The 72,089-nt window shown below is 44.2% G+C and overlaps 1 protein-coding gene across 3 annotated transcripts; it reads left to right on the top strand.

Moving 5' to 3' along the window:
- Nucleotides 1-15,927: 15,927 nt before the first annotated feature.
- LOC141107700 (cytochrome P450 2C8-like) lies at nucleotides 15,928-71,769 on the top strand. 3 transcript variants are annotated; one of them, XM_073598617.1, is made up of 10 exons: nucleotides 15,928-15,967; nucleotides 31,654-31,860; nucleotides 38,057-38,219; nucleotides 38,308-38,457; nucleotides 39,943-40,103; nucleotides 45,147-45,323; nucleotides 58,332-58,473; nucleotides 60,270-60,457; nucleotides 64,827-64,968; nucleotides 71,324-71,769. In XM_073598617.1, the coding sequence occupies exons 2-10, from the start codon at nucleotides 31,681-31,683 to the stop codon at nucleotides 71,503-71,505; spliced, it is 1,485 nt and encodes a 494-aa protein (XP_073454718.1). In that variant the 5' UTR covers nucleotides 15,928-15,967; nucleotides 31,654-31,680; the 3' UTR covers nucleotides 71,506-71,769. The 3 variants fall into 3 exon arrangements, with proteins under 3 accessions (XP_073454718.1, XP_073454717.1, XP_073454719.1); XM_073598616.1 differs by lacking the exon at nucleotides 15,928-15,967 and adding an exon at nucleotides 27,261-27,505; XM_073598618.1 differs by lacking the exon at nucleotides 15,928-15,967 and adding an exon at nucleotides 31,456-31,586.
- Nucleotides 71,770-72,089: the final 320 nt, after the last annotated feature.

Raw genomic sequence — 72,089 nt, 5'->3', positions numbered from 1 at the left:
CAGAATAGAAAGAAATATTATATATATATATATATATATATATATATATATATATTTATATATATATATATATATAAAACCATCTTCCGAAATTGGAATTTGGTACAGAATGAATTCAAATAGAAAAGATTAGAATAGAATATTTTATATTTTTTTCTATTCTGTTCTATTGTTTTTCTATGCTATTCTTTTATATTATTTTCTGTTCTATTCTAATCTTTTCTATTTGAATTCATTCTGTACCAAATTCCAATTTCGGAAGATGTTTATTCTGTTCTATTGTTTTTCTGTTCTAGTCTTTTCTATTAGAATTCGATTTCATTCTATTTCATTCTGTTTCTGTATAACCATTTTTAGAAATTCAAATTTCGTATAGAACGATATCGCATTCAAATAGAAAAGATTAGAATAAAATAGAAAATAATAGAAAAGAATGGAAAAACAATAGACCAGCATAGAAAAAAATAAAAAAAAAATAAAAAATTATATATATATATATATAAAACCATCTTCCAAAATTTTAATTTCTTATAAAATGAATTTGAATTTGAATAGAAAAGATTAGAATAGAGTAGAAGAGATAAGACTAGAAAAACAATAGAACAGAATAGAATAAAATATATATATTATATTTTATTCTGTTCTGTTCTATTATTTGTCTAGTCTATTATTTTCTATTCTAATCTTTTCTATTCAAATTCATTCTATACGAAATTCCACTTTCAGAAGCCAAAATCAAATTTGAATATAAAAGATTAGAATAGAATAGAAAATAATAGAAAAGAATAGACTAGAAAAACAATAGAACAGAATAGAAGAAAATATAATATATATGTTATATTTTCTTCTATTCTGTTCTATTGTTTTTCTAGTCTATTCTTTTCTATTATTTTCTGTTCTAATCTTTTCTATTCAAATTCGAATTCATTCTATATGAAATTCAAACTTCAGAAGCCATGTTCCGAAATTTGAGTTTCGTATAGAATGAATTTGAATTGAAAAGACTATTATAGAATATAAAATAATAGAAAAGAAAAGCATAAAAAAACAATAGAAGAGAATAATAAAAAAAAATTATATATATTTATTTATTTATATATATTTAAAAATATATATTTTTTTTAGAAAAACGTTTTCTATTTTTTTCTAATTCGATTTGAATTTGTTTTTGAATTCGATTTGAATTTGTTTTTGAATTTGATTTGAATTTGTCTTTGAATTCGATTCGAATATGTTTTCGAATTCGCTTCGAATATGTTTTCAAATTCGTTCGTTTTTTTTCGGATTCGTTTAAATTCTTTACTTTTGTAATTCGGAAATTCGGATGCATCCGAATTTCCGAATAATGAAAACTTCCTCCGAATTTCGATTCGGAACGAAATGTAATGCACATGCCTAGTTTCTTACTCTACTTTGTCCGCTACATTGTAGACAGTAGGGGGTGTAAAAATAAAACCTCAAAACTTCTAGTAAGGACTCTCCTATAAAAATGATTTCTTCTGGTACTCTCTGTACTTTCTGCACTCTATATTTACAAACTACTTCTGATAACACTTTTTACTGTGGCCTTTGCAGTAGCATTTGCCACTGGACATCCAGAAAACATATCCATACAGACAAAATGCATACTCATAAGATCCTGACTTGGTGTCAGAGAGGTTACCTGGTTGGGCGCCGGTGCGCGCCGGGGCGCGTTGGCGCTCGTGCCTCTGTGCGTGCTGGGGCGCATGTCCTTGGGGATGCTGGCGTGTCTGGGCTGACCAGCCGTGGCATGCGGGGTGGCGCCCGGGCGTTCGGACGTGCGCGCATTCGCGCTAGCGCGCGTTCGCTTGTGAGCGTTACCGTTGGCATGTCCGGTGGTGTGGGCATGCACGCCGGTGTCGGGGGCGCGCTCGGGCGCGTGCGGGGGCGCGGCGTGCTTTGGCGAATCGGCACGCGCACGTGCGCGGCGTTTTGGCGCCAATCAGCCTATTTAAGCCTGCCTCTACTCTGATCCGGTGCTGCCTGATCAAACAGCTCCGTGTCTTCCCCCGTGATCACCTTGTCTTCCTGTATCTCAGTAGTGTTTACCCGTTGTGACCCGGCTTGCCTTTGGACCTCCCTCGATTGCTGCCTGAACCCGACCCCGGCTTGTCTGACCTTGCTTCTGCCTTCTCCTTTGTACCGCTGCTGCTGGCCTGTTGCCGACCTCTGCCTGTGTGTGACCAGCCTGATAGCTCCTGCTCAGCATCCGCTTCATCCAGCCCTGAAGTTCTACCGGTTGCCTGCCAGACCATCTTGCTCCAGGATCCTAACTTCAGGCCCTCATACCACTCCGCATTCGTGGGCCTCCTGTCTACTCTATCAGGGGCCCCGAATTGGATACGTAAGGGAGCCTACCCTCTGCCCAAGCGGACTCACCTGTCTGGTAAGTGTGGGACCTGACAGTATCAGGCAGCCATGACTGAGTCCAGGCAGGGGGCCTCCCCCATGGATGAACTGTGCAGACATCTCGCGGGTCTTACCCAAGCTGTCAAAAGCCTACAAGAGGGCTATACCAGACTGGAAGGACAGGTCCAGGCCCTTTCAGCCCCTCCTCCGGGAGCAGCATCTGCTAACCCTGTTTCAGCACCTTCTGTAGTTATGCTCCCACCAGAACCACGGGTACCTACGCCCGAGAAGTTTTCCGGAGATCGTAGCAAGTTCCGGGCGTTCCGTAACGCATGTGAACTATATTTTGCATTACAACCCCGTACATTCTCCTTGGAGGCTACCAAAGTGGGGTTCGTCATATCCTTGTTAACTGGCGAGCCTCAGACCTGGGCCCATCATCTGCTGGAGCAAAAGGCCCAATCTCTTGATTCTCTGAGTGACTTTTTCTTAGCCATGTCTCAGCTGTATGAAGACCCTCAGCTAACAGCCACGGCAGAAGCCGCTTTGCACTCCCTTCAACAAGGCCGCAGAGCGGCCGAAGATTACGCCGTGGAATTCAGGCGCTGGAGCTCCGATACGGAGTGGAATGACGCAGCCTTGCGTCACCAGTATCGGCTGGGGTTATCAGACCCTCTCAAGGATGAATTAGCACGGGTGGGGGTACCTCAGACTCTTGAAGAATTGATCAACTTGTCAATCCAGATTGACCGCCGCCTCAGGGAGAGACGCTCTGAGAGATCTGCGGGCCACCCACGCCTCACCTGGATGTTGCCCAGGGCTCCTAGTGCCCCGAACCAAGCTCCACTTGTCCAGCCTACTCCAGCCCAGGAACCCCCTGAGCCTATGCAGTTGGGACTGCTCCATCCATCTCTGACTCTAGAAGAGAAGACACGCAGACGCTCACCCAACCTGTGTCTGTACTGTGGGGAGCCTGGACACGTTGCAAAAACATGCCCTAATAAAAGACGTAAGTGCCTGCCGTCCTCCTCGTTGTGTGCACCTGTCTTACCCAGTGTCGGTAACCACCTAACGTTTTCCATTATATTGCAGCTACCTGGAAGGAACATCCCAGCACCGGTCATTATTGATTCGGGGGCATGTAGTGGCTTCATTGACCGGACTTTCGTTGAAAAACATCACATCCCTACCCAAACTAAAGCCCAGGGACTGGCAGTCTTTTTAGCGGACGGCTCCACCCTCCGCTCCGGACCCGTTACCCAGGAAACGGTTCCCCTATTGGCCACCATTGGCCCGGAACATCAGGAACTTCTACGACTAGATGTCATCTCCTCACCCCTCTTCCCAATTATTCTAGGAATACCTTGGCTACAGGCTCACAATCCCAGTATCAACTGGTCCACGGGCAAGATCCAGTTCTCCTCTGAATACTGCAAACAACATTGCTTACGGGGGACTCCTTTAACTTCCTCCCAATGCCTGTGCATGGACTCAGAAACCAAGTCCAACCAAGATCTTCCCGAACCTTACCGGGATTTCCTGGATGTGTTTAGCAAAAAGGGGGCAGAAACTCTTCCAGCACGCAGACCCTATGATTGTCCAATAGAACTTTTACCGGGTACTGAAGTCCCTTTTGGGAGGATTTTCCCCCTAACTGAACAGGAGCTGGGCACCTTGAAAACCTATATAGACGAAAACCTGAAGAAAGGGTTCATCCGTCCTTCCACATCACCAGCTGGGACAGGCATCTTCTTCGTGGAAAAGAAGGATCACTCCTTACGTCCCTGCATTGACTACAGGGAGCTTAACAAAATCACTATAAAGAACAGGTATCCACTACCCTTGGTTCCCGAATTATTTCAGAGGTTAGGATCTGCTACCATCTTCACTAAGTTAGACCTCCGTGGAGCCTATAACTTGATCCGCATAAGAGAGGGGGACGAATGGAAGACAGCCTTTCGTACTCGATTCGGACATTACGAGTACCTCGTCATGCCTTTTGGTCTGTGCAACGCACCGGCTACATTCCAGCATTTCGTCAATGACATCTTTCATGACCTCCTGGACTTATACGTCATTGTCTACCTGGACGATATCCTGGTTTTCTCTGCCTCCCTGACGGAACACCGCCGGCATGTACGAAACGTTCTCACCCGGCTTAGACAACGTGGGCTTTACGCCAAACTTGAAAAATGCGAGTTTGAGCTCCAATGTATCCAGTTCCTAGGCCTGATCATTTCCCCTGACGGCATTAAAATGGATCCACAAAAAGTATCCGCTATCCTGGACTGGCCTGCCCCTATAGACAAAAAGGGAGTACAGCGTTTTATTGGCTTTGCCAATTTCTATAGGAAATTTATTAAAGGATTCTCTTCGATCATAACTCCCATTACAGTACTTATTAAACAAGGAAGCCAGTTCTGCTGGACCCCTAAGGCACAAGAGGCCTTTGAAAAACTCAAAGCGCTGTTCACGTCAGCCACCATTCTCAAGCATCCCAACCCTGCCTTGCCCTTCGTTCTAGAAGTCGATGCTTCCGAAGTTGCAGTTGGATCTGTGCTCTCACAGAGGCAAGGCGCCAAAGCATTCCTGTACCCTGTGGGATTCTTCTCACGGAAACTCTCCCCTTCTGAGCAAAATTATGACGTGGGAGATCGGGAACTTCTAGCCATTAAAGCAGCCCTGGAGGAATGGCGTTATCTCCTGGAAGGTGCAGCACACCCCATTTTGGTCTATACAGACCACAAGAACTTAGAGTACCTAAGAACGGCCAAGAGATTAAAACCATGACAGGCCAGATGGGCACTTTTTTTTTCCCGATTTATTTTTCATATAACCTATAGACCCGGATCCAAGAATGTCAAATCCGACGCCCTTTCCCGGATGTTTCCTGATTCTGAGAAGACCCTGTCTCCAGACACCATCTTGCCCTCCGGAAATTTCCTAATCCTACAGGAAGATCTAATCTCCCAAATCCGACGAGCCTCTATGGGAATGTCTCCACCTGCCGAAGCTTGTGCCAAAGATGGGCTGTTCTGGCTCAAGAATAAAATTGTGGTCCCTGAGGAGCTAAGAGTACGGGTGTTAAACTTGTGTCATGACCACAAACTTGCCGGTCACTTCGGCACACGGAAGACAACTGACCTTGTCCAACGCACCTTTTGGTGGCCTCACCTTACTAAGGACTGTAGAGAATATGTGGAGTCTTGTAACACGTGTGCCAGAAACAAAACGAGCCGGACAAGAGCATGGGGTCTGTTGAGACCATTACCAGTCCCAGAGAGACCATGGGACATGATCTCAATGGACTTTATCGTGGAGCTCCTCCCATCAGAAGGCTTTTCGTCCATTTTTGTTGTGGTGGATAGACTGTCGAAAATGGCCCATTTTCTCCCTATGAAGGGCACCCCTTCAGCCATGGAGACTGCTTCCATCTTTATTAAGGAGATTGTCAGACTACATGGGGTTCCGACCAACATAGTTTCGGACAGAGGCGTCCAGTTTACCTCCAGATTTTGGAAGGCCCTTTGTGGTGCCCTTGAAATTGAGTTGTCCTTTTCCTCGGCCTACCACCCTCAGTCAAATGGACAAACCGAGAGGACGAATCAAACCTTGGAGCAATACATCCGCTGCTTTTCTGCATTCTCTCAGGATGATTGGGCGTCCCTGCTTCCCATTGCAGAGTTCGCCTACAATAACTCACTACACTCAGCTACTAATCAATCTCCGTTTTATGCCAATTATGGTTTCCACCCATCCTTCTTGCCTGGACCATTTCCAGAGTGCCCTGTTCCCGCGGTTTCCAAAACTTTGGACTTTTTTTCAAACAACAACAAATTGCTGCAGGAAACCATGACCAAGGCTCAGGAAGATTACAAGAAAATCTTTGATAGGAAAAGACGGGGAGAACTTGTCCTGGAACCCGGCAATTCTGTCTGGTTGTCTACCGCTAATCTCAAGCTGGCCTGTCCATCCAGAAAACTGGGCCCCAAATACCCGGGTCCGTTCTTGATTAAAAGGAAAATCAACAATGTGGCATATGAACTTGACCTTCCTAATTCCCTAAGGATACATCCAGTTTTCCATGTGTCTCTACTGAAACCGGTCACCCCAAATTTTTTTCCTGGTCGTAGTGTTGGTCCACCCAAACCTATCGTGGTTGATGGCGAAGAGGAGTTTGAAGTAGAGCCAATCCTAGATTGCAGAAGAAGACGCAATCAGGTTCAATATCTGGTGAAATGGAAGGGCTATGGACCCGAAGATAATTCGTGGGAGCCGGAAAATAATTTACATGCCAGAGAACTTCTGCAGTCTTTTAAAACCTCTCATTCCTCAAAGATGGCCCAGCTGGGCATCCGGAGTCTGCCCTTGAGGAGGGGGCACTGTCAGAGAGGTTACCTGGTTGGGCGCCGGTGCGCGCCGGGGCACGTTGGCGCTCGTGCCTCTGTGCGTGCTGGGGCGCGTGTCCTTGGGGATGCTGGCGTGTCTGGGCTGACCAGCCGTGGCATGCGGGGTGGCGCCCGGGCGTTCGGGCGTGCGCGCGTTCGCGCTAGCGCGCGTTCGCTTGTGAGCGTTACCGTTGGCATGTCCGGTGGTGTGGGCATGCACGCCGGTGTCGGGGGCGTGCTCAGGCGCGTGCGGGGGCGCGGCGCGCTTTGGCGAATCGGCGCGCGCACGTGCGCGGCGTTTTGGCGCCAATCAGCCTATTTAAGCCTGCCTCTACTCTGATCCGGTGCTGCCTGATCAAACAGCTCCGTGTCTTACCCCGTGATCACCTTGTCTTCCTGTATCTCAGTAGTGTTTACCCGTTGTGACCCGGCTTCCTTTGGACCTCCCTCGATTGCTGCCTGAACCCGACCCCGGCTTGTCTGACCTTGCTTCTGCCTTCTCCTTTGTACCGCTGCTGCTGGCCCATTGCCGACCTCTGCCTGTGTGTGACCAGCCTGATAGCTCCTGCTCAGCATCCGCTTCATCCAGCCCTGAAGTTCTACCGGTTGCCTGCCAGACCATTTTGCTCCAGGATCCTAACTTCAGGCCCTCATACCACTCCGCATTCGTGGGCCTCCTGTCTACTCTATCAGGGGCCCCGAATCGGATACGTAAGGGAGCCTACCCTCTGCCCAAGCGGACTCACCTGTCTGGTAAGTGTGGGACCTGACACTTGGGCATCTGGATATATCTTTTTTTTGTAATCTCTGGAAGGGATGTTCAGCTTTTGGTAACACTTTTGGTAACAGGTAAAACAAGAAGTTGTATGTTATAAAAACAACTGTGGAGAACCCTGGCTCTATCCCATGCTCATTTACTAAGGCAGGCATAACTTCTTGTGACTGATGACACGGTCCATGTGTCAAGCTGGAGGGAAAAGAGTGGTTGGCAGACATAAATGATCACCTTTTCCAAAGTCCTGTTTCATAAGAAGTTGCCTCCTGTGGACCACTTGTTCTTCTTGTTCTGGGGTCCTTAAAGTTGTATTATTAATCCCAGCTATACTGGGCCAGAACTAGGGTGGAATCTGTGAGTTGCACAGACCCATCAAGTGTCCGGGGCTGTAAATGCAGCATCCTTAGTCACCTGGTCTGCTTTCATGTGCGAGTTTTAATGTTAGTATGGCTGCCTCAGCAAGAACCTGGAAGGCTGAAAACAGCCAATCAAATTAACTTGGCATGCTTTATTGGTTTACCTGCCAAAGTAAAAACAAACTTCTGGCCCTTCAAAAGGAACCAAAAGCTCTCTATATCTCGACTATCTATATAAATATACATTCTTTTTATAGCTCACAGGCTTTGCTAAAACATGGAGCTCTGCTTCTTGAGCTGGGGAAAAAGGATCCAATGACTTTGAATACAGAGTATCCTTTGGGTGATAAACTGCATACTCAAATCTACAAAAAATGTAATATCTGGGTCTTCAGGGAGTGTGTCCTGCACGGGGCTCACAGCAGCTGATTCCTACACCATCAATTTAACACGTGTCTTCCTTTGTCTCCAGCCTCCTCCAATAGAGGCAATAAGGTGGCTGGATTCAAATGTACGCATTCTTCATTGTTAGATTTGTACATAAACAAACTCACATTTTAAACCTTTCATTAGACAAACATTTAGTTAGCTGTATATTTGCTGTGCAGATTGTCGGACCATTAAAAATGAAATGTTTGACCAAAACAATATCTAACTTTGTCTAATAGCACCTTTGCATAAAGCTACAGCTCTGATATATCGGGATGAACCCTTCATTACTGGGTCCAGCTTGCATAAATATATTTCAATGGCTTGTTTTCTGTCATGCTGTTTGTGTAAGAACTCCAGTTTCATGTTTCAAAAAGACAACTTTTTCCTGGCAATATTATAATAAATGATAACAATACCCTGCGGTCATGCAGAGATGCCCATAAATCCAAAATATTCTTCTGCTTATACCACTGTACTTACAAGAAAAAGGGGCACATCATTTCACAATCCATACATTCTGCTTTAGATTTCAAAAATAAAAATAAATAAAACAAAAGGACCAACAATCTGTATGATGGACCAGAAAGCATCAAAAACTAAAAAACAACTGGCTGCAGGTGGCATCTATCCTAACAGGGTGTGTGGACTTGATGTGATGGGTCTGTTATATTTAAATTTTATTTATTATTACTCTCACATCATGGACCGCACATCAAGTTATTATCAAAAACCTTAAAATTTCATTTTTGTAGAAAAGCTTCTTATGTATCCCATCCATCTTGGCTTTGTTAAATAATATGGCAGCTGTATTCCAAATAACAACCTCATCTTAATCTTTTTTTCTCGCAATAAGGGCTTATTGTATAAATATAAAATTACAAAATCTTTATCTTAATCTAAACTAATCCCATTTTTACAAATTTCCCCAATAACCTGGATTTCATTTCCAACCAAAGGTTGTCTAAATCAGTTTCAATATATCTATATTTTTAATAAAATTGTTAAACTCCTATTGGAAATGAATTCTCATTATTACTTAATTTTACTTAATTTCCCTTTTTTAAATGCACTGTTTCCACTATCAAAGGATATTCAATTTGTGTAATACACAGTTAAATGTAACCTTTATTTTACCATGTCTGGAAAATAGATTAAAAAAAGAATTGTGATTTTGTTATAAATGTTTTGTCTAAAAAACTGGAATTGGCATGGTGTCCTTCCAGCTTATCACTGATCTCTCATCTCAGCCACATTCTTTCAGGAGAGCACAAAGGAGGGGGTCACATCTGCGTACATGACACACACAAGCAATAGAACTAAAGGTCCAAGCATTCGCACACACATACACCAATATCTCTCTAAAACCTACATTTTTCCCATTTGTACACAACACATGCATATCATTCTCTCACTTTCTTTTATTTAGTTCAGATATCCTTTATATCTAGCTTCTATGATCAGACGGGCAGCCAGAGTGCTCATCCCATCTTCTCTCTCTGACAACATATAAAGTATTCTGTTTTAATTCTCATTTCTCTGTTTCTGACTCTAATAGTTGTAGTGCCTGACCCCAAATTCATCCCACAACTTAACATGAAAATGTCCCTTTCTGTCTAGTGTTAATGTCACCCTTGGTCCATCCTGCTCACATAGATAGCAGTTTCTCTAGCTGTTTACTCTGCATGATTCTTAGTCCCTGTGGACTTTGGTAACCCAGTTACACATTGTGGATCCCTGTCCACTTTAACCATTAATCTAGGGGCTCAGTATAGGCGGAACCGCACCTTCGTTTCATATATAGCGCTCCTCTTGCGCTGGGCATTTTTGAGGGTCTCTTACCCTTCATTCCCTTACTTAATTCAATGCCCATAATGACTGGCCAGTCTTCTCTACGTGTGCCTATACCCTCATGCCTCTAAACTACCTTATCTAGCAGATGTACTACATATACCTGTGAACAGCACTAATCTTCCCTTTCTTATCTATAACACTCCGATGGACAATAGACAGGGACAACATAACATATAACCACCAATCAATACAGTTCGATTAAGGGGAGTAAAATAGGTACCCTTTGTCCCGAAAATGCCTTACCGATCAAGGAAGTCTGATAATTCAAATGTAAGCAAAAGGCTTACCTCAGCCGGCTGATTATCAGAAATTCCCGGATCGTCTCAAGCTCCTCGTTTCGGATACTCAGGGTCACCTGGAAACCCCTCCTGGCTGGCTCGCCATGCTGACTCGGTTAAATTAATGATAGGCAACTCCTATCCTCATATTGATTAGTGGTTCCAAATTAAAAATAACTACTGCAGTAGGGAACAGACACAAAAGATACGCTCAGCATCTTTCCAAATAACTGTTCTGCTTTATTATGATGTAATTGAGGGTTTTTATACACATGATTACGTAGGTATCACATCAATATTACAATTGTACGTTTATGGTAACAAGGGGCGTTACATAGGCAGGCTAATTCTAATCAGGACTCGAAAGAATGTAAACATGTACTGAAAACATTATTAGTGCTGTGTGCACAGTGAGGGCAGTGTGCAATACCTACAAAATAGAATACAATTATATACAGAACTTACACATTTCCATTACAGTACCCCTACCCATTCAGTGTCAAAAAGTAATAAACGCAAGAGACAAGTTTCTGACAAATCCTATATTAAAAAACAAAAAAATAGTGTCCCTAAATGTAAATCCATTGTCAATCAAGCCGCCCGCTGGACCCAAAAAATGAAAAAAATCAACAATCAAAATCAAAATCAAGGACATTATTTTTTTATCTTTTAATAAAGGAATTGTCAAAAACCTGTCTCTTGTGTTCATTACTTTTTGACACTTTTTTGGTGAATGGGTAGTGGTACTATGTACCTGATACTCATTCACGTGGGGGGTGGTGGGATCTGGGGGCCCCCCGCAGACCCCCACAACCATCTGCCATGGGTGTGGGGATGAGGCCCTTGTCCCCATCAACATGGGGACAAGGTGTTTGGTGTGGGGGGGGGGGGGACATACTCAAAAGGACTTGCAGCTGTAATTGCAGCAAAAGGTGGTTCTACAAAGTATTGACTCAGGGCGGCTGAATACAAATGCACTCCACACTTTTCACATATTTGTAAACAATTTTGAAAACCATTTATCATTTTCCTTCCACTTCACAACTATGTGCCACTTTGTGTTGGTCTATCACATAAAACCCCAATAAAAAACATTTTACATTTTTGGTTGTAACATGACAAAATGTGGAACATGTCAAGGGGTATGAATACTTTTTCAAGGCACTGTATGTCAGTTTTGCTGCAGCAGGTTCTATACACGGTAAAGATGCATCACTTTACAGGCAGACTAAGGGTACCCTCAGAACTTTTTACATGTTCGGGAGTTCAAGTGTGAACCAAACCGGGGGGGGGGGGGTTGGGTGTTCGGCCCATCACTACATTTGATTAAGGATGGGCCGAACACCCCCCTGCTTGGTTCGCAGCAGAACTTCCAAACAGGAAAACTCAAAAGTGCCCATTTTTAAGGCTTTTAATGCAAGTAATTGGTCATAAAAGGTGTATGGGGGTCTGGGTATTGCCCTGGGGGACATGTATCAATATATATATATATATATATATATATATATATATATATATATATATATATATATATATATATATTTTTTTAAACTATTTTTTTTCTAGTTGCAGTGATTTTAATTATGCTTAACCACTTAAGTCCCTGACCATTTGGCTGGCCAAAGACCAGAGCACTTTTTGCGACTGGCACTGCGTCGCTTTAACTGACAGTTGCGCATTCGTGCGACATGGCTCCCAAACAAAATTGACGTCCTTTTTTCCCACAAATAGAGCTTTCTTTTGGTGGTATTTGATCACCTTTGCAGTTTTTATTTTTTGTGCTATAAACAAAAAAAGAGCGACAATTTTGAAAAAAACGCATTATCTTTTACTTTTTGCTATAATAAATATCCCCAAAAAATATATAAAAAAAATTGTTTTCCTCAGTTTAGGCCAATATGTATTCTTCTACATATCTTTGGTAAATAAAAATCGCAATAAGCGTTTATTGATTGGTTTGCGCAAAAGTTATAGCGTCTACAAAATAGCACCTTTATTAATAATTTTTTTTTATTAGTATTGGTAGCAATCAGCGATTTTTATCGTGACTGCGACATTATGGGGGACAGATCGGTCACTTTTGGCACTATTTTGGGACCATTCACATTTATACACTGATCAGTGCGATTAAAAATGCATTGATTACTGTGTAAATGTGACTGGCAGTGAAGGGGTTAACCAGGAGGGGGCACTGCAGGGGTTAAGTGTGTCCTAAGGAGTGATTCTAACTGTGGGGACCTGCAATCACACTCACGGAGCTCGCGGGCAGCGTCGCGCACGTGCTGCTGATGGCACGAACATGACCACACGGCGGCAAATTTAAAGGGACGTACCTGTACGCCCATTTGCCTGTCCGTGCCATTCTGCTGATGTAAATGTTCGTGCAGCGGTCAGCAAACGGTTAAAGTGCAACAATAAAAAAAATTTAAAAAACTTTAAATATAGTGCCTGGGGGGCCCTCTTAATGTGCCTGTAAAGTGGCCCATCTGTAGTAAACATAAAACATGCATGTAAAAAAAAACTAATGAAAAACAAGTCAAATCCCATTTAAAATGACTCGCAGTTACAATTGCCGGCACCTTCGGGTCTGGTATGGATCTAAAATCCGTACCAGACCCTTATCCAGACATGCAGCCTCGCAGGTCAGGAAAGGGAGGGGGAACGAGTGAGTAATCCCCCCTCCTGAACCATACCAGGCCACATGTCTTCAACATGGAGGGGTGGGTGCTTTGTGACACAGGTTAGATTAAAGCATATTCATGTGTTAGAATGGCCTAGTCAAAGTCCAGACCTAAATCCAATTGAGAATCTGTGGCAATACTTGAAAATTGCTGTTCAGAGACACTCTCCATCCAATCTGACAGAGCTTGAGCTATTTTGCAAAGAAGAATGGGCAAAAATGTCACTCTCTAGATGTGCAAAGCTGGTAGAGACATCCCCAAAAAGACTTGCAGCTGTAATTGCAGGGGAAGGTGGTTCTACAAAGTATTAACTCAATGGGGCTGAATACAAATGCACACCACACTTTTCACATATTTATTTGCAAAAAAATTTGAAAAACATTTATCATTTTCCTTCCACTTCACAATTATGTGCCACTTTGTGTTGGTCTATCACATAAAATCCCAATAAAATACATTTACGTTTTTGGTTGTAACATGACAAAATCTGGAAAATGTTAATGGGTATGAATACTTTTTCAAGGCACTGTATATAAAGAAAAAAAAATTGCATTGAAATCGATTTTCCTGGCTGCAAGCTATTGCCGGTAACACAAAAATGTAAAAAAAAAAACAGCGTAGGGTCCCCCCATGCATACCAGGCCCTTAGGGTCTGGTATAGATTTTAAGGGGACAAAATAAATGGAGAAAGAGGAGAGAAACCAACTATTGAACTATCTTGACAGCTCTTACCACATCCCAAAAATTGGAAAAATGCCCCCAGGGAATGGTGGGGGTAAGATGGATTTCAAGATATAAGAGACAACAAAGTGGAATTAGTATAAAAATATAAATTTTATTCAAATAGATGAATACAAAAATATATAGACAATAGCCATTAAAAACATATAAATGGAACACAAGAAGTTGAAATATAACAGCTGCTAAATGTTGAAACACACAGATTACCAGACATGGAGTGTCTGGGGGCATTTTTCCAATTTTTTCTAGATTTTAAGGGGAACCCCACATCAAACTTAAGGAAAAAAAACAGTGTGTGGGCCCCCCCAAAATCCACACCAGACCCTTAGCCGGGTATGCAGCCTGGCAAGCAAGGAAAGTTGGGGGGGTGAGCGATTGCCCCCCTCCTCCTGAACCATACCAGACCACATCCCCTTAACATGAGGGGAGGGGTGTTTTGGTGCAGGGAGGGCTTCCCGGCCCTACTCCTTAATAACCTATTGACTGGGCACTTGGCGGGCAAATATATTCTCGGCCTGAACTACTCGCCCGTCCCTAATCGAATGTACTGATGAGAATTTACGTACAAATGTTGAACAAATAACCTGCCACTGTATGGTCAGTTTAAAATACAGCAAAGAAAGGGATGTATTTCTCTTCTGGTACCGCTGACAGTGGACTGTAGCAAAGAATAGTGACGTTCTTTCTCTAGATTGATGAATATCATTCTATTACCTTGTGCTGGAGCCATCCACGCCCAGTCTATACAACTTGCATGTGTTTATACTAATACCGCGTACATACGATCGGATTTTCCGATGGGAATGTTGGATGTGAGCTTGTTGGCGGTAAGTCCGACCGTGTGTATGCTCCACCGGACATTTGTTGTCAGACTTTCCGATCGTTGGCTAGCATGCTCTCAAATTTTCTGCCAACAAATGTCTGTTGTCAGACTTTCCGATCGTGTGTACAAAAGTCCAAAGTACAAACACGCATGCTTGGAAGCAGAAGTGGTCGGTCTTGTAAACTAGCGTTCGTAATGGAGATTATTATTCGTGACGTGGCAGATTATGAAATCTCCAAATGCAGAACACATTCTCTTCTTTTTTAATGGGATAATATTGAAGCTGCTTTGCTGGTGATACTGATGGAGTTATTGCAAACGATTTTTCAAAGGTTTTTTTTTTTTCTAGTGATATCAAGAATACTATTATTAGGTTTTGTTTTTTTTTTTTTTGCAAGTTACCACAACACCATTATCCCGTAGTTTTTAAGAACAAAGATACAACTATGTTGGTGTCCTTTGTTAATTTTACATTGTATTTTTTAAAATGTAACTGCCTACTCCCAAACTGTCATTTGAAGTAAAACACATAGCCAAGTATTATTCTCCACAATTTTTTTATTGTGCATTAAAAAAAGAAAACAAATAAAATTAGACATGCTATCTGCCAATAGAACTTAACCAAAAAGTGCATTCTATGCATCCAAAAATATAGAAAATATACCAAATCAAATCATTATTCAACCAAAAAAATAATGTCAAAGCAATAACTCCAAAGCCAATAATAAATAACACCTTATCTCCTCCGATTCCGCAACATGGCTGGTTGACGAACGGCCGTTCAGAAACACACTGAAAAGCACGAATCAACACCCATCAAACTTCTCCTAACACGAAATTAGCAGAAGGAGCCCAAAGGGTGGTGCTAAAGTGCCGAAAAACCATGTAGTACGTTCATAATTGTTGGCCAACATTTGTGTGACCGTGTGTATGCAAGACAAGTTGAGCCAACACCCTTCGGACAAAATTCCACGGTTTTGTTGTCGGAAAGTCCAATCGTGTGTACGAGGCATAACAGATGCTGGCAGTGAAATAATTGCAATTATCTCTGAAGCCTGTCAGCGAACCTGCATATTATTTATAGTGTTTAATCATGTACACTGATTTATAACCTAGTATTAACATTCCTAATGTACTGGAGAGGGAGGCTCCCATGAAAACCAAACAGACCTTTAGACAGTGCGGAAGGTTATGTAATACATTGCCAAAGATAATGCACATATCATATATATGCTATCAGGATATATTAAACATAACAAGCAAGCCGACAAGGTGAGTAGAACACAAGACAGAGAATTATTGCATCGCATAGCAATAACATTTACATGCACATCATTCTAAATGGCAACCGGTGCACCTTGCTGACATATGCTTTGCAGCATGTAGGTTGGCAGTGAGCTGCCAGAAATGGTAAATGCACCTCTTTTGGGTGAATTTTCATGCAATAGGTTGTTTATGTGCTGAATTATTGCTACGCATGTTAAAGAGGAATTCCAGTTTTTTTATTTAAATTAAAAGACTGCAGCTACAAATAGTGAGGAGTATACCACATTCACTTCCAAATAGGGATGCACCAATACCACTTTTTTAACACCCAGTACAAGTACCAATACTTTTTTGCAAGTACTCGCAGATACCAATTACCGATACCTATCGCCTAGAAAGAGCAGGTAGGGGGTGGTTTGGTTTGGGGTTGGTTTGGTGGGGGGGTGGGGTGTTGGGCGATTTGGTGGTGGTGGTTTGAGCTGCGTTGCTGCAGAACGGTCAGGGTGCCCATGCTGACCCATATGCTGTGTCCATAGCCAAAAGAGCTTACAATAGGCGCGTAAGTGTCATACTAAGTACAGAGGCTGCCCACCACTGCAAGCACCAGTCCATTCACACCGGCTCCAATATTACAGTCTAGGGATGGGGTCTCCATACTTTCTAAACAAAGGGCCAGTTTACTATCCTTCAGACTTTAGTGGGGCTGGACTGTGGCAGTGGGTGTAAAAAATGTCCTGGTGTAGGTAACAATGCCCCATCATTAGTGTCCGTGAGAGGAATTTTAACCCATTACTGGTATCAGCGAGAGGAATAATGCCCCATTGTTGGTGTCAGTGGCAGGAATTATGTCCCATTGTTAATGTCAGTGGGAGGAAAAGTACCCCATGGGTTGGATAAAGGCAAGCAAAGGGCTTCAGTTTGGAGACCACTGGTCTAGGGGATGTCTTTTTAAGATGTATTGCTGGAAGAAACTTTAACAGGAGAAGGGTTAGGGCATGGAATACTCCAAAACAATTAGCAACAGCACTGATCGGACATGCTTCTCCTTGGGTAATTGTAAATATCGGACAGTCTAAGGCCTCACAGTTGTAGACCATGAGTCACCTGGTTACCCTGCACCACTGTACAGCTATAGGTAACCAGTGCAATATCCAGAACACTGCACAGTTACAGGGGAACAGCTTGCACTCCAGAATTCTGTCAAGGACGGAGAATGGCCAGTACTCTGAGAGCGGTTTCAGTCTAATATATCTCTTGCACTTACATCCCAAATGCACATAGCCACCAGGAATCAATTCAAGGTTCATTACTGACAAGTCCCCATGACATCTGCCACCTTCCAGCTTCCTCCAGACACAGCCCAGTTAGTGAGACAATCCTTCTCCTGACCAGATCCCTTTGGTGACATCCTGCAGTCAGTTCCAGCTTGTCTCAGGTCCCCAGCTCTACCACCACTGAGACCTCACAGAAGAGCAACACAGTCCATAGACTGCCTCAGGGGCAACAGCCCCCTAAAGTTTGGAACTCTCCTTTCTGGGGAAAAACAATCTCTCCAGGGATTCATGTTATTTATCACCTTCCCAGCCACCCTCTGTGCACATCTCCCCAGGGATTGGCTAGGCCATGATAAATATTCATGCTGGGTATTTGCATCTCCCTCCCTATTCTCTGGAAGTTTCTTCCAGAGACAGGGGGAAACTCCCAGCACGTGAAACCCTGAACGGATCAGAACACAGAATCGCTGCTCCCTTGATTACAGAAGAAGCCAAAAACTAAACTTGCTTAGCATTCTACACTAGGAGGGTACTACATGAGCACTGAAACTGGACCACAGAGCAATGGAAGAAGGTGGCTTGGTTTGATGAATCATATTTTCTTTTACATCATGTGGATGGCCAGGTACGTGTGCATCACTTGTCATGACTGTCATTCTCCCCCATACTCACTGCACAATGTAACGATTCCCTAACTCCAGCCACTCCAACTCCTGCCCTTTTTTTCTGACTTACTGCAGCTATTAGGGAACATTCAGCCATACATCTAAATCTACCTTTGCTCTGAGCATGATCCGCTTTTGGATCGTACCTCAGAGGCTACTGACAGGAGGAGACATCTATTTTAACCCCATTTTTGCAGAAAAAAGCGCTGCACCTGCATGCATTGCACACAGTTGTGGGGTGTTTGTGGCGCTTTCCCATTTTCCTGAATGTATTGCATTCAGTGTGCTCGCCACACACCAATCGCTACATGCCAGGTAGCATTGTGACACCAGTACGTAAACACCCCTATCCAATGCCTATTGCAGCGTAAGGGCGGGCGGTAAAAATGTACAATTGAACCACATGTCTAAATGAAGCCTTAAAAGTCGTTGTAAAGGAATTGTTTTTTAAAAAAACAAACAAACATGTCTATACTTATTACCTGCTCTGTGCAATAGACTCTGCCCTGCCCCACTCTCCCTCGTCCCTCGCCAATGGCTCCCATTGCCCCATCAAAGCCAGGGAGACCTGGAAGTGAGGGGAGAGAAGAGCTGCAGATGTGCACAGCGCTGGACCGAATGAGGCTACTTTTTTGTGTGTGTAAAGAATACAAGAACACACAAACCTCAGATGGACAGTCCCATAACTAAAAAGGAAAAACTAGGCTACATGCACATGGGCGCATTTGCCTGTGCAGTGTAAAGACACTGCAAATTTTTTATATCCCAGATATCCTAGAGCTGTGCACAGTCGCAAATAGACATGAATGGGAAAAAGAGTGTCTTTTTCTGTCCCCTTGTAACATCCTCCAACAACTCTCAGACCTCCTTTCCCTCCAGGGCCGCCATCAGGGGGGTACAGCCGTTACAAATGTAAGGGACCCCATGGCCCATGGGGCCCGCCGGGGCCAGAAGAAGGCAGGACAGGTGGAGGGAGCCATGCTGTGCATTATAGAAATGTTTTTATAGCTTCTGCTATTCTCGTGTCACTGAGCTTAGACATCGAGCTCTTTACTGCCACCTCCGGCTACTATGTGAATGTGCACCCCTCGTGTGATCTGTAGTACTGAGCTTCTCAGCAACATGTCACCTTCATGAAAACGGGGACCAGGTAGGAAGAAATTCTTTACAGGTAGGGGCTGTGAGGGAAAGGGAGGGGGGCTGTTTGTGTACAGGGAGCGGCCAGAGCCTTGTGTGTTTATAGGTTTGTGTATGCAGTGGTGTATTTTGGTTTTGTGCTGCCCTAGGCAAGACTAAAATTGGGCCCCCCCTAAAATTGTCCTACCTTTTCCTTCTTAAGTAGCTGTGCGGGGCCCCTGGTGGCTGTGCGGGTTCCCTGGTCCCTGTGCGGGGTCCCTGTGTGGAGTCTCTGGTGGCTGTGTGGGTTCCTGTGCGGGGGTCTGGGTAGAGTTGCCACCTCATCCCTTTAAACCCAAACACATATTAATCACACGGTTCTGTGGCTGATTAAGGTGATAATTAAACTCACTTGGTGCCTTATCTGCATTAAATTAGCCTCAGGACCTGTGTAATTCATATGTGTTCAGGTTTAAAGGGATGAGGTGGCAACCCTAGTCCCGGGTCCTTGGTGGCTGTGCGGGGTCCCTGGTCTGGGTCTCTGGTGGCTGTGTAGAGCCCCTGGTCTCTGTGCGGGGTCCCGGGTCCTTGGTGGCTGTGCGGGGTCCCTGTGCGGGGTCTCTGGTGGCTATGCGGGGTCCTTGGTGGCTGTGCGGGGTCAATGTGTGGGGTCTCTGGTGGCTGTCCTGGGTCCTTGGTGGCTGTGCGAAGTCTTGGGTCCCTGGTGGCTGTGCGGGGTCCCTGGTGGTTGTGCAGGGTCCCTGGTGGTTGGGCAGGGCCCCTGATTGGCTGTGTGGGGTCCCTGGTGGCTGTGCAGTGTCCCTGGTGGCTGCACAGGGCCCCTGGTTGGCTGTGCGGGGCCCCTGGTGGCTGTGCGGGGCCCCTGGTGGCTGTGCGGGGTCCCTGGTGGCTGTGCGGTGTCCCTGGTGGCTGCGCAGGGCCCCTGGTTGACTGTGCGGGGTCCTTGGTGGCTGTGCGGTGTCCCTGGTGGCTGTGCAGGGCCCCTGGTGGCTGTGCGGGGTCCCTGGTGGCTGTGCGGGGTCCCTGGTGGCTGTGCGGGGTCCCTGTTGGCTGTGTGGGGTCCCTGTGTGGGGTCCTGGGTCCTTGGTGGCTGTGCGGGGTCCCTATGCAGGGTCTCTGGTGGCTATGCGGGGTCCCGGGTCCTTGGTGATTGTGCGGGGTCCCTGTGCGGGGTCTCTGGTGGCTGTGCGGGGTCCTGGGTCCTTGGTGGCTGTGCGGGGTCTTGCGTCCCTGGTGGCTGAGCGGGGTCCCTGGTGGTTGTGCAGGGTCCCTGGTGGTTGTGCAGGGCCCCTGGTTGGCTGTGCGGGGTCCCTGGTGGCTGTGCGGTGTCCCTGGTGGCTGCGCAGGGCCCCTGGTTGGCTGTGCGGGGTCCCTGGTGGCTGTGCGGTGTCCCTAGTGGCTGCGCAGGGCCCCTGGTGGCTGTGGGGGGCCCCTGGTGGCTGTGCAGGGTCCCTGGTGGCTGTGTGGGGTCCCTGGTCCCTGTGCAGGGTCCCAGATCCTTGGTGGCTGTGCAAGGTCCCTGGTGGTTGTGCGGGGTCTCTGGTGGCTTTGTGGTGTCTCTGGGCTGTGCGGGGTCTCTGGTGGCTGTGCAGGGTCCCTTTGTGGGGTAATTTACTTTCAAATTTGTCTGTTAGTGAACGTAACGAATACGAAATTATCCAAAGTTAAGAATTATCAGATATAACGAATGCTGTATCTAAACTAATGGAACATAAAGAATGAATAATAATAAATAACAATAATAACAATAAAAATGTTTTTTTATTATTATTATTAATTTGTTCCATTCCATTTGTTTAGATGCGGCATTCGATATTTTGCATAATTTGTAACTTCAGATAAATTTGTAATCGTTTGTAACCTATAATGTTAATAGTTATTATTAGTTATTATTTAGGATTTTTGTTTTTTTGGAAATTTATGGATTTTCTTTCTTATTTTCGGATTTTCGAATTTTCGAATTCAGAGTTTTCGGAATTCGAAAATTCGGAATTCGGAAATTCGAAAATTCAAATTCGAAATTCGAAAACGAAAAAACGAATTAAACAAAAATGAAAACACATTTTTTGCCAGTGCACATGTCTAGAGGGAATAGTGTCCTATCATTAGTGTCAGTGGGAGGAATAGTGTCACATCATTGGTATCAGTGGGAGGATTAGTGCCTCATCTTTGGTGTCAGTGGGAGGAATAGTGCTCCGTCGTTGGTGTCAATGAAAGGAATAGCGCCTCATCGTTGGTGTCAATGTGAGGAATAGTGCCCTCTTTTTGATGTCGTAACAGAAATTATACCCCAAAGAGAAGACAAAGAGAGGGGGACACCTTTAAATTCATCCAAATTAGGTTAGGGGTATATAAAGGAGGTTAAATAGACGACCTAAAGTTTCCTTCCTTAATGATTATACCCCTAATGTCACAAGTGCCATTTGTTAGTTGACTCGACAATGCTTAGTCAGCAATCAAACAAATGGTTGTTCAATGGACCATATTGCATATATGAAAGAAAGAAGGAGGGAAGAGCCCCCAAAAAAGGATGGTCCGCTTAACAAACTAGTGTAAACCTAAATAACTTTATTTATGTCGCAATAGATACAGAACAACTATCCAAAAACCATGTATTAAAAAATAGGACAAGGGTCCTATTATGCACAGGTGGCCACCACAAACATTCCACATACATCTGACACTCATGCACTCGCACCCATGTGAATGGTTATAGAGAAGACCCGGGTCTGTTCAAGATTGCATAGGGTTCCTAAGTAGGATTAAAGATAATTGAAAATTAAGCCTTCGGTCTTTCTTCAATAAAGTGCAAATGCTGGTGATTGATGAGATTCCATCTAGATATAATTCCAAAAACCAACTAAGGATGTAACCCATGCACAGGTGGGACATAGACCTCCACACATTGATGAAGAAACCCCTTTGATCATATGGGAATATCTCGATTGACTCTCGGACTTTGGGCTGAGTCCTGCGGTGGACATTGAGACTGAACGCTCCTTCCAACCATCTGATAGATTAAGCGCGGAGCGCTCTAACGTCTGAACTCTGTGACTCACCGTACATCCCCTCGGGGAAGATCCGGAAGCGACAGCTCATACCTGCAACAGACAAACACACCGCATGAACGCTCCCCCACACTACAGCAGCGCGGCTACCATCAGTTTTCTCGGGCTCTACCATCCCTTCACTGAAGACGTCAAACGGTGAGCTAAGTAGTACTCCAATACACAGGAGATACATTGTCTATGGCTATTCACCGTCTGCCTTCATGTATAAGATGAACTTGCCCTTTGATTTGCCGCTATTTAGCTGACTAAACCGGGACTTCCCATCTTCTTATGGTGTTTGCCATATACATCCTTAGTTGGTTTTTGGAATTATATCTAGATGGAATCTCATCAATCACCAGCATTTGCACTTTATTGAAGAAAGACCGAAGGCTTAATTTTCAATTATCTTTAATCCTACTTAGGAACTCTATGCAATCTTGAACAGACCGCGTCTTCTCTATAACCATTCACATGGGTGCGAGTGCATGAGTGTCAGATGTATGTGGAATGTTTGTGGTGGCCACCTGTGCATAATAGGACCCTTGTCCTATTTTTTAATACATGGTTTTTGGATAGTTGTTCTGTATCTATTGCGACATAAATAAAGTTATTTAGGTTTACACTAGTTTGTTCTTGAGCGGACCATCCTTTTTTGGGGGGCTCTTCCCTCCTTCTTTCTTTCAGAAATTATACCCCATTGTTGGTGTCAGTGGAAGGATTAGTGTTTTGCATCAGAGGGAGGAAAAATTCCCCAAGGGCCAGATAAAGGCAAGCAAAGGGCCGCAGTTTGCAGACCACTGTCATAGTCCAAAATCCGCCTCAGGAGTGAGCAAGAGAGGGTGGCTTTGTCCCTACATACAGTGGGATCATGAAGAATGAACCTAGCAACCCTCTAATGGAAAGTCAGGTCACTTGAAAACAAAAATTAAGAATTTGGAGGAGTCTGAGAGCAATGGAAGGAAGGTTTCAGAGTTAGGAATATTTACAGTCGGTCCCCTAGTTACAAACATCCGACTTACAAACGACTCCTACTTACAGACAGAGGGAGACAACAGGAAGTGAGAGGAAATCTACCTCTAGGAAAGGAAATTCACTCCTGTAAGAGTTAATATGGGAAAAAGGTACCTCTACTGAAGCTTTATCACCAAGGCTTGTTTCCACAACAACCCACAATTTTCAAAATCCAGTTATCATTGGGACAGGCATACCTCCCAACAGTCCCGGATTGGGCGGGACTTTCCTGCATTGACACCTTTTTCCCCGCTATCCTGCCACACAGGGGCTTTGTCCCGCATAATGCTATTTGTTCTGTCTCAAGGAGCAGATAGCTAAACCATCTTATCCCAATAACTGTAGATACCATATTTCTTTGATCTCAGTTTTATTAGAACAAGCCAGGTGAAACTACAAAATAACAGAAATAGACCTCAATAAGTATAATATTGCATACAATACAGCAGACATTGCATAAACAACGATATACAGTACAAGATGAGATAATAAAAATATACTTTTTAAGTTCTCTAAGGGGTGATGGCGATAGAGAAATACATGTGTTGTTTCCTGAATGTCTTCTCAAAGAATGGTGGCTGTTTCACTTCCTGTGAAGATTCTACCCAGAATTCCCTGCTTGCTGACAACTTCCTAATTACACATACATTAAAAGAAATAAACAGAACTGCAGCAATACCAAAAAGGAACGCTAGATGGAGCCTGCACAGCACATATGATTGTCTTAAGTAAATTACACATTTTGCATGTAAATTTAACAACACAGGTACAAATAACCAGTATAAAACATCAGCAAGACATCTGGAGGACAGAATACTCCCTGCCTGACATCAAGTGATGTCACTAACAGAGTCCTCCATAGAAAGCAACAGAATAAGTTCGGTCACTGGTCTCAAGACTACTTTAACCTCATTCTGTTGAAAGATCTTGACCTCGACCTTACGGACACGATTATCCTTGCTTGGCAGCAGGGGCGTTGCTAGGTCTGCAAAAGATCTGGGGCTAGAGCCCATAGCAGCAGTCACCAACCTTTTTTCATGCCTGCGGGGGGGGGGGGGGGGGAGACAGGGTGATTGAAGTGCATTATTTCTATTGTTACATTCTAATATATAATGAAGTGGTTCAACTCACTACACTGCAGAATCAGTGGGAGCCCTGGGCGTGTCACTTGCCACATCTCCTGTCACCAGATGCAGTGTGTCACTTGCCACCATCACCTGCCACCATTTGCAGATTGTCACTTGCCTGTTCTCCTACCACCATTTGCAGATTGTCACTTGCCACGTCTCCTACCACCATTTACAGATTGTCACTTGCCACGTCTCCTGCCCCCATTTGCAGATTGTCACTTGCCACATCTCTTGCCACCATTTGCAGATTGTCACTTGCCACATCTCTTGCCACCATTTGCAGATTGTCACTTGCCACGTCTCCTACCACCATTTACAGATTGTCACTTGCCACGTCTCCTGCCCCCATTTGCAGATTGTCACTTGCAACATCTCTTGCCACCATTTGCAGATTGTCACTAGCCACGTCACATGCCACCATTTGCAGATTGTCATTTGCCACGTCTCCTGGCTCCATTTGCAGATTGCCACATCTCCTGCCACCATTTGCAGATTGTCACTTGCCATGTCACCGGCCACCAGATGTGGGTTGTCACTTGCCAACTGATGTGGATTGTCACTTGCCATGCCAGCCAGTGCCACCAAATGTGCATAGACGCTGCATTGGTGGCAGACTGACAGCACTTGTCCATTTAGTGAGAGCAGGAGAGCGGTGATGCGGGGTGGGCAGTGAGAGATGATGTAATCTCGCTGCTTCTCGCCGCACCAGGTCTGGCTGCAAAGTGGAGCTCCACGATGACAGGAAGCACGTGACCTCCACTCCACTGTGCTGTGAGGGCGGAAAAGTGCTGATGTGTGGCGGACAGTGAAAGATGATGTCATCTCTCTGCTGCTCGCCGCACCTCACTTCCAAATTGAAGAGGCCTGGCTGTGAAGAGCGCTGATGTGGAGCGGGCGAAGAGAGATGTAATCTCTGCTCGTCCGCCTGCTCGCTTCTCTCCTTTCCTCTGCCTCTCTCATGCAGCTAGCCCGCCCGCCGTAGCAGTCGCAACCCGCTGGTTAGGCAGGGACCCTGCAGCAATAGACTCAGGGCTATGGGCCCCAGATTCGGGGCTATAGCCCCAGTAGCCACCCCCTAGCAACGCCCCTGCTTGGCAGTACTTTGGTGATCAAACCTAAAGGCCACATATTCCTTAGTGCCTGGCAATCTTTCATGAGCACAACATCACCAGGTTTAAGATTAGGCTTTTCAGTGTGCCACTTTCTCCTTACTTGTAGAGTAAATACATATTGTTCCCTCCACCGGTTCCAGAAGGTATTGGCAAGGGTTTGTACTTGTCTCCATTGACGTTTGTAAAGGTCCTTCTCACAAAACTCTCCAGCTGGAACACCGACAAGACTAGTCTTTTGCATGAGTAAAAAGGCAGGTGTGAGGACCACTGGATCTTCAGAGTCACTTGAAATTGAAGTCAAAGGTCTGGCGTTAATGACAGCTGTAACCCCTGCCATAAATGTCACTAAACACTATTGACACTATTGACTACAAGCTAAATTCTGTCTCAATAGGACCTGCAACAGTGCGCACATCCAGCACAGCCAGGGATTGGACAGCAAGTCAGCTGAATGTGCACTGTGCAGTCCCAATGAGAGGCTTCATCTGTCAAAACGAGAGTGTAATGTCGGGTAGGGGCGGGACTGCTACCCCGACCCGCCCCTCTGTCAAACCAGTGCATAGCGAAAGAGTCGGCATTCATACACTGCTGGCTGGGACAGAGTTGCAGAGGGTTAGGATCAGCTGTCTATTGCTCTCCCCCGGGGTTTTTTCAGCCTCCATTATCCCTGCACTCACAGGCAGCTCCCCACTTTCACTTAACCACTTGCCGACCAGCCACCGCAGTTTTACTGTGGCAGAATGACACGGCTGGGCGAAACAACGTTATGTAACGTCGCTTCCCCCTGTGGCCACTAGGGGCGCACACACGTGCCCGCTGCTCGCCCCTGGAGCCAATGCAAGTGCCCGGAGGTCACGATGACCGCCGAACTCCCGCGATCGCTTGTGACACACGGAGAACCGGGATCTGTGTGTGTAAACACACAGATCCCGGTTCTCTGAGGGGAGAAGAGACTGATAGTGTGTTCACACAAAGTATGAACAGTGATCTGTCATCTCCCTTAGACAGTCCCATCCTCCTTCAGTTAGAACACAGATAGGGAACACGGTTAACCCCTTGATCACCCCTAGTGTTAACCCCTTCCCTGCCAGTGACATTTTACAGTAATCAGTGCATTTTTATAGCACTGATCGCTGTATAAATGCCAATAGTCCTGAAAATGTGTCAAAAGTGTCCGATGTGTCGCAGTTTCAATAAAAATCGCAGATCGCCGCCATTACTAGTAAAAAATAAATAAATAAATAAAAATGCTATAAATCTATCCCCTATTTTGTAAACGCTATAACTTTTGCGCAATCGCGATCCTGCGATCGCTCGTGACACACGGAGAACCAGGTTCTCTAAGGGGAGAAGAGAGAGATTGTCTGTTCATACCAAGTATGAACACCGATTTATCTCTTCCCCTAGCTAGTCCCATCCCCCTCTTCAGTTAGAACACACACTAGGGAACACAGTTAACCTCTTGATCGCCCCCTAGTGTTAACCCCTTCACTGCCAGTGACATTTTTACAGTAATCATTGCATTTTTATAGCACTGATCGCTGTAAAAATGCCAATGGTCCCAAAAATGTGTCAGAATTGTCCGATGTATCTGCCATAATGTCACAGTCACGATAAAAGTCGCAGATAGCCAGCCATTGCTAGTAAAAAAAAAAATAATAATAAAAATGCTATCCCCTATTTTGTAGACGCTATAACTTTTGTGCAAACCAATTAATATACGCTTATTGCGATTTTTATTACCAAAAATATGTAGAAGAATAAATATTGGCCTAAACTGAGAAAAAATTAGCTTTTTTTTAAAAAAAAAATGGGGATATTTATTATAGCAAAAAGTTCAAAATATTGTGTTTTTTCGCAAAAAATGGCCCGGTCATTCAGCAGCCAAATTTTCCGGGGCTGAAGTGGTTAAACACGAAACCTGGCTTCCGTAGTTGAAAGTGAAAGTGAAAGTAACAGCTCGGCTCCTTCAACAGCCTCTCTGCTCTGCACTAGAGTCGGGACAAGTGAAAGGCTGACTGAAGCATATTGGAGGAGAGGGGTGAGCTGCCCCCTAATCTTTATCTCCTTCTTGCTCTGGGAGTCCAGGAACCAAAAATACCCAGTGCACAGAAAGGAGAAGGAAGCTGTGGCTGCACTGGATAGAAGACAGCTACAGAAAGGTGCTACTTTTACAAAAGTGTGTGTATGTATGTGTGTGTGTGTGTATGGGTGTGTGTATGTATGTGTGTGTGTGTGTATGGGTGTGTGTATGTATGGGTGTGTGGTGTGTGCATGTATGGGTGTATGTATGTGTGTGTATGTAGTGTAGCATGCTGTCGCTTGCTTCCTCCCATAAGTGTCCCTCATTCTGAAGTTCAAGAGTTGGCAGGTATGGACAGGAAGTGAGGTGAAATCTTCCGAACAGGAGCACAGACAGCAAAACAAATATTACAGGGGTGCTAACCCTTCCCTATGCTATCCAAAAAATTGCTCAAAAATAGTTTTTTGGCTGGAGATACACTTAAAAAATGTACGTGTTCCGACTTAGAAACGGATTAAACTTAAGAACAAACCTACAGTCCCGATCTTGTTTGTAACCCAGGGACCACCTGTACTTGAATAGAATTTTTGTTTTTAACCACTTCAATACCGGGCACTTTCACCCCTTTCCTTCCCAGGCCAATTTTCAGATTTCAGCGCTCTTGCACTTTCAATAAGAATTGCATGGTCAAGCAACACTATACCCAAATGAAATTTTATCATTTTGTTCATACAAATAGAGCTTTCTTTTGGTGGTATTTATTCACAAATCAATTTTTTATTTTTTGCGATATAAGCGAAAAAAAGAGCTGAAATTTGGAAAAAAAAAAAAATATTTTCTACTTTCTGTTTTTAAAAAGATACAATAAAATCGAATTTTGCCATTAATTTAAGCCAAAATGTATTCTGCTACATGTCTTTGGTAAAAAAAATCCTGTTTAGTGTATAATAGTTGGTTTGTGTGATCACGGACATATGTACGCTGATGATCATGTACAGATGTGTGCAGATGATCATGGACATATGTGTGCAGATGATCATTGGGACATATGATTTTAGTGTTACATATGTGGGGGACAAGTGTTTTTACTGTGTGGGGACAGTGTTTTGGGGACACTATTTTGGGGAGATTGTGCGTTTACATGTGTGGGGACACTGTGCCAGTGATCAGTGTGCAAAAAGCTGTAAAAAAAACAGCTCATACTCACTGATCACCGACTGGCTGCAGCGATCTGCTCTCCTCTCCTCACTGACAACTTCCGTGTGAGCAGAAGAGAGCTGATCACCTAGCAACCAGCTCTCTATTTACATCACATGATGGCTCTGATTGGATACAGCTGTCATGTGACCAGAGGGGCCAATCACAGAGCCCTCCTGCCGATCGGAGATGCGCTGTGTCTGGGTGACACGAGCGCATCGGGATCGGGCCGCTGCACAGGCGCGCTCATGTGTGATCCCCCTCCTTCTGAGGGACATTCCCAAACGTCCACTCAGAAGGAGGAAGCGCCCACTCGGCCGTATATGTGCAGGAAATGTATGTCTATGTTTTTAACCTCTTCTGTATTGTGTATAAAAAGTTTTTCAGGATAAATCTACTCACTGAATTGGTCTGTAAAAAGTTAAAGTCTCATTAAACCCACATCATAAAAAACTATCAATAAATGCTGTTCATTCTCACTCAGTCACTACGATAGCTGGTGTTTTGTCTTTTTGTTTTTTTTGGGGGCGGCGGCAAACAACCACCCCCCGCTCACTGTCTGCCAGTCAGGCTGGCACTTACCCCATCTACGTGGCAGCTGGCGGGCTGCGGGCAGCAGCTCCGGTGTCCTCTGCTCCAGCACGGTGGACACGATCTAGGTGGTGGGGGCTGTGGGCTGCAGCTCCGGTGTCCTCATCTCCAGCATGGCGGCTTTCGCCGTGTGTCTCCTCTCTCCTCCTCCTAGGCGCTAGGCGTGTGCAATAGAATCGCCTGATGTTTTGGCCAATTGGGAAACGGGTCTCACGACCCACTTCCTGATTGGCGGGGAGGAGATTTAGTGTGAAAATAGTGAATATTCATTTGCTATTGTCACACAAGGGGTGGGATTGGGGAGCAGTGCACTGCGCCCCAAGCCCACTCTTTTTTGAAGCCTATTAGAGCCTCTGGTTCTAATCACGTGCTTTAAAAAAACACCCCCCCATTGGACTTCATAGTCTGGTGCCCTGTATGTAGATCAGGGGGCTGGACTATGAGAATTGTTTTCTGTACTCTGCAAAAAAACCTGGTCGATACTGCTGCTCTCTATCTCCACTTTTTGTTCATGTCTCCAATTTAGCTGGGGATTTTGCAGCTGTGGTGGTAACTCTGCACATGCTCAGTTTTCAGTGAGTTTCTATGCTAAGCATTTACACCTTATCACATCTGAGCAGCACATGTGACTATAGAGTCACACATATGGGTGTATACATGGAGGTAAATGAGAGTCCACCCCCTTCCTCCTCCTCCATGCCCACTAACGAGCTAAACACAATGGGAGGAGGGATATTACTTGTAGATTAATGGAGGAATCACCTCCCTCTTATTCTAAGACACAGGCTGCAGGGGCGTGACACAGCCTGTGACTGGCAGAAATCTGCCCACACCATGTTATTTCCACAATATAATAAAGATTTGGTTTAAAATATATACCTGTATTTGTATGACAATTTAAAACAGTTTATTGATATTATTTATTTATTTTTACTCTGTATTCCAAAGGCTGTTTTTTTATTTTGAACATGTGACCAGCAGCAGAGGACTAGAAGCTCCTCCTCCTGCTTATGTTTTCCTGCAGACAGGCTGGGAAAAATCTGGGTCATGTGACATCTGTATATCGATTAGGAAAAAAGTACTTGGGTTCTATTTAATTAAAATATGTATTGGGTTTTATTTTATTAAAATAATTACAGTGCAATCATCGATATACAGAAATAGAAGGGGCACTGTAAATGAAACAGTGTGTGTTTAGTATCATTTTAAAAAGGTTCTAAGGCCACAAGATTTCTTACCTTAATGCACTCATCCACCCCATACAAAAAATGGATATGCATTAGGGTAAAAAAAATCCCCCCAGCCCCCCCCCCCCATTCTTACCCGAACCCGATCCATCAACGTCTACGAGAGCAGCGGCTCTCGCCACTATCTCTCTCCTACTTGGGCACACTGATAGCAGCAGCAGCAGCCATTGGCTACTGTTGCTGTCAATCAAATGGCATGACTCGGGAGCAGGGGTCGAGGCTGAGTTGCCTGGTCTGTTTCATTAGACGCAGACTGGGCAGCTCGGGAGTGAGCACACACGGATGCCCCCAAAGAAAGCCACTCTCACTGAAGAGGAGGGGCCTGGAGCGCCGGCAGGGGACCCCAGAAAATGAGGATTGGGGCTGCTCTGTGCAAAACCATCGCACAGAGCAGGTAAGTATAACATGTCTGTTGTTTTAGTTAAAAAACAAAGGTTTATAATCACTTTACGCCTCTTTTTTTTATACTCTTTCACCTTTCTGGCTTAACTCTTAAGAACATTATACAACCACCTTTTAAGATGGCAACTATCTGACAGTATATAACTATTTGTGCCCTTCAAGACTAGACAGCCGAGAGTATGAGCTGTCAGTACTTACCTCTAACCACAACATTTGACCAGCCCCACTCATCCACTCCATACCCAAAATGGAAATGCAAATAATGACTTTCTGATGGCCTCTATTTACATAAGCATATTCATGGCTCTCCACCTTCCACTTGACAATACCTGCTGATAGGTTTCTCAGGTCCTGGACACTGCATTGCAGGATGGGACAAAGGATGTACATATTCTCATCCACCAGGTAATTGAGAAAAGTGAAGATGTTCTAGGCAGTGCTAAAGTCACAAATGTTAGGAGATATTTGGAGACACCTTGTTAAGTCACTTATCTAGTCCAGCTAGTATTTTTTCACCAAAGGGTTTGCTTTATATGTGCTAAAAATAATTAGGTTGCCATAGCCCACACCCTTCTAGAAATTATAATGAATAGTAATAGTAAATTATAATTACTTATTTCAAAACATTAAGTTACTGACCTAGAACACATTGTCAGCCGGTGAAGACACAAGTTCTGGACTCTGCATTAACAGCGGCTCCAAAAGGAATGAATCCAAAGGAAGGAGATCAACAATAGCCTATAGATTTCTCCTGAATATTTAATTTTATTGCCAAGAGCACTGGTAAGAACCACTGTGGAAGGTACATGACCAGTGTTTTATCCTTTTTTAATTTTGTTATGCATTTCAGTGTCGGTGACCCCCTTCTTCAGGAACAATGGAGTTTGGTGGAGTTGGGACACTCATCTTAGCTGTCTGCATCACCTTTCTCATGTTCTTCATGATGTGGATTAATTATAGTAAACGGAAGGACCTACCTCCAGGGCCCACTCCTCTTCCTCTGCTTGGAAACATTCTACAAGTGAACATCAAAGAACTGCCTCAGTCACTTTTAAAGGTGCGGACAACTTTACTTTTTAAAGTGGAAGTGGAGGCAAAACCTAACTAAGTCTAAACCTACTCTCAGCCACATTCTAAGCCTAATCTATTTAGGCCTGTAAAGAAAAGAAAATTGCTGTATTTACCTATTCTGCAGCCACTCTGGTCCAGTTGGCTGAGCTGTCAACTGCGGCTTTGTGGTGTCGGAGAGGCAGCTGACAACGTAAGCCCCATAGTGTGTCTATGGGTGACGTCACTTCCCAGGCATTTCCCAGCCAGTGTTGGCGTTCTTCTGCACACAGAGAGCACTGCTGGAGACCAGACCGGAGCGGCTTCAAAATAGGCAAGTATAGCATTTTTTTCTTTATTAGGGCAAGAAAGATCAGCCTTAGATTGTGGCTGAGAGTAGGTGGTTTAGAGTTAGTTAGGTTTTGCCTTTACTTCCACTTTAAACAAACCAATGTTTTGCTTCTACAAGGTATAACAAGAGTTTTCCCTAAAGAATAACTCCACTTTTGTTGAGAAAAAACAATCACAACTGGTTGATCAATGTGTATTACGAGGATGTTTAAGAACTATGTAGCAGATTCCTACCTGTTTCTGCTCTGAAGAAAATGCTATATGTTAAACCACGTCCTTGGAATACTGATTCCTGAATAGGTATGTCTGTGTTCATTCTAATCAGCTGATGCACTTGTAGTGTTCTAATGAACAAAGTTGCAGGGTCAGCATCTCTTTAGAAGTAATTAACCCATTTTGTTGCAGAGGATGCCTAAAATCTGACTTGTAGCTTAGTTCAGACTTCCAGGAAAATCAATGAGCAAATCAAACAAGCAGGAAATGACACGTCTGGGGTCGTTCTGTAACTATTGGTTTATAGAACGCCTCCAGGTTGCCATATTGCATTCAACTTAATAGAAAATTACAGCAGTGCAGATTGAAAAGGAAAGGTAGTTTTTAATAACATTAACTTACAATATGACTCAACTGTGCATGCTGCTATTTCTGGGACCACGCTGTCAATGACAATCACAGGTCTCAGACTATCGATCAGGAATAAATCATGTGATTACCACAACAGACAATCATTGTGATCACATGCTTGCTGTAGGTTTGTTTACAAACAAACCTCACAACATTTAAAGCCTAAGTTTAGACTAAATTAAAGACAGAAAAATTGGCACAAGGGACATAACTTACAGTTATGATGTGTCACCTGTGCTGATTCTTGGTGTTTTGGGAGAAATGTGTCCTACCTGAATATACAGATGTGTTATCAGCCTAGCACGCATCTTTATTTATACAAACAACCTATACAGAATGTAGATGACTCTGTTGCAAAAACAAGCAAATAAATAAATAAATAAATAAATAACTAAATAAATAAATGTCAAGTAACGGCTATACCCGAATAAGAGAGTATCTACTTACATTGTCTTCTACCTATTCCACTGAAGACTGCACTTATGATGAGAAATTGCCACCTGAATGTTCTTCTTAATTCGGCACTACTGGGTGTATCAATCTCCTATGTCCTCCATTGCTATTGGTGGTTCCTCCATGTAACTTTAGTAATATGTTCTGTAGTGACAGAAGAACTGTAACTGGGGACTTGGGAACTCAACCCATAAGTGTAGGTTTCAGAAGAAACTTTGTGTCAGGAAGGTTCTGCCAATATGCAGAATGACGCATCTGTGAAAGAATCCATACTCATGCAGAGGTTGGCTCGCACCTTCTAAGAGGCATAACTAGTAACCGCACATGCACAAAGACCTGCGCATTATGCCTGTTGCCAGTGTTGGTGTCAGGCAGTGCTAATTTAGTAGACGAAAACATTTTTGTAAAAATTTTCATCAGCTGCCTTTTTACAGTGACGAAAAGAAACGAAAAGTACACCACATTTTCGTCCACTGACGAAAACTATGACGAAAATCAAATACGTTTTCAGTATCGAATGAAAACAAAATGAAAATGTGAGGGAGGGAGATTTACCCTCATGAACTTCTGGTTTCCATGGAGCTCCGCCTATGTAGAGCTCGTTAGTGCTTTCGCTCCCAGCAAGCAAGCAAATCTGTAGCGTGCTTACTGCATAGCAGTTATCAATGTGCAGTATTACAGGTCTCCTCAGACAACTGTCCAGAGCAGCACTGTGCATTACAGGCCTCCCAACGAGAGTCTCAACTCATGACAGTCCACGGTAGAGCACTGTGAGTGTGTACATTACTGGCATCTCCTCAGACCACCGTCCAAAGCACTGTGTGCATTACAGGCCTCTCAGACCACCATCCAGAGCACTGTGCATTACAGGCCTCCTCAGAACACTATCCAGAGCACTGTGTGCATTACAAGCCCCCTCAGTCCGCCCAGAGCACTGTGTTCAATGCATTACAGGCCTACTCCTCAGACTGTCCATGTCCAGGGCACTGTCTGCATTACATGCCTCCTCGGACCACAGTCCAGGGCACCGAGCACCATTACAGGCCTCCTCAGACCACCGCCCAGAGTGGTTAAATCTGTATCTGTGAGTTTCCTTAAACCTTTAATACCATAAATATTAACATGATATTAGGTTTTTTACTCCAGGAGTATGTAATGAATTTGATTTTAGTCGACTAAAATGCACTGGAGATTTTAATCAACTAAATACGACTAAAACTAAAACAATTGCAGATGACTATAATGGCACTAAAATTACAATGACATTTTAGTCAAAAGACCAGGGCTTTTTTCATCGGGAACGTGGGGGAATGCAGTTAAAGCACTTCCAGCACAGAATGTATGTAATGGCAAGGGGTATTAGAGTGTGTTGGAGGGTATACTGATGCTGGCTGCTGGGGGATCTATTGTTGTGGGGAGTTCTAGTGTTGGAGAGTGTCTAGTGGAGAGGTGTTTTGTTGCTGTTGTTGCTTGAGGGGGTCTATCGTTGCCAGGGGGGGTTAATTGTTGCTGGGAGGGATCTACTGTTGAGGGAGGGGTCTATTGTTGTTGGCTGCTGAAAGATCTATTGTTGCTCATTGGGATCTATTGTTGCTGGAGTGAGGGGTATTTTTTGTGGCAGCTCTATTGTTGCTGGACGGACCTATTGTTGCGGGGGTCTATTATTAATGGGGAGGGAGTCACTATTGTTGGCTGCAGGGGATCTATTTTATTGCTTTTTCTTGTTATCAGTATTAAATTCCATACAAATTACTTGGTTCTGTATTCTCTAAAATGGATGGTACTGGAAGGTGGGTAGGGGGTGGAATCAAGGGATGGTGCCTGGGGGTGAAACCAAGGGAAGATCCTCAGAGGTGGGTAGGGGGCGGAGACCATGGGTGATTTGAAAGGAGGGAGTACCTGCACCTACACTCTGAGAAAAAAAGCCCTGCAAAATACTTTAACTAAAACTAATCAAAATTCAATGCCAAAATTAACACTGGTGCCAGATGAGCTATTTGAATTGGTCTACAACTTTAACTGAACCTGTAATCTGTGACTTCATGCCTGACTATCCACTACCAACAGTGGTGTATTTTGGTTTTGTGCTGCCCTAGGCAAGACTAGGTAAGTATATAAGTATAATATAAGAATAAAATATAAGAATAAAAATATAAGAATAAAACACAACAGACAGCGCTGCAACCCAGTAAGCTCCCCTAAATAGGGAACATTTCCACACTAGCGACTCTCTCCCAGCCTCTGTAAGCTGATTTTCAACAGTTTTCTTAAAAATAAAAAAAAATAAAAACTGCATTGTCACTGTTGACGCCTTCTTGTGAAGGGATAGATGGGCTTAGTGGCAAAGGGATAGATGGGATCAGGCAGGGATAGATGGTAGCAGGGGGAGGGATGGTGGGATTAGTGGCAGTGGGATAGATGGGCTCGGGCAGAGGGATGGTGGGATCAGAGGCAGAGGGATAGATGGGATCAGGCGGATTGATGGTGGGATCAGAGGCAGAGGCATAGTGGGATCAGAGGCAGAGGGAGAGATGGGTTTAGGCAGAGGGATGGATGGGATCAGGCAGAGGGATGGATGGGATCAGTGGCAGAGGGATAGATGGGATCAGGCAGAGGGATGGATGGGGTCAGACAGAGGGATGTATGGGATCAGTGGCAGCGGGATAAATGGGATCAGGCAGAGGGATGGTGGGATCAGAGGCAGAGGGATTGATGGTCTCAGGCAGAGCAGTGGCGGTCTGTCCATAGGGGGGCAGCTGGGTGCCGCCCCCCCCCCCCCCCTCCTGTAGTCACCAAAAAAAAAATTTTTTTTAAACGCCCCTTTAAGAAAAAAATGTCCTTTAACTAAGTGCACTGTGTTCGGGCACTGGACACACTGCACTATGGGAAGCGCCACGTCAATGCAATCACAAGATGCAGATGCGGCGCTTCATTGGCGGGGTCTGGAGCTGCTTTGCGGTGCAATCCATTGTGCCGAGCAGCATCCGCCCGGTGCCTGGCCAGGTCCTTTGTTCTCAGTGTAAGAACAAAGTCACTTCCAGCGCCCGGCGGGCTACAAAAAGATGGCCACCGTGAGGACTAATAGTAATCCCCTTGTGTTCAGTGGAGAGGGGAGGCCCCTCCCCTCTCCACTGGCCAAACAGAGAAAGCCAGGAACTAGCACAGACGCGGCTTGAAGGAGTGCTGTGCTGCCGGGGACACAGATGTGAGGAGGACCCTGCTGCTCCGCTGGGGACACAGATGTGAGGAGGGGCTCCCCTGGGGACACAGCTGTAAGGAGGGGCTCCGCTGGGGACACAGATGTAAGGAGGGGCTCTGCTGGGGACACAGATGTAAGGAGGGGCTCCGCTGGGGGACACAGATGTAAGGAGGGGCTTCGCTGGGGACAAAGATGTAAGGAGGGACTCCGCTGATGGGGACACAGATGTATGGAGGGACTCCGCTGATGGGGACACAGATGTAAGGAGGGACTCCGCAGGGGGCACCTGATGGAAGGAGGGACTAAGCCAGGGGCACCTGATGGAAGGAGGGACTCTGCCAGGGGAACCTGATGTAAGGAGGCACTCCGCCGGTGGCACCTGATGTAAGGAGGGACTCCACCGGGGGCACTTGATATGAGGGACTGCGCCAGGGGCACCTGATGTAAGGAGGGACTCCGCCTAGGGCACCTGATGTAAGGACAGACTCTGCCGGGGGCACCTGATGTAAAGACGGACTCCGCTGGGGACACCTGATGGCATCTGGTGGCAGGTGACGTGGCAAGTGACACGCTCAGGGCTCCCACTGATTCTGGATTATGGTGAGTTGAATGATTTCATTTTATATTACAATGTAATAATAGAAATAATGCACTTCAATCATCCTGACACCATAACAACCATGGTGCCGGGATGATTGAAGTGCTAACACCAGGTGTTTGAAGTATCTTTATCTGTTTATTGTTAAACTTTCTAGAATACACATATTTATATTGTTGTGTAGGATCTGGGCCTGCTGTCCCTCCCTCTCCCTCCATCCCTCGTTCTTCTCAGATGCTAACCACGCCACCTTAGAGCCACGCCCACTATTTTGCTGAATCCACGCCAATTTTTACCAAGTGGAAGGGGTCAAAAAGGAAGGGCGGGGTCTGGCGCCCCCATCCTAAAACTTCACCAGCCGCCACTGAGGCAGAGGGGTGATGGTAGTGGAGGGATGGGATCAGTGACACTGGCACTCACCTGCTCTCAGTGTCAATTGATTCCCCCTCTTCCATGCTGCTCAGTGTGTCTTCCCTTTTTGGGTGCCTCCAGTGAAGCCTCTCCTGATGTCTGGTCTCCTTGCGCTCCTCCCCCTGCACTGTACTGGCTGTCAGATCATCAGCTGACCTTCTGCTTCAGTGAAGGGAAGGGGGCTTTATTCACCATGCAGGCCCTGCCTCTGTGTTTCTCCGGGAGAGGCAGAGCACTGCATGGAGCGACGGATGACATCACCATACATCGATTTGGCCGACTCGCAGCATCGGTGCAGCATCGTGACTGTCTGAATCGCGATGCACCGATGCTGCGATTATATTCAACACCCCTACTGTATAATGATGTTGTTAAATTTAGTGTGTGCTTTTAGAGTTTTGATGAGCTCTAGTCATGAGAGGGTTAAACTTTTCTTTTTAAATAAATGCTTTTGTGCTATTTATATAGAACCATTGTCTTCAGATTTCCTATTTCTAATTGAAACTTTGTACAGAGCCATCTTGCACAATTATATAAAGTACAACTTTTCTTCTGCTGATTTTGTTGCAGCTTGCAAAGATCCATGGAGATGTATTCACTGTTCATCTAGGGAGCAGGAGAGTGGTTGTCCTACATGGATGCGATGCTGTGAAGGAGGCTCTAGTAGACAATGCAGATGTCTTCAGTGATAGAGGAAAAGTACCTGCGGCTGAATTTGCTTTTAAGGGCTATGGTAGATATCAATCTGATCTTACATGGTGATGACATACTGTGTATATATAGTTTAGGAATTCTTAAATGATGTGTGATTCCATTACCAGGAATATTTCTGAGTAACGGGGAGAGATGGAAACAGCTACGACGCTTCTCACTCACCACGCTGAGGAATTTCGGGATGGGGAAGAGAAGTATTGAAGAGCGGATTCTGGAAGAGTCTCAGTGTCTTGGAGTAGAGTTTAGGAAAAAAGCAGGTAAGCCTAAATATAGATTGTCTTTTAGAAAGCAGCCACAGCCCACATAGAGAAGCCTGAACCCTGCCAACATACTGCAGAGAAGGATCCATGTGTGAAAGCAGTGGTATCTCTACAGAGGTCTTGCATGCCCCTTGCTGAATCAGAGCTAAAATTCTCCAATCAGAAAAGCTTCTACTCTGATTGGAGAACTCTACATGTGAACCAGCAAGCCTCTGCAGATAGACCACTGTTTCCACACAGGGAGAAAGGGTCCTTCTATAGACTACTGATTGCTTATGTGGTATGGCGTATGGAGTGAGGAAAACCTTGCTATGTCTGCACTTTAGGATTGGCAGGAATTGGGACATTGAGTGCTGTTACGTTTTGTTTTTATCTTAGTGGGAATGCTGGCTGTAGCTTTTAACATTTTTTTTGCAGACCTTATCAGTCTTTTATACTGGAGGTGATTTGGGTTCTGTTATTTGAGTATCATCTATAGGAGGATTCAGAAGCACGTAAAGTATTTGCCTTTAGCTTGTGTAGCACCCTCTAGTGTGTTAGATTAGGATGTACAATATAATCCCCCTGAGGAAGACACGTGACTGATCCCTTTGTCCAACACGCATAGGGGAGGGGACAGGACGGTGCAGCAGATTTGAACACTGCGAACGGACAAGCTTTCTCATTGTTTTTTTTTTTTATCTGCTATAGAGTGGTGCGCTTCAGCACCTAAAAGATGTGAGTACCCAGATTGATGTTTTATAAATAAAATCAGTTTTTTAAATGTTAAAACACTATTTAGACCTTATTTTTATAAATGGACTGGAACTTACTGCTGGACATCTCAGGATCCCAAAGAGCTTAATTCACATAGAACCCAGGGGTGGTTCACAGGCGTTTTTTTGACCAAATTTAGGCATGCGGTCAAACGCCCTGAGGTGAGAAGATTCACACAGGGAGGGGGGGACCCAAGTTTGTTGTCGCTTTGTCAACTCTGGAGCCCCATCACAGGATTTTGCTTTGCCAGCACAATGGACATTTTATATACTATTATTTAATATTATGCACCAGTTATTCATGCAATTTATTTATATGTGTCTTATCACATTGGTTACTTCAATATAGTGCGGCACTTACATTTGATATTGTTTTGAGTTGTCAGCAGAATGGACTATATATAACTATTTGTTATTATGTCTAATATTATGCATGTTTCACACTAAGATACTCATGCATTTTATATGTGTCATACCACATTGGTAACTCCAATATAGTGCCACACTTTATTTGTTTTTATATATAAATGCACTTATGAGATTGTGATCCAGTGCCAGTAGCTGTATCAATTAAGAAGGTTCTGATTCATTAGTTTGGTTTTCTCGCAAGCTTATTTACTTCAACAGTTTACTAGGGAATGTTTATTTTATCGTGCTTAATGTGTAAGGCTACAAAACACTGAGGGTTTAATACGACTTTAACACCACCAATTCAATTTCCTTCCAGGTTCACCTATTGACCCCACATACCTCTTGACTCTGGCGGTATCCAACGTGATATGCTCCATCGTATTTGGTGAACGTTTTGATTATGAAGACAAGAATTTTCTTGGCCTTCTTGCTATGCTGAAAGAATCCTTTAGAATAATAAATTCACTAGTTGGACAGGTAAACACACCTGTGTGTCGCTATATTGTAAAGCTGGACTGAAAGTAAGCAATTAATGTGAAATCATAGCTGGCTTCTAAGTTTTCCAAGGCTATTTCTATCATCAGTAGAGGTCACTCATCCCTTTAGAAGTGCCAGTTAGTAACGGAACGAGAGGATTTTAAATTTGAATCCACATTTTTGCACCCTTGCAATACATTTTTCCTATATCAGCTTGTTTGCCTTACAGCTGCTTGATCCAGTCAGACTCTCATGGTTCGTGGAATGTCCTTATACTATACATAGGGGGATGTAATTGTTCCCCTTGCTTCAATACACAGCAAGTTGCTGACCTGGAACAAGCATGCATCAGATGTGATCACCTGTACACTTTGAGCTATGGTTGCCACCTCATCCCTTTAAATTCAAACACATATTAATTACACAGGTTCTGTGGCTGAAAAGGTTGTAATTAAACTCACTTGGTCGCAGACCCGGTAGGCGTAGTAAAACATTGCAAGGGGTGTGGTTGGAGCAGCACTGGCTGAGGCCATGCACAGCCATATCCACATCTTGTCAGAAACCATTAAATCAGACCGAGACAGAAGTACAGTTAAATCACACTTGTTTAATAACAAAAGAAAAAAGAACAAACGTAGACAAAACATAACCAAAGTTCAATAACCGGAATGGATAGTCAGTAAAGCCAGAAGTCAGGGATCAATGTAGTGGAACAGCAAGCAGGATCTGGAATCAGAAGGGATGTCAGCAAAGCAAGTCTTTAAACAGGACCGCAGGTGATAGGCTCTGTGATGTTGACCAAGGCGAAGGCAGAGAACCTCTGGACTGGACGGCTTAAGTAGGCAGGACTGACGAGCAGGATATCATCAACAGCTGAGTAACTGTGGAGAGATAGGAGCTGGCAAATAGCCGACAGCTGAGCGGCCAGCTCTGGGAAGGAAGGACTGAGTCCAGCCCTGACACATCTGAAGCACTGGGTCGGTTTAAGCAGTGTCTTACCCCACAAATACATCAGTTGTTGAGATCACTGACTCACCAAGAAGAAAAGATAACAATGATGGCACCAAAGCCAAAGGCAGCTTCCATATTTCTCACCTGATATGTTCCCTTTTAAAGAGCACGCATTCATACTGGATATCGTCGCTTCCATTATAACTCTAAAAAAAGATGGTCAAAAGGACAATATGTGACAGGCTTGTGATTTAAGCGCTTGCCGACCTGCTCACGCAGATATACTGCGGCAGAATGGCACAGCTGGGCCAAACCTCGTATGGGTACGTCCTCGCCTTTAATAGCCACCAGATGGCGTGCGTGAGCACCCGTTGCATGGCAGGGGACCTAATGCGCGTGGCTGGCGGGCGCGATTGCCGCCAGCCACGTGCGATCGTGTGCACGAGAGCCAGCACAGGGATTTGTGTGTGTAAACACACAAATCCCTGTTCTGTCAGGGAAGAGGAGACATATTGTTTGTTCCTACTAAGTAGGAACAGTGATATGTCTCCTCCTCCCAGTAAGTCTTATTCCCATACAGTTAGAACACATCTAGGGAACACACATTTAACCCCTTGATCGCCCCCTAGTGTTAACCCCTTCCCTACCAGTGACATTTAATCAGAGCAATCAGAGAATCAGTGCATATTTATAGCACTGATCGCTGTATGGTCAAAGGTCAATGGTCCCAAAAATGTGTCAAAAGTGACCGATCGGTCCTTCACAATGTCGCAGTACCGCTAAAAATCGCAGATCACCAATTTACTAGTAAAAATATAAATAAATAATAAAAATGCCATAAATCTTTCCCATAGTTTGGAGACGCTATAACTTTTGGGCAAACCAATCAGTGTACGCTTTTTGCAATTTTTAGAATATATATTGGTATAAACCGATGAAGAAATTAGTTTTTTTTAAAAAACATTTTTAGGGATATTTATTCTAGCAAAAAGTAAAAAATATTGTTTTTTTTTTTTCAAAATTGTCGCTCTATTTTTGTTTATAGCACAAGAAATAAAAACCACAGAGGTGATCAAGTATCACCAAAAGAAAGCTCTATTTGTGTGAAAAAAGGACGTCAATTTGCCTTAATCAAGGACCTAGGACGAAAACATTAAATTGCGGTTCACGGAATTGGGAATCTTTCCCAACCATAGCTCTATCAGGCTCCCAGTAAAACCAGCCCAGGAATGGGCTTTACTAACACAGGGTAAAGAATTATCTTTCTTTACCAAGACATCATTGCTGACATTACTTTAGATTGCAAATCTCATCAACCACTTTTCCCGTTTTCCAGACCTATTTCACATGCACCCCGCTACAAATGATGAGGGTAAACAGAACAAACAGAGGGGTGAATCTCTGTAATGGAGGCACAGACAGCAATACAAACTGATGGGAGTTCTAATCCCTCTCCATTCTATGCAAAACTAAAAAAAAAGTTTTGCCTTTAGTTGTTCTTTAAGGTGTGGATATAAATGCTGGGGTATCTTCCTGACATGCACTGGAACGAAAGAAGTGTTTTTTAAGCTATGAAACATATTTAACATTACAAAAAAAGTCCAGTTGAATGTGATCAACTACTACTGGTCATGCTCATGGTTTCCATAGCTTAGACGTGTAAGAGGTGCTTACATAGTGTGGTCCTGTCCCTTATACTTGTAAAGCAACAGAGATTCTGTTAATTGATTAAAATCCTCCTTCAATCAAGAGAGTGCTAGGTATTTGAAGGACTAGGTAATTTTGAGAAGGCAGATGGTGTAACACATTCCTCTGTGTGCTGTAGACCAGCGTTTCTCAACCGGGGTGCCGCAAAGAGGCGTTCCGTGGTGAAAGGACAAAAATTTGCCATGTGTTAACTCCAGTATACAGAGAGAGAGAGAGCACAGCCTGCAACTCTCCTCTCGGCTCTCTCCTCCTCTCTACCGATATCTATACTCTTGTCGGCTAAACAGAATGCAGTCTGGACCACCCGTCTGCGTCCTGCCAAACTATGATGTCATTGATTGCTAAGGACTGGTCGAGCAACCCTCACAGCTTTCTGTATTGCTGACAGGAGTACAGATATCAGCAGAGAGGAGGAGAGAGCCAGGAGGAGAAGTTGCAGGCTGTGCTCTCTCTCTCTCTCTCTCTCTCTCTCTCTCTCTCTGTATGCTGGAGTGAGAAACACTACCTTAGACCCATCTAATATGCCCTCTGACTCTGAGCAGGAACAAGATAAAGCCAAATGAATGACTGGATTCATCCACAGAAATGTGCTGTCTTGCAGTTTTACTAACACCCCAATGCATCTAGCAAATGTGTGTGTATTCACGCCTGCTATGCCTTTTTTTGCGCATTATTTAAAAAATTGCATTTTGTGTAAATAGCAGCCCAATAAAAAACGTAGTGTATTTGGAAACGTGCAAAAAAGCGCACACTTGGACACATCTTCTGCCGTGAACGAGCCCTCAGACTGGTGTGCCCTGAGATTGTGCACAATTGTAAAGGGTGCCTTGACTGAAAAAAAGGTTGTAAAACACTGCTGTAGTCAACCAGACCATGTAATCTCTTCTCAAGATGTTTTAAGAGACTTTTGTAGAGTGGGTCTGCTAAATAACACAAGATGCATCAACTAAAGTTAAGTAATATGGTTGACATTAAAGACGAATTCCAGGTATGGATATTCTTACATAGATGAAAGGGTTCAGCTTGGATCAATGTAAATATGTATGCGCCATACCTGTAGGATCCCTGTGGAAGTCGAAAATCCCTGTGGTAGGCACCAGTACTGTGCCAAGCAGGTGCCCTGTTGCATTGTGAACACAAGAAGTTGTCTGCACAGGACTTCAGTAATATTATATTTTTAATCGGTGTGCTGCTTTTTCCTATTATAGGCTTTTTGATTGTACCACCGTTTAGCCATGCACTCACCCCAATTAAAGGAGTAGCCTAGAAGACAGGGTGGTATGGCTTGATGTACTTCAGGAAGTGACAGATAACCCTCCCCAGCGAAACGGTCAACAATAAAAATAAGTTCTAACATACCCAATAACCTAAAAAACACTTAGTATACTTCTGTCTGTGTTGCTGTTAAAGAGATTTTCCCTCACCTTCTGTTCTGAGGACAACCTTTTTATGGGATAGAAAGTGAAGGAATCTTAGCAGCAGAGCCTCAAAGGGCAGTAAAGCCTGACAGGAGTTTTTATCTTTCCCCACTCTATCCAAAATACAAAAAAAAAAAAAAAAGTTTTGGCCACAGATACACTTTAAATATGAACATTACTCCAACACTAAAAAAGAAAAGAAGAAGAAAAAACAATGCAGGCTATTATATTTGCAGGGGTGGGGGTGGGGGGCAGAGCCATGTTCCCCAAGTCAATTTACATAATAAAGTTCCACTTTAACCAAGGTGTGTGTATAAGAATCCGTGCTGTGGAAAGTTAAGTGAGTAACAATTGGGTGATGGACATTGGACCACAAACAAGGTATGCAGTTGTACAAAAGTTTATGCACTGAGAAAAGAACATATGAAAGTTTAGTCAGAATTAAGTGGACTTCTGGAGGATGATGTACAAGGTGTCACGAGATGATCAGTACGACCAATGGGTAAAAGACTGTCCATGTCTGCAAAGAGTTGGGTTGAGTCCCAGACACCATCACTCAGAGAGCTTACTGCTTTAGGATGTTGCGTAGAAGCAATGGCTAATTGTGCAGCTTAGAAGTGTCTGGTAACGTTAGATACTGTCTAGGCTTAGAAGACATAGAAAGTATGTAATGTTTACACCCTTCACTTCATATATGGAGCTCCATGTTCAACATGAATGTTTTACACAATGATGAAAATGAACAAACCCAAAATAACTGAATGTAACTCTGATGGAAATCTTTACTATTAGGTTATAGCTGAGCTAAAATACAGTGGTTCTGAGCTGCCCAAAAGCATATAAAGCACTATTATACAACCCAACCCATGAAAATATAAGGTGCTATTTGCCAACTGCATGGATAATACTTTATTGTTCTTTTGTGTTATATATTTAGACAGCTTATAATTGGTTATTTTTATTGCAGCTACTTAATGCTTTCCCAAAACTTTTCCACCATATGCCTGGACCCCTTCAAAAAGCATGGAAGAATCTCTCCACTTTGAAAGCATTTGTAATGGATAAGGTCAAGGAGCATCAAGAAACTCTGGACCAAAACTGTCCCAGGGATTTTATTGACTGTTACCTAATAAAGATGGAAGAGGTAAGATTTGCTCAGTTACAAATCATATACCGCTGGGGTTTTTTTCATACAAAAATGGACATGATGGGAAGTTTCTCTGTTTCTCATAGAAATAAATTGACATATCTCAGGAACATGCAATATTCCAATGTAGATATTTGTAGAGTTCTGCAGCCAGTGTGGCTAACAGTAGTAGAATGTTGTTCTAGGTGTGATAGATAGAAACATAAAATGCCTCAAATCCGCAGGACTTTCCTTGGGGCAAGGGGGTCACCAGAATAAGAAGGCTAACAAAGGTTTTGTTTCTGTCCCCACTGGGGAAATTTTCTATCACTCTAACTCCCTGTCACCCAGATATAAAGCAAGGGGAAAAATCCCTAGTCGGGTCAAAGGCCCCTGCTCTACCCCTGGACAATGTACACTCTATATGCATCCTAGGTTTCAAGCTAATTTCCTTTCTTTAGAAATGTAATGTTGTGGTCATATGGACACTCTAGTCCTATTCTTCTCCTTCCTATGGTATGGGGCACAGGGGCAATTTATGAAACAGTGATCACAGGTCAATTGGCTTCAGTATAATTCGCACAAATAGGAAACACAAGGGGAACTCAAAGACACTACATTTCAAAAGAGCCAAGTTCTCTAAAATACGAACCTTGCTAGAAGATATAAATTGGGATAAAATTTTAGAAACAAAGAACACAGAGGAGCAATCTTTTTTTTTTCCTACACTAGTAATAGAATGGAAGATCCTTTGTCTCAACCATGGGAGCTAAACTCCTCTATGTGGGAGAACTGAAGGGGATATATCCTAAACACTGGTGGCCACTAAATAGGAGGTAATGAGGAGGGGGAGGGGTGCTCCAGCCCAAAAAACCTGGTCAGGGCCTATTACAATATACAAGAACATATTTGGGGGGGCACACCTGCTTCAAGAGCATATTAAATAAGGGCATTAGCCAGTGCATTCCATTGGGAAATACATTTAAAATAGCAAACAAAAATCCTGGATGGCTTAACTCCAGTGTAAAAATGCATATAAAAGCAAAGGAGAAGGCCTTCAAAAAATACAAGGCTGAGGGATCATCATCAGCATTCAGACTTTACAAAGAATGCAAGAAGAAATGGAAGGGTGCAATATGTGTCAAATGCTTTTGCAAAATCCAGATACACCACGTCTACAGGCCTTCCTTTATCTAGACGGCAGCTCACCTCCTCATAGAAGGTTAATAGATTGGTTTGGCAAGAATGATTCTTCATGAATCCATGCTGATTACTGCTAATGATACTGTTTTTATTACTAAAATACTGTATATAGTCCATTATCATCCCCTCCAAGAGCTTGCATACTATTGATAGGCTAACTGGTCTGTAATTCCCAGGGATGTATTTTGGCCCTTTTTTAAATATTGGTGCTACATTGGCTTTTCTTCAATCAGCTGGTACCATTCCAGTCAGTAGACTGTCAGTAAAAATTAGAAACAATGGTCTGGCAATTACTTAACTGAGTTCCCCAAGTACCCTCGGTTTCAAACCATCTGGTCCCGGTGATTTATGTTACGTTTCCCAAGTCTATTTCTAATTCTGTCCTCTGTTAGCCATGAGGGTGCTTCCTGTAATGTGTCTTGAGGACAAACACTACAGTTTTGGTTACTGAAGCCCCCGATTCCCTCGTGAAGACTAAGGAGAGGAATAAATGCAATACCTTCGCATCTCCCCATCCTTTGTAACCAGATGTCCTTCCTCATACTTTATGGGGCCAATATGGTCCATTTTTTACTGTTTATAAACTTATAGCGGAGTTCCGCCATAAAAAAAAAAAAAATAAATAAAAGTCAGCAGCTACAAATACTGCAGCTTTTGAGTTTTAATGTTAGGACACTTACTTGTCCAGGGCGCCTGTGCTGTCCTCACCTGAAGCCGTTCTGTCCCTCGGCTCCCGGGTGCAGGCGCCGGCATCTTCAGTAAGAGAATCAGGAAGTGAAGCCTTGTGGCTTCACAGCCTGGTTCCCTACTGCGCACGTGGAAGTCGCACTATGCGTCCTCACTGGTCCCTGCTGTCTTCTGGGACCTGCGTGTCTCCCAGAAGACAGCAGAGGGGATGGAGGAAGGGCCAGAATCTGCGGTGATCTATCGCCGGAAGTGGGAGCAAATACCTGTATTATACAGGTATCTGCTCCCCCCTGAAAGGTGCCAAATGTGACACTGGAGGGGGGAGGAACCGGAAAAACGGAAGTTCATTTTTTGGGTGGAAATCCACTTTAAAGAATTTCTTGGGATTTTTTTTGCTCTCCTCCGCTATGAGTCTTTTGTGTTTTGTCTTAGCCACCCTAGTTCCCCATAAACGTTTACTGTACAAAGTAAGGTCCGTTGGCATGGACCATAGGGTGAGTACATGGATTGAAAACTGGCTACAAGGGCGAGTTCAGAGGGTGGTGATAAATGGGGAGGACTCGGAATGGTCACAGGTGGGAAGTGGGGTCCCCCAGGGTTCTGTACTGAGACCAATCCTGTTGGATTTGTTCATAAACGACCTGGAGGATGGGGTAAACAGTTCAATCTCTGCATTTGCGGACAACACTAAGCTAAGCAGGGCAATAACTTCTCTGCAGGATGTGGAAACCTTGCAAGATAATCTGAACAAATTAATGGGTGGGCAACTACATGGCAAATGAGGTTTAATGTAGAAAAATTTAAAATAATGCATTTGGGTGGCAAAAATATAAATGCAATCTACTCACTAGGGGGTGAACCTCTGGGGGGGATCTAGGGTGGAAAAGGACCTGGGGGTCCTAGTAGATGATAGGCTCAGCAATGGCATGCAATGCCAAGCTGCTGCTAACAAAGCAAATAGAATATTGGCATACAATAAGAAGGGGATTAACTCCAGAGATAAAACGATAATTCTCCCGCTCTACGACACTTCAGTCCATCTGCACCTGGAGTATGCCGTCCAGTTCTGGGCACCAGTCCTCAGGAAGGATGTACTGGAAATGGAGCGAGTACAAAGAAGGGCAGCAAAGCTAATAAAGGGTCTGGAGGATATCAGTTATGAAGAAAGGTTAAGAGCACTGAACTTATTCTCCCTGGAGAAGAGAAGCTTGAGAGGGGATATGATTTCAGTATACAAATACCTTACTGGTGACTCCCGAATAGGGATAAAACTTTTTTTGCGGAAGGGAGTTCAACAAGACTCGTGGCCACTGATTAAAATTAGAAGAAAAGAGGTTTAAACTTAAACTGCATAGAGGGTTCTTTACTGCAAGAGCGGCAAGGATGTGGGATTCCCTTCCACAGGTGGTGGTTTTAGCGAGGAGCATCTATAATTTCAAAAAACTATTAGATAAGCACCTGAATGACCGCAACATACAGGGATATAAAATGTAATACTGACATATAATCACACACATAGGTTGGACTTGTGTCCTTTTTCAACCTCACCTACTATGCAACTAAATGGCGGTGGCCAGGGAGTGGCAGGCACGTGGGAACTATGTGTCCCAGAAGTCTATGCAGCTCTAGCTGCTGTGAGCATAGCCACTGCACTATATAGACCAGTAGTAAAGTACACTGGCTATGGGAGCTGCATCATTACATCAACTCCATAGTATTTGGAACTACAGGGAGAGGGGGCATTCAAAAAGAAAAAGAAAGTCAGTGCAGCTGCTGAGACTCAATGAGGTGGATTTACTAAAGGCAAATAGACTGTGCACTATGCAAGATCGGTTGCACTTTACAAGTGCTGTTGCTCCAGAGCTTAGTAAATGTGCAAGCAAAAAAAAAAGTGGTATCAGTAAAGAAAAGAAAGAAAATAAATAAAACCAAACTGGAGTTCTGTTCTCAGCAGACCTTGGACTACAGTTCATTTAGCCACGTAATAGTTCACCAATATAACCTCTCCTCTACTTTATTGTTGCTACCAAAATTTCTACATCCATCTTCCCATCAACTCTGACCAGCTTCCCTGTCCCTGCTGAAGAAAAGCATCACCACAACAAGTAATGTGTTCAGGGTGATGTGCAGTGTTAGTTTTTGGCCACACATAGCGTTTTGCTTTTAGGCAAAAAAGTTACATTTTGGTCTCATCTGACCGGAGTACCTTCTTCCACATGTTTGCTGGGTCCCTCGTATGGCTTCTCACAAACTGCAAACGAGGCTTCTTATGGCTTTCTTTTAACAATGACTTTTCTTGCCATTCTTCCATAAAGGACAGATTTGTGGAGTGTAATGCCCCATACACACGATCGGACATTCCGACAACAAAACCGTTGATTTTTTTGCGAAGGATGTTGGCTCAAACTTGTCTTGCACACACACGGTCACACAAATGTTGTCAGAAATTCCGAACGTCAAGAACGCAGTGACGTACAACACGTACGACGAACCGAGAAAAATTAAGTTCAATAGCCAGTGCAGCTCTTCTGCTTGATTCCGAGCATGCGATGTTGTCGGAAAATTTGAGAACCTGCTCTCAAACATTTGTTGGTGGAAATTCCGACAGCAAATGTTCTATGGAGCATACACACGGTCGGACTTTCTGACAACAAGCTCACATCCAACATTGGTTGTCGGAAATCGGCCACACACGGTCGGAATTGACGGTCTTATGCCCCGTACACACGGTCGGATTTTCCGATGGACAATGTCCGATCGGAGCGTGTTGTCGGAAATTCCAACCGTGTGTGGGCGCCATCGGACATTTTCCATCGGATTTTCCGACACACAAAGTTGGAGAGCAGGAGATAAAATTTTCCGACAACAAAATCCGATCGCGTCAATTCCGACCGTGTGTGGCCTGTTCCGACGCACAAAGTGCCACGCATGCTCAGAAGAAATTCCGAGACGGGACAGCTCGTTCTGGTAAACTTAGCGTTCGCAATGGATACAGCACTTTCGTCACGCTGCAATGTTAAAAATGGTTTAATACAGCGCAATCTCTTCTTCTTTATAATGTGACAAGAATTAAGTAGTTTTGCTGCTCATATTCACACACACTTCTCACAAAGTTTTATTTGTGTTTTTTTTAGTGGGATTCCCTGAATATATTGTTATTAGTTGTCACATCTGACAGTTTTATATTTTTTTTTTTTTGGATTTTAAGCCTTTTTTTTTCTTTGGATTTTTTCCAAGGCTGATCTTTGTTCAATGTTATTTTTATTTTTCCTCCAGAATATTTTTGGGTGTGTTTTGTGTGTCAAGTTACCTCAACACCATTGATATCTTTTATTATTTAATCTCAAGGAGATTGTTTGGTGTTGGTGTCCCTTGTTCATTTCACATTGTATATTTGAAATGTACCTGAATCCTCACAAACCAACTGTCCTTTTTGAAGTAAAACACATAGGAGAGTATAATTCAAAACAAAAATCCTTTATTAGGGGGTAAGAACCAAACAAAGAGGAAGGCAACACTGGATCAACAGGAGAAATTAGCGAAGCCTGGGACCCCCACGGCAGACATCAATTCTTCAACATCAAAATTGGTGGTCTGAGGAGTCCATATCTAAGGGAGGGCAGTCTGGTCTGGGATTCGCAGAGATCTGGATAGCAGCAGATGACATCTATGTCCCCAGGCTGTGGTACCACAAGAGGCTGCATCTTTTGGCCGACCAGACTGAATCCAGGGCAATCACTGTCTGGTCTTCCTTCCACGCTTCCTTCCGGGCTGTGGCTGTGCAGTTGGAGATGTGGCAGGAGGAGGAGTAGGGCCTGGATGAGGAGGAGGACTGGGGGGACCTGGAGGAGGACTGGGGGGACCTGGAGGAGGACTGGGAGGACCTGGAGGAGAGGGAGGAGGAGGAGGAGGACCTGCAGGAGGAGGAGGAGGACCAACGCGAAGGTGTGTCTGAGGTGTAATTTGGCCCCTCATACCTTTCTCCAGAGCCTCCGATATGAGGGCCTCACACAAGACTTTTTGGCCCTCCTCCATCCTCTGCATTTTATATGCTATGAAAGCAGCAATGTTCTCCTCCATGGTGTGTGGTGCTCCCAGGACCTCTGTAGCCCTCCAAAAGAATGCTATAGCAGCCTCCTCTAGGTCACTCCTCCTACTGCCACTTTCTCTTTTCAGGGGGGGTGGAGGGACCTGCAGATCAGCCAGCCGGCTCGGCCCGCCCCCCCCCGGCTGAGACTTCCCTGTGTATGAAAAAGGGACATGGTTGTAATGTTTTGCATCATCAATCACAATCCTAAATTAGTACTCCCAACTAACATCTAGTTAACATCATTGATTGGACAAGCAGAAATATTTAGAGCAATGCTATACCTGGCTCAATCTGGGCTCCTCCACATGTGGCCTGGAAGGCCCAGGTTGGGCGTCAGAAGCCTCAGCCGGGGGGGAAGGAAGCGTGGAAGGAAGACTGGAGAGGGATGGCCTGGGTTCAGTCTGGCCTGCCAGAAAGTGCAGCCTGTCGTAGTACAACATCCTGGGGACATAGATGTCATCTGCTGCTCCGGATCTCTGTGAATCCAGGACTTTCTTGCGCTCCCTCAGATATGTGCTCCTCAGGCCACCAATGAAGGTCTTTAAATAGGTGATGTCTGCCGTGGGGATCACCTGCTTCACAATTTCACACAATTGCTCCAGTGCTGCCTTCCTCTTTGCTTGGTTCTTGAAATGGGGGTGGGTAATCTCCCACAGACAGGGCAGCTCCCTTAGCATCTCTACGAATACTGACATGAAGTCATTGTCTTTCATTAAGATATCCATGTTCACTGCAAGACACAACACAAGACAAAGCCTAATGTCAGACAAAACTCTCCTAATCTTGTTACAATATAGGCCTCAATCTAGAAGCAGTATAGGCACAAGTTCGTCTCTTACCTTCGTTCTTACGATCGGCGCGTCCAATGCTCCTTCCTCCGCTCACAGATCGTACGTAATACACACGCGTGTTACGCTTTATACACACTGCGCATGCGTGTAACTCCACCCGCCCCTGACGTTCTTTCTAGTCTATTCCCCGCCCCTTTTTCGTTCAGCGCAGTGGGTGAAGAGCACATGGTGGAGTTACAGCAGGTGCATGCTAATTCTAGCAACGAGGAGGAGGAGGAGGAAAGCCCGGATCCAGGCACGTCCCGATCCAGAAGGAGACGTTTTAAGGCCACAAATATGTCCTTTAGGGAGATGTTGGAGATGGTCGACATCATGAGGAAGTCCGACTATGACGGAAAATATGGGCCTTACCCACACCCCAACATCAGAAAGTCAAAAATCATTGCTAAAGTGATCAAAAGCCTTCACAGGAATTTCGGGGTACGAAGATCTAAAGATCAGCTCAGGAAGCGGTGGTCGGACCTGAAGTTGAGAGAGCCAGAGCAGTACCGAAAGATCCGGAGAGTGCTGCAAAAAAGTAAGTAGTTGTGCTGTGTTCCTATTCTTTCTGTCTTTATTCCGTTCGTTCTGCTCCATATGCTTTTATTAATTGTAACGTTTAAAAGGGCAACTTTAATGTTCATGGGCCCATTATTCGTTCGTATCAAACATTTTTCTTTCGGCCTCTAGAACACCATTGTTTAGGCCATATGCATTTTCACACATTTTTTGGGGCCTACTTGGATGCCAAATATTTGTTTGTGTAGATGGGTTTGTTACTAGAATGAAATGCCAACTAGATTGTGTGTAAGGAGAGGACACTGAGCAGCTGTTTTCACATCTGGACACTGGAGCACTAGTGTGGGACCCCAGAACACCATTTTTATTAGGGGGGGCACACAGGTGCTCCAGTGTATACTATAGGGGGGGGCTACATCTGTGAAGCTTGTACCAAACAGGTAAAGTATTGCAGCTTGACAAAGGCCACTAAAAAATATACATCTTGGAACTCGGCTAAAATAGACAATTGTACCCCACTTCCAAGCAATGTTTCCTATTTCTAGTTCTGCCATCAAATATCTGTGTGCTAAGTATACCATTTTTGTTTTACATAGGGGAGAAAAGACTCGGAGGACACCCCTCATCCCAGGAGAACACAGACCCCCCACCTATGGAAGAAGGTGAAATACCACCAACACAAGAAGAAGAGCAGGAGGAAGAAGAAGATGTGGTGGAGATTGGCACCACAACAGGTGAGTGTCTGCGACCACAGGCTCAGGTAAAAGAGATGGATGGTGGCAGATTTTTGAGACCTTTTTTTTTGTTCTTTATCTCTTTTTAGGTGATCGTGATGTGAGGGATAGAGAACGCTTTACTTCTGAAAGTGCCCAGATCCTGATCGGGGAGATCATGGGGTGTAATCTCGAATTGCACAACATACAGCATCAAATCAGTGATGTTTTAAAAAAAAATAATAACATCATTGATGTTTTGGGGCGAATTTAAACCCCACAAAATCACCTGTTTTATTGTGGTCCAATCTGCTAAAATTGTTTTCAATGTTTAGAAAAGCCAAATTTGGAGGATGCACACAGTGTGCCAACATGTGCTATCTGCCATCACGGGGGATCAATGGACGCGTTTTGGGGGTGCAACCCCTTCCTCAATTATAAAGTCGCGTTGAGGAAGGGCTTGCTCCCCCAAAACACGTCCCTTGATCCCCCCTGATGGCAGATAGCACATGTTGACATTCATAAATTGGTGTGCATCTTCCAAATTTGGCTTTTCCAGGGGTGATTTCCCCCCATCTGAATGCTATATCAAACCCAGTTCCTAAATACTGATGTCTGATATAGCCTTCAGGTTTTCCCATATGTGAACTTTGTAAGTTCAAGTTTTTTGGCTTTCTTGTTGGTTTTACACAGGCCTGTTTTATCTGAAATGGATATTTCGATTTTTGATAATGCTACTGCAAAAATTGTTATACAACAAACATGTTGGTTTGTTTTAAAAACCTTTCGTAAATGCACATGTGATTGTGCAGGTATAAAAAAGTGGCTTACTCAAGAATGTGTGAATTATTGTCTCAACACTACAACAGTTTTGGGGTGATGTAATTGCTGTTTTATGCAAAAATGGGGGTTATTTCCTAAGGGCAAATACACTTTGCACTACAAGTGCAGGTTCAGTGCAGTTGCAAGTGCACTTGTAGTGAAATGTGTTTTTGCATTTAGGAAGTACCAGCCAACACTGTTTTTTATAAGGTTACCCAAGCACGACATTTTCTGCACTCAACACATTTCTGTCAGGGTCAGCTAAAACAAACACAAGCAGTAAATGTCCACAAAGAATTTCTTTTGGTTGTTTTTTATTTGAAAAAGGTTTCACAGATTGTCTGGCATATTGATAGCCCCCCTACCCGCAAAGAACTCCAGGTATCGTAACCGGACATCACGGGCACTCAGGGAGGGCAAGCCAGGACGGCCACTTTCAAGCGCCGTCAGTGTTCATGGATTTGGGATTCCGGCCTCAGGCCCAACTGAGCCAGCATAGTTGGCTGAATGTTTTCTTAAAAAATTATGGAGAACACAGCAGGCAAGTATTATATGGTTCAGTTTATACTCCGCCATATGGATGGGTGTCAGAAATAATCGGAACCGGCTGGCCAGGATTCCAAATGTGTTCTCCACCACTCTTCGGGCTCTGGCCAGGCGGTAATTAAAAACCCTCTGTTCCGGGGTGAGGGTCCTCATCGGGAATGGCCGCATCAGGTGGTCCCCCAGCGCAAATGCTTCATCAGCAACGAACACAAATCTGGAGGTGGCAAGTCCAAGCTGCCATTCTGGAGACGCCTGTAGAACTCCGTCTGGGCGATCACTCCACCATCGGACATCCGGCCATTCTTCCCCACGTCCACATACAGGAACTCGTAATTAGCCGACACCACCGCCAACATCACTATACTATTAAACCCCTTGTAATTATAATAGTACGACCCCGAGTTGGGTGGTGGGACAATGTGGACGTGTTTCCCATCAATTGCCCCTCTGCAGTTAGGAAAGTCCCACCGCTGGGCAAAGTGGGAGGCCACAGTCTGCCATTCCTGTGGCGTTGAAGGAAACTGTTGAGGAAAAAACAATAAACATTACTATTTTTTTCACAGAAACATGGCAAGCAGATTATACACAAACATTATGGGGCAACCTCCAGATAGCATTTATTAAGGGGAATTTAACAACAACAAAGTATAAGGTACACCTATCATATTCCCCCTCCCCCCTCATGGGCCATTTCTAACATTATAGGGGGGGGGACTCTTGGACAGGTAACCCTCTTCACTTCATTGAGAGATGAATGCCTAAATACAGGGTATTACTTGGAACAGTCCCTCCTTAGTTACACTATTGGCAGCCCACTGGACGGGTAAGAAGTGTCATAATACAAAGATATAAATACACACTGTACACATTTGAGGACATTTGAACATTCTGCTATTACCTATCAAGATAATAATAGGATACAAAAACTTTAAACAGTACCATTGGAAAGTATACAGGCAGGCCCTTGCACTACATGCTTTGGGGAATTCATCCATACATCTGAGCTCTAAAGAGGTGGGTATAGTGTGTATGGGTTTGGCAAAGTCAGCAGATAGATGATTGAGGATAGAGAATTGGGATCAGCTGACTTAGCAGTTGGGGGGAGGGAGGGTTACAAAAAATTTGGGGACACCACAAAAAAAAAGCCTCTGGCACTCTGCCTGAATTTAAATCAAAAATAACATTTCCAAACATTTTAGGGGGTGTTTGGGGTAAAGCACTACTATAGAGCTGATAAAATACATTGTTAAGTGACTACATGAGGTGAATATAGGGGCAGGAGACACCATGCTGGAGAGGTTATTGAAGGGCAAATATGTATGAAGGACCTAAAATAATAATTACATAAAAATCCAGCATGCGTGAGGACAAAGGGGACATTCACAGCATATTACAATCATGGTAATTAGGGAATGAGGAAAAAAATACAATATATTAGCAAACATTCAATACAATAAAATGTGATATAAAAGGATAAAAATCTTACCTTCATATACTCCTTCTGCAGGACCTGGATGATGGCAGAACAGGTCTCTGGGATAATGATACCCAGAGCCTGGGGGGAGATGCCTGTCGAGAACTTCAAGTCCTGCAGACTTCTCCCTGTGGCCAAATACCGCAAGGTAGCGACCAACCTCTGCTCCGCAGTGATGGCTTGCCTCATGCAGGTATCCTGCCTGCTGATATAGGGGGTCAGCGAAGCCAACAAACGGTGAAACACGGGGTCCGTCATCCTGAGAAAGTTCCTGAAATCATCAAGATTATTCTCACGGATCTCACGGAGCAAAGGCATATGACAGAACTGGTCACGCTGAAGCAACCAATTCTTGGTCCATGAACTCCTCCCCACCCTGTTCATGGACTGGACTTGTGTCAAGGTCAGGACCCCAACACCAAGCCCCCGCACAGCACGAACTCTACGAGGAGTACGCATACGAAACATGGCTAGAAAACGGTCGGCTGCTCAGAACGAAGTAACATAACGCACTGAAGAACAGCAAGGCCTGTGAAGAGCGACCTGAAAACCAGTAACGAACGAACAAGAATACAATGACTAAAGTCACGCGGAACTTGCTTGCACGCACTGAAGAGCAGATACAAACCCACAAGCACAAACTGAACGGCAGAAAACGATCTGAAAGCCACGAGTCTGAAAAAGCGCGAATCGTCTCTCACCAAACTTTTACTAACACAAGATTAGCAAAAGGAGCCCAAAGGGTGCCGCGCTTGGTTCTGAACCGGCCTTTTCTAGTCTCGTCGTACGTGGTGTACGTGACCGCGTGGTTGTCGATCGGAAATTCCGACAACTTTGTGCGACCGTGTGTAGGCAAAACAAGTTTGAGCCAACATCCGTCGGAAAAAATCCTAGGATTTTGTTGTCGGAATGTCCGAACAAAGTCCGACCGTGTGTACGCCCTATAATAGTTGTCCTGTGGACAGATTCTCCCACCTGAGCTGTGGATCTCTGCAGCTCCTCCAGAGTTACCACGGGCCAATTGGCTGCTTCTCTGGTTAATCCTCTCCTTGCCTTACCTGTCAGTTTAAGTGGACGACCATGTCTTGGTAGGTTTGCAGTGCCATACTCTCCATTTTTGGATAATGGATTGAACAGTGCTCCGGGAGATGTTCAAAGCTTGGGAGATTTTTTTTTAAAAACTTAACCCTGCTTTAAGCTTCTCCACAACTTTATCCCTGACCTGTCTGGTGTGTTCCTTGGCCTTAATGATGCTGTTTGCTCCCTAAGGTTCTCTATTAAACCTCTGAGGGCTTCACAGAACAGCTGTATTTATACTGTGATTAAATTACACACAGGTGAACTCTATTTACTAATTAGGTGACTTCTGAAGGCAATTGGCTCAACTAGCTTTTAGTTAGGGGTATTAAGACCCCTTTGACACTGGGGAGCTCCGCGTTAGCGGTAAAGTGCCACTAATTTTAGTGGCACTTTACCGCCGTTTTAGCTGCGCTTTTCGGCTGCTAGTGGGGTGCTTTTAACCCCAGCTAGCAGCCGAATAAAGGGTTAAAAGCACCCATGTTGTGGCTCTGCTGAAGCGCTTTGCAGGCGCTTCGGCAGTACTGTCCATTCATTTCAATGGGCAGGGGCGTTTTGGGAGCGGTGTATACACCGCTTCCAAACCGCCGCAAAGACGCTGCTTGCAGGACTTTTTCTAACGTTCTGCAAGCGCACCGCCCCAGTGTGAAAGCACTCTGGCTTTCACATTGGGGTGGCATGGGACGCGTTTTTCAGGCGCCATTTTTAGCGCTAAAATGCCTTAAAAACGCCTTCAGTGTGAAAGGGGTCTTAGAGTAAAGGGGGCTGAATACAAATGCAAGCCACACTTTTCAGATATTTATTTGTAAAAACAAATTGAAAACCATTTATCATTTTCCTTCCACTTCACAATTATGTGACTCTTTGGGTTGGTCTATCACATAAAATCCCAATAAAATACATTTATATTTTTGGTTGTAACATGACAAAATGTGGAAAATGTTAAGGGGTATGAATACTTTTTCAAAGCACTGTACATTGGTCCAAGCTGGTCTATTGTAAAAATTGCCATACCTGGAATTCTTCTTTAAGGTTTTCAGTATATGATTTCTGATCTGTCTTCAGGAAAAGGATAATCCCAACACAGAGTTTCACTTTGAAAACTTGTTTGCCACAGTGATGAATTTATTTTCTGCCGGCACCGAAACCACAAGTACAACAATAAGACTTGGTCTGAGGATTTTTCTCAAGCATCCAGACATTCTAGGTACTGCATGAGAAGCCAGTCAGGTTTGAATTATCTTCCTATGACTGATCTTGCTGCAAATGCCTGAACTCCTGCCTTTTTTTTCTAACTTTGTAGCAAGTCCTCTTCTGTGCTGAAACAGATTCCTCACAAATCCCTACAAACTGGAATATCCGCAATATAAGCCTTCGATGCTGCAGCATATTCTTCTCATTAGCTTTCTCTGCCATTAATCATTTTGTTTGCAAGCTTTAGACTGGGTTCACACTGCCATATGAAGCGGCTCACAGCAGGGGTCCGATGCGTCCCTGTTCACCGTTTCAGGTCCTATTTTGGTCCAATTTTTTGGCTGAATTCGGACCTGAAACGAACCAGAAGATGCACAGGACTCCTGTACAATTCGCTCAGGTTCCGCTCCAGAGATGCGTGAACCGGCTCCATAGAGAGTCTGTCACAATCTCCTGACATGTGAATTGGATGCGGGGAAACCCACATCCAATTTGCAATAGTGTGAATGCAGCCTTAGACATGCATACTTAAGAAACTGATCAGCAGATTACACAGCAGCCAGAAGGGAGGAGCATGAGCACCTAAAGAAATTCCAGGGATGTGCTCTTTCTTAAAACGCACTTAAAAGATGATCAAGAGCAGGGTGCCGCAACATTTAACTGCTTCCTCCCTGCGCTATAACCAAAAACCTACTTTAGCACAGGCTTACTTCGCCAACAGGGCATATATGGAATGCTCCCTTGAACATGCTGTCCGCGCACCAAGGTGCGCTCTGTGATTGCAGAGTTCTCAGATAAGTTTAAAGGGCCAATCACAGCGGCCCTTTGCCACGTGATCAGCTGTCAGCCAATGACAGCTGATCACAGGATGTAAACACAAGCCAGTTATCGGCTTTTCTTTCCTCATGCTGACAGTGTAAGGAGAGAAGAAGAAAGCCGATAACCCACTTCTATTAAAGGGACATCGGTCCAAACAGTGCCCATAAGTGCTGCTAATCAGTGCCCACTAGTGCCTCATCATCAGTGCTACCTATCAGTGGCGCCTACTAGTGGCTATCAGTGCCACCTATCAGTGCTTTCTATCAGAGCCTTTCAGTGCCCATCAGTGCTGCCTATCAGTGCCACCTCTCAGTGCCCTTCAGGGCCACCAATCAGTGCCACCTATCAATGCTGCCTCATCAGTGCCCACCAATGCCGCCTCATTAGTGCCACCTATCCAACTATCAGTGTGCCTCATCAGTGCACATCAGTGAAGGAGAAAATGTACCCTTTTGCAAAATTCTATAACAAACTTTTGGGGTTTTTTGTTTGTTTATCAAGAAACAAAAACTCCAGTAGTGATTAAATACCACCAAAAGAAAGTTCTGTTTATGTCAAAAAAATATGAAAATTTCATATGGGTACAGTGTTGCATGACCGCTCACTTGTCATTCAGAATGTTACAGTGCTGAAAGCTGGAAATTGGCCTGGGCTGGAAGGGGGTAAACATGCCCAGTAGGCAAGTGGTTAAAGAAGCCTGCTGGCTCCTTCCACCAAACTCAGAGCAAAGACCAGAATACAGACCCTGTGATGATGTATTTATTGAAAGTAAAATAATTTGCTTGAAAATTTTGAATTGCATGTTGACTGGTGGTGGTGATGGAGCTCTACACTTCAGCTCCCATGAAAAATGCTGAATAACATTTCCATTACTCTGAGGCAAATGGCCGATCTCTTGCAAAAATCCCAAAGGGTGGGCACAATGATTGTGGATGCAGTGGGCTTGAAAAGTAAACTTTTCTTCCTAAACACCGATTTGTCTCTTCTCAGCTAAAGTCCAGGAAGAAATAAACCAGGTGATTGGCCAGGATCGCTTGCCATCTGTGGAAGATAGGAGCAAGATGCCATTTATGGATGCCGTGATACATGAGATACAGAGATTTGCTGATATTGCACCACTAGGAGCACCTCATGCAGCTGCTAAAACCACTAGCTTCCGAGGCTACACCATCCCAAAGGTTGGTGGGTTTTTTGTTTTTTTTTTACTTGTGCAATAATTTGAGTTTGAGGTTACTTCTGAATTGCAAGTACCACGGTGTAGGTGACCTGCAGGAATTGTTAATAAAGGAGGCCCTGTGACATGCCAACACATTGGAACATTATATTATAATGGTCACTATTTGTATTGAGTCCAGAACTGGTATGTTGGTGAGCTCATGACTGAGGGACCTGCAGAGTGTAGAGGCTCCGATTATCTATAAAACATTAAACACTTGACCAATTCCCCCTTCCAAAATGACCAGACAACACATTTAATTTGGAGTTGAATGGCCATAGCAGCCTTTTATTACAAACCATTAAATACAACATTCATAAGAAAACAAGTTTAATGCATATAATACAGTCAATGCATAACAAATAAACCAACCTCAGCTTATACCCGGTCAAAGGCCTTGCCTATATACCCACAATTAAAAGGTTGTATCTGCCACCCAATCAAAGGCTCTCAGCCGCAACTACACCGACTCAGGGACAATTAACCACCTACGTACTACCAGATACAACCTAATTAATACCCTGATGTTACCACTGTATTGCTAGGAAGGGACACCCATACTTCAGATGGGCCCAACCCACAGTTTTCCACAGTTAGGAAGGGACACCCATACCTCAGATGGGCCCACCCCACTATTTTCCATCGATATTTAACCAGCACCACCTTCAAATACCCAATAGACCCCCTGCCTGCTGCTATGACAAGAAAATAAAAGGACCAAGAAATTGAATGGCAAGCTAACATAAAACCTGAAAACCCACTACAAATACCCCAGCACCTTGAGAAAGTAGGAGGCTCCCCCAAACCAAAACAAAGAAGGGAGGGAGGGTGGGAGAAAACTGTCTGATGCTGTGATGAGCTCTGACTGAGCTGTGACACCATCCCCCTGTTAGCAATGTATTGAAACCATGCTGGAAGTTTGTTGCATGCGGTAATACGTGTCTTTACAGAATGGAGAAACATGAACACAGGAACAAGGTGCATCCAAGTACATAGAGAGAGGATACAAATCATAGATAACATAACTATCTATGCCATACTACAGCGCCACCTGCTGCTTAGACAGGCATAATGCATATGCAGTATATAGTCAGTTTATAAGCAACTTTTCTGTTGTACTTTTCCAACACCCCCTCCTCTCTACACACTACAGGACACACCCTCTGCCTTGAACTCTTCAATCCGCTAAGCAGACTGCAGCATATCAAAATCACCCACTAATACTCCACCTCTTCTGCAGGCTCCAGTCATGCTGGCCCTCCTCCTAGTTTCACTCAGCTCCAGGCCATGTACTGGAGTCTGCAGTCTGCACTGCGGCCCTTGAACAACTGCACAGTCAACAAATGTCATGGGATTACTATAACTGGCTGCAAAAATAGCACACTCTCCAAATGCATTTCACCCCCGACAAGTATGTTCACTTACTCTGTCTTTGTGAACAAGACCATCAGGGTTGAAGCGTGATTGGGTAATGTGCTTTTTTGGGTGTAGATTACATGTACGCAGCCATTTCATTGCTATTGGAATAAAGTACCAAGGTGAGCTGATTATGAAGTGTGACCACAGGAGTGCACACAGGGTGTTCTGGGTGTACCTGAGCACACCCTAATCACCCCATATGGTGCTGATTCCCCCTGCTTCCTGCCCCCCCCCCCCGTTTACCCCTGCAGTGCTGCCAGCTTTCCTGCTCTCCTGCTGATGGCTATGGGGGATGTTTCAGAGGGAGAATATTTCATTTCCCAGCCCCTTCCTTTCCTGAATGAACACAGTGAGCGATCTGTACCGATCTGTTTACTATGCTTCAGTTTGTGAATAAACAGGAAGCCGCTCAGCACAAAGCACTTCCTATTCGTTCACTGTCCATTGCAGTTGAGGCTGCAGAGAAAGGGACTGCGGAATCTCAGTCCCTTTCTCTGTCTCAAAATTGAGACATCAGGGGTCTGTTTAGACACCTGATATATCAACAACCCCCCCCCCCCTCAATGGGGCTCCTAAAAATGTGTACAAAAAATAAATATTAATAATTATATTGCAAAAAATTAAACAATCACTTTGTAGAAAATAATACAAATAAAAAGCTACTGACACCGTCCACTGCCCCGCTGACACCAATCTCTGCTCTGCTGTCACCATCCACTGCTCTGCTGATATACATGCATGTGTGTTTGTGCTCTGGGGTGCAGGAGTGTGACTCCTATCTTTTAAGTTCCTACATTGAGAACAGGGCTCGAGTCCTGCAGGAACGCATAGGAACGGCGTTCTGTACTTTTTCCACAGCAGGAACACCATTTCCATTAGCAGCCACGTCCTGCAGGGCCAACAGCACAACCGCTCATGCGCCGTTTCGAAGCCTGCAAAGCTCATACATGAAGCTCGGCTGTTTTTGGCTGGGCGGGCGCATGTGCAGTGGTGTAATGATGCCGTCTGGGACCATTTTTCAATGGAAGGCAGTAAAACACTCGGTCTCGGCGGCCGTGGCGCCTCGACACAGCAGAGAGCAGCAGGACAGTAGCAGTACACTGATGTGAGTGTCTCAGTGGCGATGCCTCGCCACAGCAGAGAGGAAGACACTGATGTGATGGGGCAGAGGAGGACATTACTAGGGGGAATGAAGGGGCAGAGGAGGACATTGCTGGTGGGTGAAGGGGGCAGAGGAGAACAATGCTGGGGGGGAGTGAAGGGGCAGAGGATGACATTGCAGGGGGGAGTAAAGGGGCAGAGGATGACATTACTGGGGGGGGGAGGTGAAGGGGGCTGAGGAGAACATTACTGTGGGAGGGGTGAAAGGGGGCTGAGGAGGACATTACTGTGGGGGGGGTGAAGTTGGCAGAGGAGGACATTACTGTGGGGGGAGGTGAAGGGGGCAGAGGTCGACATTACTGGGGGGGGGTGAAGGGGGCAGAGGTGAACATTACTGTGCGGGGGGGTGGAGGTGGAGGTGGCAGAGGAGGACATTACTGGGGGGAGTGGAGGTGAAGGGGGCAGAGGAGGACATTATTGTGGGGGGGGTGAAGGGGGCAGGGGATGTTACTGGGGGGAGTGAAGGGGACAGAGGTGAACATTGCTAGGGGGGGTGAAGGGGGCAGGGAAGGACAGTGCTATGGGGGCAGGGCTCTAGCCCTGCAGGCACACATGGGAACACTCTTTTATTTTTGAGGTGGGGGGTATTATTTGTGAGTTCACACTTTTTTTTCCCAGGACTTGACCTCTGATTGAGAGTGAAGATGGACTGCAGGAGTGAGCACCCAGATGGTCTGTAGAGGTTTGCAGTGGTGTGACGGATTTGGTCTGCTTCTACTATAATTGACTGTCACATCATTTTGGGTACCTGTTCTACCAGCTTCTGACTGTAAACAGTGGCCTGAAGTTTTTAGTGATAGTTATAACACACTGCTAGGGGTTCACAATTGAGCACACTACAAGCCTGATACAATGATGCTGGATGTATGCATACAGTACATGTGGAAGCCTGACATTTAACTCCACCACTGTGCTGCCACATTGATGCATACTGCCAGCAGGATGGTGTGTGCAACCATATTACACCCCCCCCCCCCCCTCTACAGTAGCTCTGTGAAAAAAAAAAAGTAAACTTTTTTTTAAAAAATAATAAAAAACAAAAAAAAATAAAAAAATAATAGATAACAAAATAATAAAAACAAAAATCGTAAAAAATAATAATAAAAATAAAAAAATTCTGACACTGTCTATTGCTCTACTGACACCATCCACTGGCCTTCAAAACAAATTTTGAAAAAATGAAAAGAGAATACTAAAAATGTAATTGTACACAAATAATAAAAAAATAAATAAAATAAACAAAAATAAAAGAACTGCTGACAGCATCCACTGCCCTGCTGACACCATCCTGAACATACTACCCACCGCCGAATGCTCCGCATTTCTCACCTCCATACACTCCATACTCCTCCCCTGCACATACTACCCATCTCTATACACTCCGCACTCCTCTCCTGCACATAGTACCCACCGCTGTACACTCTGCACTGTACATTCCCTATTTAACATTAACACATTCTTCACTAAGTATGTCATCTAAGACTCTATTAAACTACACCCCCTTTAAGCTACACCCAATATTTAGCACAATTTAAACCAACATTTCGCCATGGCGCAATTTTTTTTTTTTAAATCAATGCATAGGGCCGTCTTTTTATCTTGCACAGAGGCCCACTGATTTCATGATACGCAGCTGATAAGATAGCAAAGATTTTTGGGGTGGCTACAGTGCTAACAAGGTTATCAATCCATAACTCAGTAAAATGGATAGCTCACTGTTTTGCTGTCTCTTTCTCCTTATCTCCATTTAGGGAACAACTGTCTTCCCACTTTTGACTTCAGTCTTGAAGGATCAAAAATACTTCCACAACCCACATTTGTTTGACCCAAATCGTTTTCTGGATGAGAAGGGCCAATTTAAAAAAAATGAAGCTTTCATGGCATTTTCTACAGGTATGGGTACTGTTGAGGGACAAAGTTCCATAAAAGTGGAGAGATAATCTGGTCTTTTGTTGTATTGTGCCTTCATCCATGATTGACAGCTACAAACGATAACCCTCTGGAGTTGGGACTATATCGGCACTAGCCAAAAATGTATCAATATATTAATTTAAAAAAAAAATATTGATACAAACGTGTTAAAAACACATCTGAGAAAACAAAGCTGTGGCAATAGACATAAGAGTATGATACGATAACAGTGCAATATAAATATGTTCAAATGCGTTTTGTCACATGTCACACGCTTTTTTCAAGGAGTACTCCTTGAAAAAGTCATGTGACGTGTGACGAAACACATCGGGCGGATCCTGGTGATGTCAGCACGCACACAGGGGAAGTTTACACCCTGGTTGCTGTTACAACACCCAAGTGCCCCTAAGGGGGCTGCACACCCTGAATGTGCTATGCATGCTGTCTGAGTGCACCAGAGCCAGTCACTGAAAAATTTGAGTTTTTATCTTTTATGCTTTTTATTAAAGAATTTTAAAATTATTTAGCACTATGTTAGCTTTTCTGATTCTTTTAGGAGCACCGCCGATATGGATTGCTATATGATACAGTTTATGTACTAGGAATAAGGATTTACTTACCCACTAGAGGACCTTTATGCCCCTTAAAGGCGCATAGTGACCTGTGGAAGGTCAAAAGTGGAGGTGAGCACTTAGTTTGGAAAATGGAGGGACACTGTTGGAGATTTGCGACAATTGCACAGAATTCACAGAAACGTTTTTTAATGTTTGCACATTGTAGCGCAGGGGATCAGGCACTTGTCATTACTTTACAGACTTAGTGGCCACCACTGTTCGCATACAGTTGCCATTCCAGCAACAATCTGCTGATTCTTTTTTTTTTTTTTTTTTTTTTTGTTTCATCAGTCTATCAATTAAGGGGTGTGGTTAATTGCTCACAGGTGCCTATTTAACTTGTTGTAGGACTCAGTCTGAGCGTGCTCAGTTTGAAGCTGTGGAGCTTGGTGTAAGTGGAGCTAGATTAAGTGGGAGTTAAAAACAAGAGTTTAAAACAGGAGGTTATAACAGGGGTCATAGTACCTGTGTAGTGTGAGTATCTGAGTGTTGTCTGAGTAGTGTGTGTGGATCGTTAGTACTTGTGTATTGTGTACCTGTGTATTGTCTTGTCGTGTACCTGTGTATTGTCTTGAGTATTAGTGCCAGGAAGCTAGTTGTTAGGTAATTTGGACAGGGTAAAATCCCCAAATCCTCACTAAATTTAATAAGTACGATGCCCGGCGGGTGTGGAGAGGCAACTCTTTGTACATCTTGCCGCATGTATGCGTTCCTTGATCATCCGATCGAGGGCGAATACTGCTGTGCAAAATGTAAGCACATTGTTTCCCTGGAAGCCCAGGTTCTGAATCTGGGGAAGCAACTGTCAGCACTGAGAAGTCCCTCCATACTAAAGGTGAGCCAGGAACGTACACGGCAGGTGCCGGCAGGGGCCAGCACAGAGGCGGGTGGAGACAAAGAGGTGCAGGCACTAGCAAAGAGTAGATGGGTGACAGTCAGGAGGGGTAGAGGGGGAAGTGCCAGGGAGGCCGATCCAGGACTGGAGCATCCCAATAAGTACGCTCCATTGAGTGACATTGGTGTAACCAGTCAGGGACCAGCACTGCTGGAGATGAGGGACTCTCCTAGCTGCCAGGGGAAGAACTCCTCCAGTGAGAGTGGGGGGGCAGCAAAGGGAAAGGAAAGACAGATTCTGGTGGTAGGGGACTCAATTCTTAGAAGGACAGAGAGGGCAATCTGTAACCAAGACCTGAAGCGCCGAACAGTATGTTGTCTACCGGGCGCTCAGGTTCGGCACATCACGGATCTTGTGGACAGATTACTGGGAGGGGCTGGGGAAGACCCGGCTGTCATGGTGCACGTTGGCACCAATGACAAAGTCAGAGGCAGATGGAGTGTCCTAAAGAACGATTTTAGGGACTTAGGAGCTAAATTGTGGAAAAGGACCTCCAAGGTAGTGTTCTCAGGAATACTACCGGTACATCGAGCCATACCAGAGAGGCAGAGGGAGATTAGGGAAGTAAACAAGTGGCTGAAGAGCTAGTGTAGTAAGGAGGGGTTTGGGTTCCTGGAGGACTGGGCCGACTTCTCAGTCGGTAACCGGTACTATAGAAGGGACGGACTGCACCTAAATGAGGAGGGTGCAGATCTGCTGGGAATGAAGATGGCCAAAAACTTAGAGGGGTTTTTAAACTAGGCGATGGGGGGGAGGGTCCAGAGACAGTGATAGCCAGCGCGGAAGATATTCCAGAGGGTAGTATTGGGGGCATTAGTGGTAGGTTAACCAAAGCACAAAAACACAAGGTGAGTATAGTAGCAAGTCCAAGTTGCAATCTTGAAACACCCAATACGAGGACAATATGCGACCGGTCTAAACTATGTGGCATGTTCACCAATGCCAGGAGCCTGGCGGACAAGATGGGTGAACTAGAGATACTGTTGTACAAGGAGGATTTGGATTTTGTGGGAATTTCAGAGACCTGGTTTAACAGCTCTCATGATTGGCTGGCAAACATTCAAGGGTATACCCTATACCGCAAGGATAGAGAGGGTAAAAAAGGGGGAGGGGTATGCCTATATATCAAGAATAATGTACAAGTGAATGTGAGAGATGACATCACTGAGGGGGCTAGGGAGGAGGTGGAATCTTTATGGGTAGAGCTCCAAAGGGATGAAGCTAAGGGGAAAATAATACTGGGAGTATGCTATAGGCCCCCTAACCTGAGGGAGGAAGTGGAGACGGATCTCCTATCACAAATTGGATTAGCAGCAAGGATGGGAAGTGTTATCATAATGGGGGATTTTAATTATCCATACATAGACTGGGCGGAGGGAACCGCGCATTCATTTAAGGCTCGCCAGTTCCTTAGTGTCTTGCAGGACAATTTTATGGGTCAGATGGTAGACGCACCAACTAGAAATAAAACATTACTAGATCTACTGATTACCAACAATACAGACCTGATAACAGATGTGGAATTACGGGGCAATTTAGGTAACAGCGATCACAGGTCAATTCGTTTCAGTATAAATCACACAAATAGGAGACATGAAGGGAACACAAAGACACTGAATTTCAAAAGAGCCAACTTCCCTAAACTACAAACCTTGCTAAAAGGCATAAATTGGGATAAAATATTAGGAACAAAGAATACGGAGGAGAGATGGGTTTGCTTTAAGAGCATATTAAATAAGGGCATTAGCCAATGTATCCCAGTAGGTAATAAATTTAAAAGAGCGAACAAACATCCTGGATGGCTTAACTCCATTGTAAAAATGCATATAAAAGCAAAGGAGAAGGCCTTCAAAAAATACAAGGTTGAGGGATCATCCACAGCATTCAGAATTTATAAAGAATGCAATAAGAAATGTAAGGGTGCAATTAGGATGGCTAAGATAGAACATGAAAGACACATAGCGGAGGAGAGCAAAAAAAATCCCAAGAAATTCTTTAAGTATGTAAACAGTAAAAAAGGGAGGACAGACCATATTGGCCCCATAAAGAATGAGGAAGGACATCTGGTTACAAAGGATGGGGAGATGGCAAAGGTATTGAATTTATTCTTCTCCTCAGTCTTCACGAGTGAATCGGGGGGCTTCAGTAACCAAAACTGCAGTGTTTATCCTCATGACACAACACAGGAAGCACCTACATGGTTAACAGAGGACGGAATTAAAATTAGACTTGAGAAACTTAACATTAATAAATCACCGGGACCAGATGGCTTGCATCCGAGGGTACTTAGGGAACTCAGTCAGGTGATTGCCAGACCGTTGTTCCTAATTTTTACAGACAGTCTATTGACTGGAATGGTACCAGCTGATTGGAGAAAAGCCAATGTAGCACCAATATTTAAAAAGGGCCCAAAAAACATCCCTGGGAATTACAGACCAGTTAGCCTAACATCAATAGTATGTAAACTCTTGGAGGGGATGATAAGGGACTATATACAAGATTTTAGTAATAAGAAAGATATCATTAGCAGTAATCAGCATGAAGAATCGTTCTTGCCAAACCAATCTATTAACCTTCTATGAGGAGGTGAGTTGCCATCTAGATAAAGGAAGGCCCGTAGACGTGGTGTATCTGGATTTTGCAAAAGCATTTGACACAGTTCCCCATAAACGTTTACTGTACAAAATAAGGTGCGTTGGCATGGACCATAGGGTGAGTACATGGATTGAAAACTGGCTACAAGGGCGTGTTCAGAGGGTGGTGATAAATGGGGAGTACTCAGAATGGTCAGGGGTGGGTAGTGGGGTTCCCCAATGTTCTGTGCTGGGACCAATCCTATTTAATTTGTTCATAAACGACCTGGAGGATGGGATAAACAGTTCAATCTCTGTATTTGCAGACGATACTAAGCTAAGCAGGGCAATAACTTCTCCGCAGGATGTGGAAATCTTGCAAAAAGACCTGAACAAATTAATGGGGTGGGCGACTACATGGCAAATGAGGTTCAGTGTAGAAAAATGTAAAATAATGCATTTGGGTGGTAAAAATATGAATGCAATCTATACACTGGGGGGAGAACCTCTGGGGGAATCTAGGATGGAAAAGGACCTAGGGTCCTAGTGGATGATAGGCTCAGCAATGGCATGCAATGCCAAGCTGCTGCTAATAAAGCAAACAGAATATTGGCATGCATTAAAAGGGGGATCAACTGCAGAGATAAAACGATAATTCTCCCGCTCTACAAGACTCTGGTCCGCCCGCACCTGGAGTATGCTGTCCAGTTCTGGGCACCAGTCCTTAAGGAGGGACGTACTGGAAATGGAGCGAGTACAAAGAAGGGCAACAAAGCTAATAAAGGGTCTGGAGGATCTTAGTTATGAGGAAAGGTTGCGAGCACTGAACTTATTCTCTCTGGAGAAGAGTCGCTTGAGAGGGGATATGATTTCAATTTACAAATACTGTACTGGTGACCCCACAATAGGGATAAAACTTTTTCGCAGAAGAGAGTTTAATAAGACTCGTGGCCACTCATTACAATTAGAAGAAAAGAGGTTTAACCTTAAACTACGTAGAGGGTTCTTTACTGTAAGAGCGGCAAGGATGTGGAATTCCCTTCCACAGGCGGTGGTCTCAGCGGGGAGCATTGATAGCTTCAAGAAACTATTAGATAATCACCTGAATGACCGCAATATACAGGGATATGTAATGTAATACTGACACATAATCACACACATAGGTTGGACTTGATGGACTTGTGTCTTTTTTCAACCTCACCTACTATGTAATTCTTGCCACTGGAATCCAGTGTGTGCTTGTAATTGCCCATGTAAAGTGTGAAGGCCTAAAAGCTAGCCACTGTAAGCACCTCTGTCTATGTTAAATGGTTTGTCTCAACACTCTAACTGCCATTTTTGCTGGAGAGCTTGGTCTGGTCAGTTGAAGACCAACAGGTGTAAATAAAGGAAAGTAAAGCCTGAAAAAAGAAAACGAATGCAGCCACTACATCTAAGGACCAATAAGCTGTAATGTATTATATTTTTGTATCTGGGTTTACATACGATTTAAGCAATGCCTAGATAAAAATCTGTTGTACCTAGCAAAGTAAACTATTTTGCCAAGATACTGTACATCTCAAGGTTTTATTTAAGCCTAGTACACATGGGTGAATGGCGGCATCGGCCCTTTCAGTAGAAGCTGGCCAACATTCGGCCTGTGTGAAGAGCAGCCAGTCCAACAGAAGCCAGCCGATTGGCCAGCTTCTGTCGAAGGGGCATGATCAAACAGGTCTGCCGATCGGCATCTGATTGGTGTTCTGAGGGGGGGGGGGGCGCCCCCCTGTCAGAACACAATAGCTCTTCAGGGGAGATTGCTGTACTAACATTGCATACTTAGCACTGCGGCTCCTCCCAAGCTCTTTCGTTTTTTTTTTTTCGTTCATCCTGCTGGGATGAACGAAAAAAAAAATGAATAGTGTTCTGTGTTATTAAAGTTCTGTTCCATCCAAAATTCTAGGCGTTAGAATTTTGGATGGAACAGAACTTTAATAACACAGAACAAAGAGCAATATCCACTGGAATCCCATCACAAAATCAAGATTAAGCAGTCTATAGATGGCAGATAGTTAGATTTCTAGTCTTTGACCTGCTTCTGGGTTGCTTATGATTTGCCTATAAGGTGTTTTGAAACTACCAGTACTTTTGTACTTACATTGACATGTATGCGGATGGACACTTTGTACACTGACAAAGGTCTTTATTCCACTTTGCTTGTTGCAAGTCATCAAAGCTTTTAGACACAAGTACAAAATATGACTTCTCTGTCTCTACAGGAAGGAGAATCTGCCTAGGAGAAGGAATGGCAAGAATGGAGATTTTTCTTTTTCTCATTGTTATCCTGCAAAACTTTACCCTGAAATCAGAAGAGGATCCTTCCACAATTGATCTCTCTCCTCTGCCCAACAGCAACGGCTCTATCCATCGGTCTTTTGAGATATGCTTGGTCCCCCGTTAAGTTCCACAGGTTTTCTGTCCACTTGTTACTGACCCCTGTTAGCTTGAAGAGAGAGACCTTGTTTTTCTGAGCTTGCAGTTTCTTCCTATTGAAACCTCAATGCAACATGCAGACATATACCTGTTGCTGCCTAACTGATTCCCTCCCTCTACTGACTGAATTATGAGCACCTAGCAATTAAATTTTTTGACTATCTTTAGACATGAGACTTTTGGTATTTAAGAATATTTCTTTAATAAAACATCTCTGCACTAGCCATCAAAACCCAGGCTATTGTATTCATCGAAAGTTTTGTTGGAAATTACTGCTCTAAACCGATAAATAGTGAACAAAGCAGCTAACACTCAAACAAACAAAGTCCAAACAGCATATAAAAATACAGTGTAGCGCTAAAAATATTAAGGTTATAGTGTACTGAAACCATAACAAATGTGAAAATTATGCAACAATATTCACTGTGATAAATTAGTGAAGGAAAGAAATGTGAAATACAACTTAAATGTCCATAAAAATACAGTGATGGTTCTTCACTCAAAAGTGATGGTGGACAGCATGTGATGTGGATGAAAGAAACGATCCTCTGT

Source organism: Aquarana catesbeiana, linkage group LG09 (genome assembly GCF_042186555.1).
Source record: "Aquarana catesbeiana isolate 2022-GZ linkage group LG09, ASM4218655v1, whole genome shotgun sequence".
NCBI classification, from domain to species: domain Eukaryota; kingdom Metazoa; phylum Chordata; class Amphibia; order Anura; family Ranidae; genus Aquarana; species Aquarana catesbeiana.
This window is presented reverse-complemented; position numbering and strand designations above follow the sequence as displayed.

Excerpts from the sequence above, each read along its gene's own strand:
- LOC141107700 (XM_073598617.1), top strand. The coding sequence starts at position 31,681 with ATGGAGTTTGGTGGAGTTGGGACACTCATCTTAGCTGTCTGCATCACC. Across the intron at positions 60,458-64,826 it reads GAGGCTACACCATCCCAAAG|GGAACAACTGTCTTCCCACT; the intron begins GTTGGTGGGTTT and ends ATCTCCATTTAG. Across the intron at positions 64,969-71,323 it reads TTTCATGGCATTTTCTACAG|GAAGGAGAATCTGCCTAGGA; the intron begins GTATGGGTACTG and ends CTGTCTCTACAG.